The sequence below is a fragment of the Diadema antillarum genome, unplaced genomic scaffold, assembly GCF_040938485.1.
Source record: "Diadema antillarum isolate AM-2024a unplaced genomic scaffold, OU_Dant_1.0 seq00000173_RagTag, whole genome shotgun sequence".
NCBI classification, from domain to species: Eukaryota; Metazoa; Echinodermata; class Echinoidea; order Diadematoida; family Diadematidae; genus Diadema; species Diadema antillarum.
In genome coordinates, this window is record NW_027271242.1 from 298,637 (window position 1) to 370,725 (window position 72,089).

The 72,089-nt window shown below is 36.9% G+C and overlaps 1 protein-coding gene and 1 long non-coding RNA gene across 2 annotated transcripts; both read left to right on the forward strand.

Annotated features, from left to right (window-relative positions):
* The first annotated feature begins 12,332 nt into the window (after positions 1 to 12,332).
* On the forward strand, positions 12,333 to 51,822 carry LOC139728338 (receptor-type tyrosine-protein phosphatase beta-like). The gene is made up of 24 exons (XM_071639283.1): positions 12,333 to 12,357; positions 13,417 to 13,674; positions 16,966 to 17,229; positions 18,627 to 18,890; positions 19,920 to 20,183; positions 22,413 to 22,679; positions 23,521 to 23,796; positions 32,574 to 32,849; positions 32,957 to 33,232; positions 33,340 to 33,615; positions 33,723 to 33,998; positions 34,106 to 34,381; positions 34,487 to 34,762; positions 35,034 to 35,306; positions 38,252 to 38,545; positions 39,752 to 40,018; positions 42,630 to 42,760; positions 43,724 to 43,813; positions 44,764 to 44,836; positions 45,830 to 45,982; positions 46,665 to 46,793; positions 47,720 to 47,849; positions 48,643 to 48,710; positions 51,623 to 51,822. The coding sequence occupies exons 1-24, from the start codon at positions 12,333 to 12,335 to the stop codon at positions 51,820 to 51,822; spliced, it is 5,082 nt and encodes a 1,693-aa protein (XP_071495384.1).
* Positions 51,823 to 58,858: 7,036 nt separating this feature from the next.
* Positions 58,859 to 60,651, forward strand: LOC139728321 (uncharacterized). Its single transcript, XR_011710802.1, has 3 exons — positions 58,859 to 58,968; positions 59,387 to 59,530; positions 60,469 to 60,651. It is a non-coding gene; the product is annotated as an uncharacterized lncRNA (long non-coding RNA).
* Positions 60,652 to 72,089: the final 11,438 nt, after the last annotated feature.

Consider the following 72,089-nt stretch of genomic DNA (forward strand, 5'->3'; position numbering starts at 1 on the left):
AATGCTTGGCAGTGAAGTGGAACTTGAAAGATGTAACGACATGACTTTGCTCCCCGCAAAAAGTTATGATGGGAAGCTCAGCTGTGGTCTCAAAATATGTAAATATCGGAAGAGTGAATCCGACGAGGCTCCCCATCACCAAGACCAGGGGTTGTGTAATTGGAAAGGGGGGAACAATAAATAAAAAAAATAATAACTAAGCCCATGAGTTCCCGAGAGTTCCGTGCAGGGATTCTTCCCATTCCGCGGCCCGTGTGTAGCCAAACTAGATTGAACTGTATTATGACTTATAGTAAACAGAAGAAACTACACTACAATCGCCTTTTCCATTTATGCTGTAAATATTAATGAGTTGAAAATACTGTTAAGTGGAGTTTGTGCTGACATTAATTGCTGACAATTTTAGATTTGTTACGACCTGTTGATAAAGTCACTTATTATGGCCAATGACTATAGAGGTCCATTTTTGAACACGTAATAAGCTGAAGACTTTTATGCTCTTGAGGGGGAAATTTAACGTTAATGTGTATTCTGCACTGTAGAAATACTCATGGTGGTTGTCAAGGGCTTTACCTCATTATAAAATAATGCACAGGTGAGAGTGCGTTTTAATAGGGAAGCTTCCCCAAATATCCATGTTGCTAACTGCAGCAACACTAGTAGAACACATCAGAAAATCGGATAATCCGTTGAAAAGTAATGACTTTTTAAAGTTTTAGTCCTGCGACGGTTGAATGATAAGGCTGATATCACTGCAGAACAGAGATATAACGAAGATATAATGAAAGTTTTACAAATTTAGATTTTTTAACGAAATGTGCACTTACTTTGACTTGTTGTTGACATATCATTTAAGGTATTATTATTCTCCTGCTTTCTAAAAGGTGTAAGTCAGTTAGTCTTTCAATATGGTAGAAAATGAAATTTGGTGAATTCTCATGTTTATATTGTTGTTTTGCAGTAACATCACCAAATGCTGTCATGGCTGTAGTCTTCTCATCCAGTAATGGCGGCAACTTTGGAAGGGATTGTCGGTTTTCCCTCAAACTTTCACTGATGTGTTCTACATATATTACTGCATTCACTTAATTCACATGTGTATTTGTGGAAATTCCCGCTTTAACAGTGGATATGCAGCGCATTCTAGTCGAGAGAGTATTTACAATGCTGATACATGCACGACATTGTGAAAACCCGAGATAGAGCTTCATCATGGAGCTCCATGTCCATTTTTATAGCCGCATCTCCTTAACGTCATCACAAACTTAAACCTGTGCAATACTTGTTTTATAAAATGACTCGAAAATGGACGACATTTTGTATGTACCTTTCTGGGTGATTACCAGTCAGCTACATGTAGAACTTGCTCAAAAGCCAAGATGTCCGACGATGTTCGTTGCAAACGCTCCTACACGAGCTAGAAAATAGTATACAAATAGTGAATGGTCACGAGTGCAATGGAACGAGTAAAGGCCATACACTATTTGTTTTATACAACGTCCAAGTAGATCTTTGTTTGGTTGGAGGATTGTTGGGTAGGTCTAAGTAGGCCTAGAAGTCTATATGAAAAATATGGCCATACTTACATGTGGATCCACTGCGATTCTCTTTCTGGCTTGTGCAATCAGTGTAGATACAGGTAACAGTTAGCGCTCATACACGTACACTAGCACTACGTACGTAGGCCTACATACGCGCATGGGATGTACCGCACACGTTCACCGCGCTAGCTGCAATATGCAACATACAGTACATGCAGTATACCGTACAATTTCTCGAACCGTGGAATAGAACGAAAAAATCGAACCAAGTTCCACGCAAATATAGAACCAAAATTGCACGGCGCGTTGAATGGAGTACTTAATGAATATCACGTCACCAACAATCCTCCAATCAAATTACAAGGATCTACTTGGGCGTTGTATAATAGAAAATAACGCGTCAGCCTTTCAACGTAACTGATTGAGTGCTCACTGCTAAAATATGCATTGTGACGTCAGTGAATGTGCAGTTATGCTTTTTCCAGGAAATGTGCCACACATGGGATAACATGCTGTGTTGTTATGTTTTTTTGTTGCATGCTTTTTTTTTAACACCCGGGCATGTTTAACAAGAAAATAAAGAGCGCACGTAGGCCTACACGTGACACATTTCATCGCTTCTTCTTGGCTACATTCTATTAATCCATTTTATAGTAATTACCATATCAGATTAGGATAAGGCATTAACTTAGAGCCTTCTCATGTCGAGAAAAAGAAGTATTATGTAAATGTAAATACAATGTAATATAGATAGTGTGTATCAAATATGATAACTAGTACCGTTTCATTAAGCGCAGAACAAAACATCTGACTTTGTTATTTTACATTTATACGTATATGTATTATACTATTTATGTTATATTATGTATATGTATTATACTTTTGCAATGTTATTATTGCCATTTGTATTTGTTCATGACATCTCACCTTGTACAAATCGATTATGCTACGTGTAGTTATTTTGTATTATATGTTTGGATATGGAAACGAATAAATAAAATGAAATGAAAATGAAATAAAAAAGAATATCCTCTAGCTCTTGGTTGAAAGAGCTTCACGAGATTAAAGATATTTTCAGCTATGTCAGAATATTGGCATGTTTGATACTCGTGGCTATTTGCAAAATGACGTAACTTTTAACAGTTTCCAAATAGTTCATCCTACTTGTGAAATGATGTCACAAAGATATAACAAAGCAATTCCCACATCACGCACTGCTTCGTCGACCACTTTGTGAAATGGCACAAATAAAAACTAATTGTGACATCGCACCCTGCTTCACAATCACTGTATGATTCCTCCACAATATAGCATCCACGACATGACTTCGCCTCACATTTTCCCATTCTTTTGTGCAAAATTTTGATCCCAAATATAAAACAAATAATCATTCCCAATACTGTGCCTAAGTTCGAGTTTCTTGTTAAAAATATGGACCTCGGTGTTTTCGAAAGTCCTATTAAGGACTATAGGACTAGGACTATATTGGAGAAACCTCTGCCATAATTCTTAACAGAAAATCTCAAGGCAAAGTGTATTATGCATTCCATCCATATGCGGCTGCATTCCATATGAGTGCTGAATTTAGGACTGCTATCATAAACAGAGACTATTGCACGTTTCACACTGCAGAGTATATCTGAGGTTGCTTTAGATCGAAGCTTACTATATACAAGAACTATTTTTCCCCCTTGTGAATGTCGGCAGAACGTCCTAGAAATAGTAGAAATTGGCAAAATAAACTATAAAACGATACGAATGCCATAGTTTTTTTTGATGTACATTAATATAATCAGTATCATTTTTTTCTAATTATGTGGTTATGAATTAGTCACACATCGATCAAATAGTTATATGAAGGTTACATTTTACTGAGAATTTTTTTCCAAGTATTTGATCGAAATTATTTATTCATGAAAGGTGTTTGCAAACACTAACTCAACAAAGGAAATTAGTTATTTACCAATACAATGTAGAACGTAGGCCTTCTTATATTCTACGGTCTTATCAAGAAGTTTACTGTACTTCATTCGCACAGGAAAAGTTGAGACGAAGTACAATTTGCCAAGGAGAAGATACCATATACTAGATGAGTTACTGTTCAAAGATTGTATCATAATCATATGTTTAATGTTTGTGCTTATCACGAAGTGTGTATAATTTTGCAAACAGATGTGATTGTATTTGGGTTTTCCTATTTCCTTTTTGCCACAACTGTAGTTTCTAGTATGCTGCATCAAGGCTATATACTGCAATGAGAAAAGTAATGAAATACATTTTCTGCTTCTTTTTGAAAACCAATGTGCATGTCTCATTTTTTGTCCGCCTTTCTGTTTTGCTGTGAAAGCTCTCTTGCCGTAAACGTGGAAATATTTTCAATTATTACCCACGCCGATGAAAATCGGCAGGGGGTTATGTAAAGGGTTCCGTATGTTTGTTTGTTTGTTTGTTTGTTTGTTTGTTTGTATGTTTGTTTGTTTGTTTGTTTGTTTGTTTGTTTGTGTACAAGATAACAAGAGAACGGGTAAACGGATTTGCACGAAATGTTCAGGGAATGTTTGGATAATGACAGGAAAGAATCGATTAGATTTTGGTGATAATCGGTTGACCCTTGCAAATTCTGTGTGACCTTGAAGTTTTGACCCCATGGTATAGTGACCATTCCAAAAATTTCCCGTTTCTCACTTTGCGATTTTCCGCTACCATACGAAAACATAAACTCCCCAACGATCCGACTTCGCTGCTCAAATGTTCGTAAGAATTCCGAAATTTACGTTTAGGCCTATTTGAGGGACTATGTCCTTCTAGATTTATGAAAGTTCGTTCTCCGTCATCACAAACTGGCCCGTATTTTGATGATTTTTCAAATTAACATTGATTGTTTTTTTCGTTGGAGGAGCATTTTGCTCGGTCGCAGTCACACTGCACGATATGCGTGCTCAATGTCAATGCGTGTGCAAGGCCGCTGAAAATGCATCGCGCTCTACACTGTTGGTGCAAAATTGCACCGGGGACGTTGCGGCGCTCGTTGGTGGCCGAATACTGGTGCAGTAGACATTTGCATTCAACCCTTGCATTGAATAATTCCCGTAGACACTAATCATAGGGGTAATTGCCTAGGGGGTACGTAAATTTTGTTTTTCTTTTTTGCTTTTGTGGATACCATCAAAGATCGTACACTCATACGACCTTTGATATCATCACACTCTCGGCTTGCTATAATCAAAATATCCCGCAAGAAAACGGCGTATTTCTCGATTTTTAGCGCTTTTTCCGCGACCCGTCGCGTAGACAATACTCTTAAAACTGGACTTAATTCGCGCGCGCTTGGAAAAGTTCCGATTCTGCACTTTTGACGGTGGAATTTGGGATTTTCGATGGATTTTTGGAGGAGACTTAAGGACTTTCCTGTACGTGAATGAGTGTTAATACCGTATGTGTAATGATGTGATTTGCGTGTGATGTGACTGTAGAACCAAAGATCGTACACTTCAGTGTACGATCTTTGGTAGAACTCACTGGCTGGTGATAAAGCACACTGGCAATTAAGTGGCCGAATTCTGGTAGATGACCGAATGCACATTATGTTTACCCCGACTTTGTACTTAGGCGTGGGTCTGCCGCCTTTGACGGCCCCTCTCTAGTTATTGATTGTTATCACACAGTTTACTAGTTTGCTCGTAAGACATACAGTATTTGTGACTGTGCACCTCAAAACGAACATAAAGTCGCACACACTGATTTTGCGTGAGTACTGAAAATAAGTGAAATGGGTCAACCTAGCCGAACTTGACTTTTTCATATTTTCTGAAAGAGCAGGTCTTCTTTTACATTATGCTAAAATTTGATATCATAAAACGGGCAGGAAAGTGAGTTTTTTAGCAGTTTATCTCGAACATTTTTGGTAGAATAGTGTGATTAGGTGTGTCTTTAGAATCCCTTTTTCATTTGTGAAAAACCTTGTCCACACCCTTCACTTTCAACTCTAATAACTTTTGAAAGGATAGTGCTACTGCTTTAAAAGTTGGCAATAATTATGTTCAGAATGTGTTAATGAGGCATGCCTAATTTCAGTTTAATCTGATAATCCTTTCATTGTTGTTACTCTGGTGGTTTACTTCCTGTTTTTTGTCCCATTCATCGCACAGCCAGCACGGTTTGGTAAAGATTAAGCGCTTGAATAGACACTGTACTTCAGAGCCTCTTTTCTCAGTTCACACATTTCCTGAGTTTGTGCTTTCTTTCCAATATTGAGATTGGTTAGGAGAGTCCATTTGATTTGAGTAATACATCATTATAAAGCTTAAAGTCTGCTCTTTCAGAATATGGTCTTAACTTGAAATTCATGTCTGGCGACTTTTTGTTTGTTTTGAGGTGCAGGTCACATTTTGTTGCCGTGAGTTTAATGATTTTATTCTCTGCTGTTAATTTCTGCTGCTGACGGACAAATCGACATCAAAAGTGGCATACTCTGTGTTGCCTGAACAATGGAGAAAAAATTGATAAAATTCCTGGGAGATTATCATCTGATCATTGTTTTTATGATTGAGTAAGGAGCTCATAACATGAATGTTTAAAATGTACACACTTTTGTTGTAACTTTATTATTTCATTTTCATGAACCAAACTCGAGATATGAATTTTTTTCTTTCACCACAAAATGCATTCAGAAGCTGACTTGGCTGCAGTCTAAAAACAAAATAAATACCAACGAACCACACAAGCAAACAAAGTACTAAATAATAACAACAACAACAGACAAAGCAAAAACATAACAGAATAATTTCCAGAACGCCGCATGTAATGATATGCAAGGAGCACAGGGCGTTTACAAATTGTCCTTTCTATTTTTCTCATGTTTGTTATGCCTTCTCTTCAACTAAACGACGGACCTTGCGATATTCTGTTGTTGTTTTTGCTTTTGTTTTTGATATCCACTTCAGAGCAAATTTGGTACCTGTCAAAACATGTGAAAGGGATATCAGTACTCTTATTTGCATTTGGTTTATGTAGTGCTGGATTTGTTTATGTGTGTGTGTGTGTGTGTGTGTGTGTGTTTGCGTGCGCGTGTGTGTGTGTGTGGTAAGGCATATATGAATACAATATAACGCAACTCGACCAGCTCTTTTAAAATTTTGGATAATAATGAGCTCAGACAATAGCAGACAGTCTACTTTCCACAAGAGAATGTCAGGATTTATCCCTGTCAACACAAAGAAATATAGAAAATGAATAGATGAAATAGATGCGTAGGCCTAATGGGTCTCGATGAAGGTTGATAAGTTCATTAACACCCCGGTTCCTGGGAAATTCTGGATCGTCGTCCTGGACTGGATTGCCGTACAATGTCCGATGGTTAAGGTTCATTAGTTCATAGACAATGCAATAGGGTTTGTTGATCCGATAATGAAATACGGACCACTATTTCGAAGGTGGTTTAATAATAATAATAATAATAATAATAATAATAATGATAATAATAAAAATGATAATAATGATGATGATGATGATGATAAAGTTCGTTATTCCACGGTACGCTCATAAACAATCATGATAATGTCAATAATAGCAATATTGATAATAATTATAGTACTAAAGCTTGTTATTCCTAAGGTCATTCATCCAAAAATGAAATGAGGTTCATTTTGTCCGAAAATGAAATAAGGTTTGCTAACCCAGAAATCACTCATGCGTATGCTGCTCATCCCTTCTAAAAGAATACTGCATACGCTCTCGGTCACTGCATTGTATAGATCAAATAACGAACCCTTGTGTCAATTTCGGAATTTCGAACCTTCGGAATAACGAACCTTTGGAACACTGCGAACTGTAACCGCCGCGACAAGCAGGACGTACCGTGCTCATCTCTCTCACCGCACAGTAGCTATACGAGTACACCCGCGCCTGTTGCTGCGGTGTAGTGTAGCTGGTAGACCGAAAGGTCAGTCTGTATTTTTCGTCAAGGATGTGTTCCGTGGAGACTGGCATCATGGAATCCCTCGGAGGAGAACCATCGAAGTGAAAAAAAAAATTTAAAAAAAATAAGTGTGTTAAAAAACTCCGAACAGTCGGATTTTGTCTGTCTATCTAAACAGGTGGTTTTTCATCACCACTAAGTGGACTTCTGTGGGTATCGTCTGAAAACCCTTCTTGGAAAAAAGCGCATATGATTATGCTATATAATCCCCCCCCCCTCCCCCCGTGATGTACTACACTATACAAGGAATTGCTGCCTGATATCTAGCTGAAGCTACAGTTCTTTGTGATAGACTACATACAAGAATGGATGCTGCTGGATACAGACGGTTTGCTTTATGTGTATTGCTGATTTTCATTTTGGTGAGTAATCAACAAACTTCAGATTTTATACTCGGAATTTTTCAGAAGGTAGCCCATGCCAGTTTATTAAGGCTTCAATTTTCAAGTTTAATGTTACTGCATGAACTGTTATTAAAATTGCTCCTTCCTTTTCCGATTATAGTTCTCGCAAAAACAAACAAGCCCACAAATGAAGTTTAAAAGTGTATGCGGTAATAATGGAATATAAAGGAACATAAATTTGCCAATTGCAATGTCCCGTGCTCATAGAATTAATGTGTATATTGCTGTTGTTCACAAGCCGAACGCATGTTCAAATTTACTTTTAACAAGAAGACTAAAAAATTCAAAGAAAGTCATGGCATTAAGTTCAAAACAATTCCCCCTTCCCCCGCAATGCAATATGATTTCAATCACAGATTTATATATATATATATATATATATATATATATATATATATATATATAGCTTATAACTGTTGTAGCGGTGACTTCTTTCACAAAACATTATCCCAATTCACTGCTACGTGAATCTCATTAGAAGAACCAGCTGAGGCCCGCGGCTGGTTGTTATTCATAACTCTCTGCCCCCAAAAGGAACATGCGCATAAAGAGTTGAAAGGTTTGTCCGTCGGGTATTCGAGCTTGGTTCTGCCTGAACCGCTATGACGTCTCCGTGGCCGAGCGGTTAAGGCGTTGGCGTTGCATGCCAAAGACCCGGGTTCAAGACTGATTGGGGTATAAAATGCTGGAGGGGTTTATGCTCCGTTCACCGAAAGTAGCTTTCTCTTTATACTTGTTGTGAAATGAGTCGCCAGCCCGTGACGCCCCGTGATGAAAATGTCGAACTCGTCGGCTGTATGACTCGTGGGTGTCGGTCTCAAGGGATGACCCCGTTTTGTCTGCTTGTACACGTAATAACCATGCAAATGATAGCAGATAATCACTTCTGGTAAAAGATTAATTCCTGTCCCCCTCCATATTGCATTGCTTTGCTCCTAGTTTTGTGTCTTTTGACCTATTCTATCGCACCTCTTTTCTTGTTTGACATTTTCAGACTTTCAATCCCTGTCTCTTAGCTTCACTGGATGATCCAGGTAAGAATTTGTGTTAATTTCGATGCTTTACGAAAGGTGAACTTTTTAAATTGTGACATCTCATAATTATGATGGCAACTTCCGGATGTGAAAAAGAGACTCCCCCCCCCCCCCCCATTCACTGCTAACCCATGTGTTTAGCACAGTACATAACTTGTTAACAATAATATTGATACATGATATGAGTTTCTTTGCACTTTGATGTGTTAAGGTCAACTTGTTCTAGTGATAGATCTGTAACTGTTCGTTGGGCCTTTATGAGAATAACCTCAACTGCCAATAACAAGAAGGCAGGCGATTTGAAGTAGATGTCCTATGTGATGTTTTGATGATAAGTTGTCCTACTTGAACGATGGATGGTGTAATTGGTATAAAATTGCTTTGGTAAACCAAAAGAACAAAAACAAACAACAGCAAACTAACCATCGAAAACATCAAATTTAGCAATGCTTGCCCAGAATATGCAACATCCTCCAGCTGGTGCACAGAGGAGAAAAGAAACAAACGGAACTGTTTCTGTTTCCTGGATAATAATAATAATAATATCATCATCATCATCATGATAATAATAATAGTAATGATAATTCACAATGCTTAGAGCATAACACATAACGCATATGATTATGTCCTTATGCGCTCAAAAAAAATGGACAGATCATACAAAAACTTACAATTCCCATTACAATGATGGCACCGAGCTTCATGTTTGCCTACAATCTTCAAAGCAGACTTGAATTTACTAATATCAGTGGGTATAATACTCCATAGGGTAGAGGCGTTACTTGCAAAAATAATGTTCGTTCTCCTTGAAATTTGGTTCTTCTGTTCGGAATAACAAATAAGTCTTTGCTCTTTGAACGAAGGCTCCTCTCTGGTGTGTAGATTTGAAGTAGCTCTCTCATGTGAAGCAAACATATAAAAAACCTCCAAATGCTGGAAGCAATATGTTAATACAAATACCAAGTTATACATTATTATTATGTACAGTTCAGTCATATCATGATTCATCGGGCCTTATCTTGGGCAGTCTTCGCTATAATTGAATATTATGCAAGATCTGTTTGGTATTACCCATCAATATACACCTCCTGAATTTTAAGTAAATGTCGATTTGCATTTTCATTTCAGGCATAAAACAGGTTTTGTGGCTCATTTGATTGGGTAGATTTGAAGTAAGTGTTATTCCTAGTGGTGATGATTATGCTTCCAAGACACCAGAAGTACTGTAATAAGGGGAATATTAGCAGGTTACTATAGTTGTTCCCCATCCTATATATTCTATAAAATTGCCAATACAGTGAAGTATATTCCATCTGGTTGGTATGTGCCACCGGTGCCACCTGCCATGAAGTGGAATCTGGTCAAATTGGTCTAGTCTGTAAAAGTATAGAGATTAAATTATGTAATGCTTAAATTGGTATGATGTTGCAAATTGCTCTTTTTTTTAGATTAGCCCAAATTTCAATGTATAGGGTAGAAGAACAAATCAAATTGTATTAAGATAACTAATTGTGCACCCCAAAAGATATTTCATCAAAATAATAGAACCTGATTTTAAAGGGATCGTCCAGTTTTGGTTGAGACCTAATTTCAGGTTTCTAACATTTTTTGGTGAGATAATGAGAAACCTCTGAAAGAGCATGTAATTCTATGAGGAATTCAATGTTTATTTGATGAAAATTGGTTTTGAAATGGCTGAGATATCCAAAAAGAGCAATTCTAATAAAGTGTGGGACCCACACTTTATTACGATCGCTTTTTTTTACTTTGTTTTTGGATGTTTCAGTCATTCCAAACCCGATTTTCATCAAATAAACTTTGTATTCCTCTTAAAATGGTATGCTCTGTACTATACTATATCGTAAGTGTCTTCTTGGTATCTCACAAAAAGTTAAAGCCCAATTCTCATCTCTACCAATACTGTACAATCCCTTTAAGCTTATACTTGTTCTGTGTAAGTTACATGCAATCTATGGCAAAACAATTATGAGCTGTGAATATCAGGATGATGGTTAATCAATAACAGGGTGTACAATACATATTTTGTACAAGCTCTTCCAAGACATCAGCGAGGATTACGTCTTATAGATGTATAGTGTTACAAAAACTTCCAAACTACTCGACTGTTTGCCAAACCACTTTTGTTCTCTCTTTGCGTGTCTCGTTTTATGTAATCAAATTGTGTATTATATTTTTAGTGAAATTCAGTGGCTTCCAACCCACAAGTAGAAATAAGAAAATTATTATATGAATTATATACGCCAAGACAAAAATTAATTTTCACAACAAAAATTTTATCAATGGAAAGAAGTTGCTTTACAGAGTGTATAGCTGTAGATGTTTCTCTTTGCTGTTACTCTCCTTAAGAAGATTGATTGTTTGATTGCATAAACCAGTGTGGGGAATGACAGCAGAAATGACATCTGTAAATCCTGAAATTTGATTCGTGGAGAGAGTGTAGTTTTAGACGTACCTCTTTGATATCTGCGTACCAAGAACACATAGCAAAGGGAACATCTTTGATCACATTCTCTATGCAAAACAAGTTCTCTTCATTCACGTAAAATGCATTTCTGAAGGTAACGAAGGTATTGCGAATAAGATCACGAGAGAAAGATCATGTCAATGCCATGAAATTTGGCAGTACATCTGCCTGATGAAAAATAGGTAACAGGCTTATCCACCTTGGTGCTGTAACAACAGATTGCGCATGGGAACTTGCTTCAGGGACTTACTTCAGGAGAGTAAAATCTGCAATGAGCAACCTCTTCCATCGCAGCACATCAATGTGCTGGCTGTCTTCATACACACATGCAGTGTTTGTTGTTAAGAATCTAAAACAAACTGTCTTCTGTTCGAAGGCATTGAGTTTGATTTCTGATAATGGTATTAAGTACATCATTTTTATTTATTTATTTATTTTTTTTTGGGGGGGGGGAGGTGTTGGGGTTGTGGGATGGGATATCCTAAACAAGGAAGGGAATATCCCCTTCTAGGCTTGATATCTGATATCCATGTTGCGAACCTAAACAGTGAATTGTTTAAACTTCTCTTGAGGTCCTCAGCACTAATCAAAGGTCACACTTCGGATTATTCAGTTACGACAATCTGGTCAAAGTACCAGAGCAGCCAACTGTCATTCTACAAAGGCTTTGACTACATGAGATCATTCATGTAACAGGCTAATGTCAATATCAGTTGCTGTTTGTGTTTCCATTTCATGGTGAGGATTTTTCATCACCACTTCCGTATTATGTGTATGCATAATGCAATTTACACACTATGAAAAACCAATGTGTGTTTCTACTGAAACAGTCAAAATTACGAAAACATTTCAGAGAAAAAAAAAGTTTGCTCTTATGATATGAAGGAAAACATGACTTCAGAGTCGTACTCTGCAGGTAAGTTGTTGACTGTTCAAAAAGTGTTTAAAAACCGTACAAATATTGTTTTCAGGGAATTAGCCGAACAGTTATTGTCAGTGTTAGCATCTGCTGTGTTTGAAGCATTAAACATGATTTATGACAAGTGGAGCTTTACCCTCGTGAAGCTCTTCACATCCCCGCACCATTGATCTCAAATATACAGAAATGTTACATAGCTTTGTATCAACAAAATTGTCTCTCTCTCTCAGTCATAAATACTTGCTCTTGTAGCATTTATGTTAGGTTATATTTATGTTGTAAACGAAGAGTGCACGCAGAGCTAACAAACTTCATAAATCAGTTGTTATGTTATAAAATAATCAAGAATACTGCGTGATGCTAGATTTCAATGTTCATTTGCCGTAAAGTGCTTTGTGCAAATGTTTATTTGGGAACTAACTTTGCGTGTATGTAAACAAGGTCTTAACAAGAATTTTAGTTTTATTGGTACATAGTCCCGATAACTACATGAACCACTGAAATTAAAATTTCTGGAGTAACCGCTGCGTTAAAGCCATTTTACACTCTCTTTCAGACTATCTTTGAAGTATATATAACAACATTTTTTTTTAAATCTTAAAAACTGTACACAGAGCCTTTCCAGCGAAACGTGATGAACACTAGACAAAATATAATGTGACCACAGCAAAATCTGGTTTATCGATCTCAATTTCAAAAAGATATGGTAATATCTTAAAATATTAATGTTATCGTGGTCATGGGTCAAGGTTGGTGGATACCTCCCTCGTACACATCCTCCTGGTTTTGCCCCCCCCCCCCATCTTGAAAACGGATCGACATCTTTGTAATAAAAGATAAAAAAATATAAGTGGGCCTCACTTAAAAACAAAATAAAACAAAACAACAAAGAAAAAAGTTCTGTAGGCCCTGACTTAGAGGGTGAATTCCTCACCTGTAGTTAAAACATAGTTGGCATGTAAATAAGCAGGCTGGTTTGCTAATTGCTTTGTCTAACAAAAATTCAGATATAAATCAGATAATAGGTGTATTTCCCTTTCTTATTCGTACTTTCAGCCAACTTGATCATAAACAATGAAGGCAGTACGGACTCTCTAAATGTGACGTGGACACCCCCGAGTGGAGCAGAGTCACAAAATGTCAGCTGGTATCTTGCCGATGGTGATGTAAATGACATCACGTATTATGCTGTGTTCAATGGCTCAGAATCACAATACCTGATCGAAGATCTGACAGCAGGAGCTCTCTATATCGTGACAGTCACCGCATACAATGGCACCAACTCGTCTTCGGCAGAGGAGGAGGGCCGCACACGTAAGTACAAGCACGCTGTGTGACAGAGAATTCCAAAAGTTGTTTTTTTTTTTTCGTTTTTTTTTCTGATATGGTTGGTCTGATGTACCTGCATCTATACCTGCTTGTATGTAAGATGGTCCAGGTATTTTTTTTATTTTTTTTTTTTTTACCTAGAGGGTTTGGTGGATTTTGGTCATGTCCTCAAGTTAAACTTGTGTTCTTTTCTCGAAAGTGGTGTTGTAACAAGATCAAACTGCGTTCCGGATAGAAACTAACTTTTGTCATCGTATCATAAAGATCACGAGGCCCTGAAGAAACAGGTTGGCCAAGTTTACCCTACAAACTATATATGGGATAATAAATGTAGCAGTTTGAGCCGCGGGTAAGCAATGATTATGCAGAATGCATTGCATGAAGGCTATCAAGATGAAATCACTATCAAAATGGACTAAAACATAAACACTCTCACAAACACAGATAATGAGAAACAGAAGAGAGATCTAATGATGGAAACAAATATAGAGTATAGTAGATTAAGGCAGTGTTAAGTGCCAGATAAACATACAACGCTGTATATCTCTTTCATTTTGCCCGTTCCATACTAAATTCTGAAATCCCCATAGACTTATTGCACAGGCCACCGCAGGTTCCCGTATGGAACGGGTAAAGAAAAAAAAATGTATCGGCAGATATGTAAAACATTCATGAAACAGCCGGGTTGTGTGGATGAGTGTGTTTGTATTATGTTTGCTTGATGTAAAAATCATTATTCATCAAGTAGCATATTAATTTTGTAAACTTTAGATTCCTTACAAAAAGAAAAGGTTTTTTTACCTATTCAAAGTAAAATGCGAAGCATTTTTCCTTCATAGTGTATCTATGTTACTTGTGCATCTAAGTCCACTATATAAGCTTGCACTTAGATATATATGGCAAGACTTTTTCATTCTATGAATACATGCATGCATGTCATGAAGCTGCACTTATCAAATTTTGAGCAAACATACTCAAATTCAAGGATCATAGGTCAACGTCAATTTCCAAAAATCCAGTATGCCTCCATAATTATCTCTACAATACCTGAAGGTATTTTCATGAAACGTTGTGCATGTGTGTAATACCAAGTAAAATTTTTCTAGAGAAAGTTTTAGGTCATGGGGTGAAAGGTCAGGTGCAAATACTAGAATTTCATGTTCTTCCTCCATATCTCGGAAATGGTATATAGTACCTTTATGTACATGTATTGCCAAGCAATGATTCTGTTGGGAAGTTTAGGGTTATAAGGTCAAAGGTCAAGCGTCAAATATCAGGTTAAAATGCGAAAGTTAAATACTGGTGAAATTACAATAGTTTTGCACCTTAGAGATGAGTGAAAATGCTAAACTTAAACTTGATACACATTATTAATTGCGTAATGATTCTGTAAGGAAAGATTTTGGTCATGGGGTTAAAAGTCAAGAGAAAATGTTAAAGTTTAACTATTTTTATCCATAATTTGAAAATTGCTCAAAGTGATGTCATAAAATATGGAGTACAGTGATTATCTGCACATCATGTAAAAACATTGTCACAGAGTGGCAAGATGTCATGTCAACCTATAATGCGCTGTAGCCGAGGCAAACCAGTCGCCATAGTTCTATCCCCCCCCCCAATATGGTACAGATGTGATATGCGTTTTCCATGGTTGTGTACAGCCACTGCACGCTTAGCGTATTCGTAGTATACATTGGTTGCACACGTGATCATAGGAATTATATTTTCATGTTTATCATTACAGCCTGTGTTTACGTAAAGCACACTTGCTTCAAGTGAATTTGTGGAGACCTGCGTCAAGATGAAGGAGGAATTTTAATCGTCTTCATCCCAACTGCAATATTTATGTATAAACTGGAATATTTATGTATGAGTATACTAACAATCAGCTCCCTGAATTGTTTAAAGATATGTATATTACAAATTATAGCATTCATTCATATCCTAACCGTCATGCAACAGATTATCATTTGGAAAACCCTAAACTCATTATAGCTCAAAATTCCATAAGACATCATGGTCCAGATGTTTGGAACTCATTGAATGATGACCTCCTCTACAATGTTTTAAATCATCTTATAAAAACGCTCTCCTCGCAATGTACCACTCGAATTAGAAATTACGCTTTTGTTATAGTTCCCAACTCCTGAACACTGTATCTCATCGCTTTTCTTCTCTTCTCTCTTCCCTCTATACTCTTCCTATTCGAGTACCTTATTCTCGGGTTTTGTTTTGTTTTGTTCTTCTTTCGTCTTTATACATTCCACCTCATGTTGTCCTTTTTGGTCAAATGACATGTAAGATACTTTAAAGATTTACATTATTTGTTCTACGTGTGTATAATTGTTCCGTTCCTTCGTTTAGTTAAATAAAAATTGTTACAAGGCATTAATATGTTCCGAGGCCGTTGTCCAAGTTCAGCGTTTTGCTTATCGATAACGCTCTCCTCCACCTGTACACTTAAAGATCTGTAATGATATTTATGTATTATTTCACATGATTATACATTTGTAATCCGAAATTTTGTCTATATTTTCATGACTTGTGAATAATATGTTCGATATTGTTATACTTATATTCTGTTATGTACAAGTGGAGAAATAAAACCTACTGAAACTGAAACTGTGTAGTCGAAACACCATCCTCATCATCAGCATTGTTGAAATACCCGAGACGATTAAACAATGCATTTTGAATTGTACCCACGATATGCAACCCTAATTTCCCATGCATAGTATTTCCCAGCATGTTATGTCCAAGCATATCCTTCCTTTTAACTTTATTGATTATACTCCTTGGCCTGCTTTTGCTGGTAATTTACATAAACTGGTGTCCGATTGATGATGATTGATGTTCAATAAATTAATGATGATTGATGATTATTGATGTGTAATAAATTAATTACATAAAACTCACATCATATTCTGCTGATTGTCATGAAAATGGTATAATCCTCTAGATGTTCATTGGTCAATTAATAACACACACACACACACATACACACAATCACATCATAAGCTGGTCATAGAAAATGCAAGTGTACACTTCTGGTTTATTGGTCAGTATAAATGACATGAAAGTAACGTCACTTTCTGGTCATGCAAAATTTCAAAATATATTTGTGATTGAAAGTCTTTATAACGACATTATAATTACGACATTCTGATGCAGTCTACCAGATTGTGACAATCCTATGATATCTTTATGACGTAAGTCTATTATCAGGGTGTTCTCTTGTGTCATGATTTTCGTAAAATCTTTCTCCTTTTTAAACAGTACCAAACCAAGTGGTTCTAAGTCCAGGTGGTTCTACCACGGACGCTATAAGTGCAAGCTGGGATAAACCTGCTGGAGTGGTAGATCAGTACAATATCAGCTGTAGTAATGGCACTGCATCCCCAGCTACTATAGATGCAGACAGTGACCATCCTGTGAACGCATCCTGTACTGGACTCTACCAAGCTGGAGATGAATACATCATGACTGTCACCAGCATTAGTGGTCATCAGACCAACGAAGCTAGCATCATGCTCAGAGCTTGTGAGTGTATCTCTCAATCACCGTATTCAACTGAAGCCAGATTTTATCAAAATGAAGAAGTTTGCTTCAGCATGATATGCTAGAGGGTTTGTGAATGTGTGTTTGTGTGTATATACATCTTACTTAGATAAGAAATTTCAAATTCTCAGCAGCGCACTCCCATTTCAACGAACACGGTTGGAACGGAATTTCGTTACAACGAAGTAAAAATTCAGGTCCCAAATTCATCATCATTAAAGTCGGTGGGCCAAAATTCGATTAAAACAAACATGGTTATGGCGGAATTTTCCGTTATAACGAAGTCATTTCGGAGCGTCATTGACAAAGACGAACAAAAGAAATGTGTTCCGATGAAATCCTGATCGCTTACGAAATTACGCAGAAGAACAAACATTTACAGAATGTCTCTGCATGAGTGAAGTAACGCTTCACATTTCATTGTGTTGAAGTAGAAATCACTTTCATTTTCTGTGTCAAACTCCGTTTCCGACGAGAACTTACATTATTATGTTAATCGTAAATGAAATAGGTTCATTATTCAGAAACAAAGAAATTGCGTATGTATACCTCTTACAATTGTTGTTATAGCAAACATTTGGCATTTGGCGTTATTCCCAAGGTTCATTGATCGGAAAATGAAATAACGCATACAAATCCAAAAGTATGGGGGGGGGGGGGGAGGTGAGTATGGTAACAAATCTTAAGGATTACACACCTTATCACGTTTTTTTGATTAACTAACCTTCGGAATGACGAACCTTTTTCATTTTCGAATTAACGAACCTCCGAAATAACGAACAATAGGGCTATTTCAGTTCGGAATTACGAACTTACTTTCGGAACAGCGCACCTCCGGAATAATGAAAATTATTTCATCTTCGGATTAAACAAGCCTTCGGAATAACCAATCTATGGCATAGCGAGCCGTCGGAATATCGAGTCTTCGGAATCACGAGTTTTCGGAAAAACGAAACTATGCAATAACGGACCTTTGGAGTAACGAACTGTAAATGAATTCCAAACCATCATTTTCGTACATGTGTTTTCAAACTATTATAAAGCATGAAAGTACAAACGACCTTATTCTTTGTTTTTTTATGAAGAATTAAAACAAAATTAATGAGATAGCACCGCATTGAGCAGTTCTTTTCCACGTATGATTACCATTCAATGAACAATTAACGTAGGGTACTACAATATACATATGGTTTTCGTGTTTTCAGCATATTCTGTATTTGTTCGGTTAAAAGGAAATTTCGATATTACGAAAATGGTTCGGGGTTTAGGATCAAAAATTTTGGTTAAAGAAGAACACATTTATAGATGCACATAATATGTATATTCATTCCTATGTTCTGTCATAATTTATCTTATTTTCTTTTCTTTTGTTTCAATAGTACCAAACCAAGTGGTTCTCAGACCAGGAATACCTACCAATGAAAAAGTAAGTTCAAGCTGGGACAAACCTGCTGGAGTGGTAGATCAGTACAACATCAGCTGTAGTGATGGCACTGCATCCCCAGCTACTATAGATGCAGACAGTAACCATCCTGTGAATACATTCTGCACTGGACTCTACCAAGCTGGAGATGAATACAGCATGACTGTCACCAGCGTTAGTGGTGATCAGACCAATGAAGCTGCCGTCACACTTTTTACCTGTAAGTATTCTGTTTGGTTGGTTCTGGTTCTTTTTCCTCTACAGGTTTTTTTTCTGTGTTTTAATTTTTTTTTTCATCTGGTATTGGGCACATCGTTTTTCACATGTGTTTCCAGCCATGATTACAATGCTTTCTCCGCCTATTCTTAACATGCATTTAGGCATAACAGTTCTCCTACGCCTGCAGAAACTGTTGAATTTTAGATGAAAATGGAGACATAATTATGCACAAAGAATGTGTAAAATAACGCTATGATAACACAAATCCAGTTGGGTAATGACAAAAATGCAGAATATTCCCCCAAAAAAGTACACCGGGAGTATTGCAATTTCAAAGCATACCCGATCCAGATTGCTACCTGCTGCTTTTGGGCCATAACAGTACTCCATTATGCGCTCAAGAGTGTGTCGCTGTTAGCTGCATGCGATATCATACCACTGCGAGTGCACGATTCGATCATCACACACTATATTGTAGTTATGTTCTACCCACCCACTACTAAACTGTGAGGGCGCGTCAGGATTAAAAGTGTGGTACATATTGTACTACGATCGAAATTTTTTTATACTTTTGATCTCGAAACTCGTGACCTTAATGGCAGATATAATTTGCATTATCCTTTAATCAATTCATTGTATATTTTGAGTGATGCAAGCAATGCGCATCCAATGCAGTGTGACATACAAAATGACATGCCATTCTCTCCCGTTCTTAACAGATCTTATTTATAGGAGCTTTGAAGATTTAATTGTTTTTTTAACATGTTCATAGATGTATACACATTCAGTGAGATTAATCGTTTTGAAGTTACAAAATATTGATTCACTAACTTTGATTTTGATCATGGTCCAAGTCTCAACAGGACTTAAAACACAATCAAAGCTATATCTAGAATCGTAATGTTTAAAAAGCATGACAAAGTAAGTACCTTACAGGGTTGTCACCTTTGTATTATGCTGCCCTGTGTGATTCCCTCTTGGGAAGTAGTAGATGTGATCAGGATAAATTTGGTTTAATCCTTTCCCACAGTACCCAATGTTGTGGTCCTGGTGGAGGGAATCTCTACCACTGATTCGGTGAGTGCGACCTGGGTCAACCCCCCTGGACTGGTCTCATCCTACGCCATTGAGTGCAGTAACGGTACAGCCAACCCTCCATCCATCAATGTCACAGCTGAAGCTCAATACACAGCATCTTGTGAGGGATTACCTGTACCGGGTGCCAATTACACCATGACTGTCACCTCCTTCAGCAATGGACAGAATAATATGGCTGACATAATTCTCACTTCTGGTAAGCAACACCAACACAAGTGAAGTTTTTCATTAAACATAGAATATCACATTTTTAATGTTTTTTTTTTTCATTCAATCAAAACACATACACACATTTGTGTTGATGAGTTATGGGTATTCTGCTTTATGTACATACCCCGGCAAATTGAAACATAATAGCTTGTAATATTTTAATGTCTGAGACTTGAAATCCTGATGTTCTTGTAGCATGTTCTGCTAACAGACATTTTTATGCCTCCGCCACGAAGTGATGCCGGAGGCATTATGTTTTCGGGTTGTCCGTCCGTCCGTACGTCCGTACGTACGTCGACGTACGTCCGTCCGCATTCGTTTACGCGATAACTTGAGTAATATTGACTGGAATTTTACCAAACTTGGTCCAAGTATAAAGTATGATGGGGCAATTACTTGATTAGATTTTGGGTGAAATCGGCTGAAGGCTAAAGGTCAAAGGTCAAGGTCAAATCATGAAATTGTATTTGCTTACGTGATAACTCAAAACTGGATGAAGCATCTTTCACCAAACTTGATCCAAGGATGATATATGATGGGGCAATTAATTGAGTAGATTTTAGTGACATTGGCAAGAGGTCAAAGGTCAAAAGGTCAAGGTCAAATGCTAAAAATGTTGCTATTTCCCCCATATCTATGCAATGCCCGAAGGTATTTCTTGAAACTTAGTGTAGACATGTACTACTGCGTAAAGATTCTCCAGAGAGAGTTTCATGTCTTGAGGTCAAAGGTCAAAAGGTCAAAGGCTAGGTGAAAATGTTGCAATTTCACTTTTCTTGCAAATGGTTCAATGTATTTTCATGGAACTTGGTACATACGCATGTACTGACTGGCAGGGATTATCTAGGGAATTTAGGCGTCATGGGCCAATAGTCAGGGGTTAAAGGTCAAGGTCAACTCCTCCAAATTTTACTATTTCCCTCATATACTAGTATATGCAATGCTTGCATTATTAGTTTTAAAACTTAATATATACATGTATTACCTAATGGAGATTCTCTGGGAAATTTCCAGCCAGAAGGTCAAAGGTCAAAGGTTAAGGGTCAAAGGCCAGATTTAAATGCAAAAAAAAAATATTTTGTACTGTAATTACACTCTTTCTTCATACCTTGAGAATTACTCAATGCATAAACTTATAAAAGGGTCGGTCAGAAGTCAAGTAAAAGTCCTTAATTCCCCAAATATGTGTAGCTGCACTCTTAGACAATTATAGTAAACCCAGTTCAAGGAAAATGCACATTCAAGATATTTCTGACAAACCTGTCATTTCAATATTTTACCAGTTATGTGAAACTGTCATCACACATTGTGAAGACACTGTACTATACACCTATTGGGAGAATCATGCATTATGGCGGAGGCATCATTCGCCATAGCGACATTTCTAGTTTTTTATATCATTTAAAGTTACCCACATGCATACTATGTTCGATGAATCTATATTCCAGCTTGTTTTTTTACCCCACATGATGAACTCAAACTTTGATTTACATAGCTGTTCCTGCCCAAGCGCTCCTGCCCAAACGTCATCACATGCTGGGTTTTTTTTTTCTGATTTTGATGTCTGATTTTTTGTTGTTGTTGATAAAGACTTAGCGCTTGTCCCGCATGTTGCTTGCTTTAAGTAAGTGTTGACGCGTGTACAAGAGAATAAGAGATCAGGCAGACATCTCTCAGTAACATGCTTCAGATAAAGAAGAACTACTTTGAATGGGTTTGAATGGGTTTGAATTTGATCAGAAGAAATTCTAATTAAAAACTTTCTGTTTTTAACAAATAGCATATTTCTTCCTTTAAATCCGATATTTTATAATAACATTGTCTTGTAGAAATTCCTGGCTGTGGTATTTGCAACTTTATCTTGACAATCTACTGGCATGTAACATTATATGAAAATTTGTATGGCTTTACAATATCATTCATCATCATCAACAAAAGTTAACATTTTCTAACATTAAGACAAATGAGCTGAATGTGCAGATTATGGCGTCGGAATGGAGTCCCCCCCCCCCCCTTTTTTTTTTTTCATTAGTTACAATTCTACCGCTTTGTGAGGAGTTTATGGTAATTCTCAGTTGGAAATGACTGAGAAGGAAGAAATGCATCATGTCCTGTTTCGGCAGCTTAGGTCAGTGTCCATGATCTTCCTTTGAGAATCTAGTTTATCTGGTAGATGCGAAATTTGTATTTGTATTTGTTTTTCGGGTTTTTTTAGTACCCTTACCTCCGAACCTCCAGCCCAATGTGTCTACCGAGACGTCAGTGAGTGCCGTATGGCGGCATCCTGGTGGTGTGATGGAGACATTTGAGGTAAAATGTAGTGATGGAGTGCCAGGTGACATCTCTGAGGATTATTTGGGAGATCAGGACCTGTATCAGGCTTCATGTGAGAATGTGAGTACCCCCGGGGATACCTACCTGATGACAGTGACCAGCATCAGCGGGCGACAGGAGAATTCAGCGACAGTGAACCTGACTGCACGTACGTGAGCTGATAAGAATGGTTTGAAAGCGTTGAGAATGTATCTGGCGAACATTATTCAGGCCATTACATGTCAATCACTTCTTATAGCTTGTGGTGTGTAGGGATTTCAGTATTTAGCTTATAATTTCTCTAACAGCATATAAGATGATGTGTGATTGATATCCAAATTGTATGACACCTCGTATCATATAGACTCTTGTTTTATGACTAATGTCGAAAAAGAAACCAGACAATAGGCTGCATCAACTATCCCCGGGTATCCGCTTTGCCAAAAATTAAAAAGAAATGTCCTGAGACCTTCGTTCTTTGATACCGGTATATGTCTCAAAATTTTCAGGTGTAATATACAAGATTTACTCTAGTGACTCTTACAAATTAATATTCAAAGAGCTGATCCCTATGATGTCATCACCTCAGAAGTGTCTCATTGATCTGCAGGTAAATGTTCTCTAAATTAATCTCTTTTTTATCAAACTTGTAGAATAGTTGTTTTCTGCCCCCTAATTATTAAAGTCTATACCTTCAAATCTACAACTATTTGTAATTGCTCCCGTGGGGGGGGGGGGGGGGGGGGAGGGGTCATAGTTGCCATTTTTGTAATGAATACATATATATTAAATACCCTTATCTCGAACCAATTTGGAAGGTGTGAGAAAGTGACCTCCATCGCACTTTCAATTTGCGTATAATATGTTAATGTGGTTGCTCCTACAATAACCACTCTGAAATCATGTGAAGCTATAAACTCCATAACTTACTTAACTCCATTTGAGTCTGAAGACATTGTTAAATAGGTATGTCTAACCTCATATCATAATTATCTTCTTTTTTTAAGCAGTGCCAGAGGCAGTGACTTTGAGGGAAGAAGCATCAAACACCACGGCGATATCAGCCTCTTGGGAGGTGCCAGATAGTGTCTTGGATACCTTCATCATCACATGCTCTGATGGTAGTGCATCACCAAGTGAAATCCCTGACACTAGTGATGAAAGGGGTAACACCTTGACAGCTTCCTGCACTGATTTGCCCACTCCTGGAGAGGAATATAACATAACTGTTGTATCTCGCAGCAATGGCGAAGAAAGTGCCCCAAGCTCACTCCGGATAATTGCACGTAAGTCTGATGGTCTTCTTGTTATAATGCCATTACCTTCTCTGACATTTCGATTTGGATAATAATGTTGTATTATTCAACTTTTATCATCATAAGCATTGTTATCATTATTATCAGTGTTGTTTTACCACAATGATTTCATCATTATAAGCATTGTCATCTTTCATATTATTTTTTTTTTTCATTACAATGATTTAATCATTTTTTTTTTGTTATCATCATAGTGATTTTGGAAAGTACAAGGGGCACATGGTACACCTTGAGCAGGAACACAAAAATTTATTATAACTGGGTTGGAGAGAGAAGTGCCAATGGGTATTAAGGTAGACCCATGTGAGGTGCAAGGGAAGAGGGCTTTGGCAAATTTAGTGTAGTATAAAATGTGGGAATTGAGGAATAAGTTGAACAGCTGGCAAAGGTGAGATGGAGTATATGGTGGTAAGTGAATGTGTTGAGGAAGGATGACAATCATGTTCTGAGGAAAAGGTTAGATTTTAAAGTGAATGAGTGAGAGTGAGGTAGATACAGCCACCTACGCTCTCATGATCAAGTCTAGATCTAAATTGGATGATGATTACGATGAGCAACCATGATCACATATTACATTTACAGGTTTGCAATACTTTCGACGTCCTTTTTATTTCTCTCATGAAATAATGTTATCACAGTGCTATTTCGTGCATTTTTTATGCATAATATGTATCCATTTTAGAGCAATAATCGTCAGTTTCTGCAGACTTAAAGAAACCACCTTTAATCAATAAACAACATGCATCTAGTGTGTACGATGTATGAAATACAATAAATTGGTTCTTATGTTATTACTTATTTTTTCATATTTTTACAAATCTTCAAGTGCCAAGTACAATAAGAGCCACACTTATGATTCTAAGAAACATTACAACAACAAAAAAGCTGAGGTCTGATGATGTTGGTCATCACCTCAATTCATTTAAGGTTTTCTTCATTTTTATTACATGACATCAAGAAGAATGTGTTGTATCCTTCCTCCTAATTTATAAAGTGTTGTAACAACCGGGCTGATTATGATGGCGTCTAGGGGCATTTGGGGTAGATTTGCTGAACTATGGATAAGTACATTATCTGTCTGTCATAGCTTTATCTAAAACCAATTGGAGAGATGCGAGGTGATGGCCTTAATAACACTTTCAATTCCTAAAGCAATTTTCCTAATTTTCAAGGACGTTATAGCGAGAACTTCCTTTGGTGTATGTATGCGTCGTTCCTACTGTAACTACTATGTCTACTCTGTGAAATAATGTCAAGGATTAAAATCTCTAATTGTCAGACTTTATGTCCATTCAGGTCTGAAATATTCTTGAAGACCCTGTAGAATGGGGGTTCATGGTGGGGGATTTCAGGCTAGACCCCGTGCGGATGCTCGTCATTCATCCGCCATAAGCCCCGAGAACCGCGGGGAACCCCCCAAAAAGAAAAAAATATCAACGTGTCTAATTTTTCGTGGCGGTTTTGGCGGTTTAAATGGACCGTGTTCATAACGCCGTCCACCGTGTAAAGAAAGGTATCCTCCGTGTTTGCACCGCAGAATCCGTGTTAATAGCGTATTAACACCGCCATAACTTCTCATGCATTTAAATGTTGAACTTAAAAGAGAAAAAAAATTGAAAAAGCAAAGATGAACTCTAATGACAAGATTCGGTAAATATAGTGAATTTTTAAAGTTTCATTACTTTTTTTTTTTTACAGTAACAAAGAAATGTTCAAAAACTTGGTATGTTGAATAGAAGAGTTACGTTAAATGGTGTGTTCATAATTTTGTTAAAGCTCCACAGCTTAAAAGACGATAAATCCTTAGCACCAGCTACATGAACCTGTAAATTATAGAGAGAACACCTATTTAAGTATGTTGGGTTCTGCTTTCATATGTATGCCTTTTTGTAAGACTGTCAATACAGATATGTTGAAACTTAAGAGAGAGGGAAAAAAGATGTTGAAACTTGAAAGAAATTACGCCATTGATGTTACGTGAACTTGTAGATAAACAAGAAACTGCGTATATGTTGGATTCTTCTTTGATAATGTGTGTCTTTTTATTGAATGCTGTTACAGATATTTTAATAGTTAAAAGAGAGAGAGAAAAAAAAAAGATGTTGCAACTTGAAGGCAATTACATCAGTTCAAATTCAGTTCAAATTTATTTCATATTTCCATTTTCTCAATGATGACATTACAAAATTATTGACAACAAAACAAGAGTACAAAATATATACAATCATGTCTTTTGATTGTAGAAGAAAAAGAAAAAGAAAATATACTTGACACAAATGTACATGGTCACATCGTATGAAAATGTCACTAGTAAGTATAAGAAATATGATGGGGCCTACATAAAAGCTTTAAAGCTTGTAAAACTGTAGGTTCCCGAGTTCATAGGCATATAATTTTACACGGAGAACGGATATGTTTGTCTTGACCAACTAAAATTACACCAGTACAAAAAAAATAGATGAGTAATAAACTAATGAACCACATAGATATCGCACAAACCAGACTGCATACAAATCTCGCAGTGTTTGAATAACAAAAATGTTGTATTATTAAAAGATGTATCGGTACCATGAAATCACTTAAAGTAACTTGGTGCTGCGGACAAGGACAAAAGACTGGGAGCATAAAAAGGTTGCTAAAGGCTTGGTAGTGTGTATCCACTAAGTAATAACTGTTTTAATTTGCGTTTGAAGGTGAATAAAGATAAGGAAGAAGTGCTATCTAGAGGGAGATCATTCCAATATCTGGGTCCAGTAAATATAATTGTCTTCTTTGCAAAAATAGTGCGAGTACGGGGAAGGTGATAGGCGTCACTCTGGCGAGTGGGATAACAGTGGATAGAACGATTCCTTTTGAACATGTGGATAAAAACAAATGGTAATTCATTAGTTGTTAGTTTATACATGAAAATTCCGAGATTATAATAAAATAAGTCTGAAATTTTCAGAATTCTGTTTTGATGGAAAAAATAATTGGTATGGGCAAAATATCCGGCGTGGTTTATGATTCTTATTGCACGCTTTTGAATACGGAGAAGGGAATCTAGTAATGAGTGAATTGCATTTCCCCACGCCAAAATTCCATAATTGAAGTGTGGAGATATTAAACAAGAATATATACTCTGCAAAATATGAACAGGAAAGAAATGTTTTAGCTTATTCAAAATCCCAATATTTCTAGACAAAATTTTACTTACAAAATTAACATGAGTTTTCCAGGATAATTCTTGGTCAATCCAAAGCCCTAAAAACTTTGTGTTATTAACCTGCTTTAAACATAAATCATTTATTTTGATATCATATGGAACAACATTCAAAGAATTACTAAATACCATATAATGAGTTTTTTCTATGTTCAAGGACAATTTGTTCGCATAAATCCAGGATTGCACGGACCTGAGCTCAGTATTTATCATATTTATTAATGCATTAGGGTCTCGATGTGAAAAAAAAAAACAAGCTTGTGTCATCGGCGAAACAAATGAATGACAAAATTTGCGATGATTTTGGAAGATCGTTTATGTATACTATAAATAAAAGTGGGCCCAAGAGGGAGCCCTGCGGGACTCCACAGGAAATAGGCTTTAATTGCGAATCATGGCTATTGATATCAACAAATTGCTTTCTTTCTGTTAAATAACTCTTAAACCATTCTAAGGGGGTACCGCGGATTCCATAGTGACACAATTTATAAAACAAGATTTCATGATCTATCGTGTCGAAAGCTTTAGAAAAATCAAGAAAAACTCCAATTGTATGTTCAAAACTATCTATAGCATGAGCTACCTTGTCTATAAAAGTAAGTAAAGCATGGGTTGTGTTGTAATGTTTTCTAAAACCAAACTGAGAATCCGACAGAATGTTATGATTTGTGAGAAATTTTAATAATCGTGTGTAAACCACCCTTTCGAGAATTTTAAAGATTGAAGTCAACAAAGAAATTGGTCGGTAATTATTCACCAAATCTTTCTGTCCCTTCTTAAAGATAGGGACAACTTTTGCGACCTTCATCTTATTGGGGACTTTGCCATTAAATAAGGATTGATTGCAAATGTAAGTAAGAGGAGTAATGATTTCGTTTAAAACATTTTTTAAAAGAAAATTTGTAATTCCATCATATCCTGAACTTTTTTTATCGTTCAAATTCTTAATAATATCTATAATTTCTTCTTCAGCAATAGGTTCAAAAAATATTGATTGAGAATTCCTATGACCTAAGTATCTATAAAATTCAGTTGATGATTTCGGAATTTTACTGGCAAGATGTGGACCAAGAGTTGCAAAATAATCATTGAAAGATTCCGCCATATTGACCGGGTCGTTAATCTGGCGGCCGTCCACTGAAATATATTTAGGTGGATCAGTATTGTTTTTATGTTTGAGCGCCTCATTGATCACCTTCCACGTACTCTTCACATCAGATTTATATTTAACAAACTGTCGGGAAAAATAATTTCGCTTGGCTATAAGTATTATGGATGTCAATATATTCCGATAACGAACATATCTTAATTTCTTTAAAGGGGATGGATCTTTACGATACTTATGAAAAAATTTATTCTTGCGGTTAATGGACCTGAGAAGAGATTTTGTACCATGGTTGTCGTGGTACTTTTTTATAATTAGAATGGTGAGGTCTTCGGAGAGGAACACAAGAATCATAATTAGCAATCAAAATATTCGTAAAATTTTCAAAGGCTAAATCAATGTCGCTTTGACTGTATACGGTGGACCAATCCTCTGAACTTAATTTCTCCCTAAGTTTATTAAGGTTGGATTCCGACATCACACGAATACCTGGGTTGTGGGTGTGAGAAGCATTAGCAGTCATAAAACTGGACACAAGGGCGTAAATTGGGAAATGATCAGTGACGTCAGAAACTATTATGCCAGATGTAATGTCAGAAACTGAATCATTTACAAAAATGTTGTCAACAAGAGTAGATACATCATCAGTTATTCGAGTCGGTTTCCTTATAAGGGGAATAAATGATTTCGACAACATAAGATTAAGAAAATCTGCGCATAAGGGATTATCACTGTAATTAAGGAGATTGAGATTAAAATCACCCATGACAAAACATGTCTTACTGTCAAAGTAAGTGTTCGAGATAAGGCCGCAGAATAACTCTAAAAATTCAGTAGGGTTTGAGCTTATGTCAACCTGTAAATCACTTATGTCAACCTGTAAATACACAGGAAAATTTGTAAATATGTCGAATTCTACTTGTTCAGCTCTTCTGTAATCACTTTGAGTTATTGTTGTCATAATAAAAAATATGTGAACTTACTTTATTGTGCTCTATTCCTTAAACACTGTTTTGTTGCCCCGGCACACCGCCAGCTTTGAGTTCACCTACTCCATTAGGCACTTGAGCTGCTCTTTGGCTGTTCTGTTGATATTGCCTCTGTAGACATGCTCCTTGTCAGGTAGGCTGGCATTATTCCTCCATACCCCAGGAATTATATCATGTGTGTGAGGGTGTTCTTAGTCAAAAGCATTAGCTTCCAGACTTGACTTTCTCATCGTGAAGAAATTATGCAACATACAGCAGGCAAGTGTTATAGTGCTGACCCTCTCTGGACTTTGGGGCATGGTTGTCAGCAAGCATCTGAACCTGGCTGCCAGCAGACCAAACACGTTTTCCACTACGCGTCTATCATAACTCTGGAAAGCCTATAGTTGAAGATGCGTTCTTTCATTGTCATATTCCTGCGAGGCAGTGGCTTTTTCATCCAGGTTTTGAGAGAAAAAGAACCATCCCTAACTATGAAGTATAGGCCACAACGTACGCTGGTTATCATTAGGCAGATGACCAGGCTCGGGTAGACCTGTGGTGCCATTCTCCAGAGTTTCGTTAAACTCAGTATCAGCAAAGACTCTAGCATCAGATCCCGCTCCTGAAGCACCGATATCCACGTACAGGAATTTTATAGTCTGAATCTACCATAGCCACAAGGACAATAGAATGGAAGCCCTTGTAGTTGAAATAGAGAGAGCCGGATTTCTCAGGACATCTTAAAGGGATGGTACAGTATTGGTGGAGATGAGAATTGGGCTTTTTACTTTTTGCGAGATACCAAGAAAACACTTATTATAAAGTACAGAGCATACCATTTTAAGAGGAATTCAAAGTTTATTTGATGAAAATCGGGTTTGGAATGACTGAAACATCCAGAAACAAAGTAAAACAAAGCGATCGTAATAAAGTATGGGTCCCACACTTTATTAGAATCGCTCTTTTTTGGATATCTCAGCCATTTCAAAACCAATTTTCATCAAATAAACGTTCAATTCCTCATAGAATTACATGCTCTTTCATATTTCATAAGAGGTTTCTCATTATCTCACCAAAAATGTTAGAAACCTGAAATTAGGTCTCAACCAAAACTATACGATCCCTTTAATGCAGTGTGCTTACCGTCAACTGCGCCAATACAGTGGGGGAAGTTCCAACGGTTAGAAAACCCTCTGGCAACTTCTTTCCAGGCTTCTGGTGTGGTTGGACAGGTCATAACTTCTGCTGTAGATAGTTCATCTATAACAGCTTGGCAGACTTCAATGATGAGGATTGAGATGGTGTTACAGGCAACTCTAAACAAACTGCAATGACTTATTTAGCTGTTCTCCGATGCTAGGTAGCGAAGAGTAATGGCCAGTTTCAGTCCCGGTTTAAAAGATTTCCTCCAGAAGGTGTCCTGTTTTTCTATTCTGGGTCCCACTCCAGCAAGCAGTTCCTGAAAAGTGGCATGATCCACCCTTGTGAAAATTCAGAAGTTATCCACATTTTTATTAGATCTACCGGCACTGGGTTCTGCCAATAAGCATTCATATTGACCATGTAGGGGTCTCCTTAACAGCCATGGCTTCACCCAGCAGCTCCTTCTTTCATTTCTTCTTCGTCGTAACCTTTCTCTTCGTTACTTCGTCTCGAGCTGCCATACCTGCAAACAGCAACGACACATACCGTGCTTGCATCTTGCCCAGCAACAGCAGAGCACGGCGAATATCATCTGGTGCAAGATTATCCATGTTTCTTTAATCGTTCTAGATTCACGGAGACAGCAACAAAACGAATCGACTTTATTACAGAGTTTAGCCATTTCGCTTTCGGTGGGTTACAACGTTTCGCAATTTCTTTTGAATTGTGTTTGCTTAACAAACAAATTGTTGTAACCCATTCAAGACGAATTGGCCAAACTCTGTTAAAGAACTGTGATTGCATCCAACTTCGGGGGCTTGGAATGGACTCCGCCGCCTTCCGGGGAGATCCGTGTTACTACCGCGCCAATCCAAGTTAGCGCCTTAACAAACAAATTGTTGTAACCCATTCAAGACGAATTGGCCAAACTCTGTTAAAGGACTGTGATTGCATCCAACTTCGGGGGCTTGGAATGGACTCCGCCGCCTTCCGGGGAGATCCGTGTTACTACCGCGCCAATCCAAGTTAGCGCCGTGTTCAGATCCGCCATGAACCGCCATCTAAACCGGCGATGTGTGATCGCCCCTGACCAGTGTATTGATGGTTTTCGTATGTACCCCAGTGGAATGAATTTTGTTTGATAGATACTTTATTTTCTGCAAATCAATATATACATAGATTGAATAATCATGAACATGGGAAACATACAAAGTATATTAACTGAAACAGAGTCGTTTGACTTGCATAAACAACGATATAAAAGGAAATTAATGATATTACAGTATGCATGTCTATGCAGCTGGGATTACAATAACAATATTATATTTAAGAAGTGATAATGCAGAGGGCCGCCATTGTAAGCATTGCTTGAAAAGATGGCCGGCCCGAGGAAAAGGTAGGTAGGTAAATTAGTAAACAATACAAATTCTGCTGCGAAGATAGCAGGGGAAAATAAACTTTGATGTGTGATGGTGGTGAATGTGCGTGCGAGTGCTTGAGAGTGCACAGGGGCAGATAGGCTGGGATTTGGAATGATAAAATTGGTTTGCTGAAAGAGGGAATGACTTACGATGTTGCTACTATCGGGAGACCAACATAAATCATATGAATTATTCGTGCTTAATTCGTATTTGAAGTATACTGTGATAAAATATGCTTCTTTAAGTTTGCTTTGAATGAAAACAAGGAGGCACACTGTTTCAACTGTTCAGGAAGAGTGTTCAATGTATCCGGACCGTGATGTCTAATCGACTTTTGAGCAAGTAAAAGCTTTGGAATACTTAAATGAAAATCATGGGAACGACGGGTAGGGTATGAGTGAATGTGATCATTAGTTACTAGGGCATTATGGAAAAATGATAATAAATTTCGAATGTGTTTATACGTAAATATAGCAGTTAGGTATGAAGGTATATCATGGGCCTTTAGAGTTTTTAGGCGATAAAATATGGGATCAGTGTGAGTCAGAAAATTTGAATGTGTGCATATTCGAAGAGCCTTTTTCTGAAGAAGAAAAATTGTGTTCAATTTGGTTTTGCTACAGTTTCCCCATACAATATTACAGTACATTACATATGGTAGAAATAAGGTGTTGTATAACATCATTAAAGTTTGATCATTGATTAAGTATTTTATTCTCCTTAAAACACCAGTTGGTTTAGATATTGCTGTTATAATATTCTGGACATGAGTATTCCAAGTTAGATTGTTATCTAGGGTCACTCCTAGGGTCACCACCCATGAATCCTCACGCTATTAGGTCATTAAACAACCCTCGTTGCCTACCTTGTATTTTCATTGGTTTCTTTTTTTTTTTTCAACTCAGTGCCAGAGGCTGTAACTCTGAGGGAAGACTCATCTAACACTACGGCTATAACAGCCTCCTGGGTGGTGCCAGACAGTGTCTTGGATACCTTCATCATCACGTGCTCTGATGGTAGTGCATCACCAAGTGAAATCTCTGTCACCAATGATCAGAGAGGGGAAACCTTGACAGCTTCCTGCATTTATTTGACCACTCGTGGAGAAGAATATAACATCACTGTTGTATCTCTTAGCAATGGCAAAGAAAGTGCCCCAAGCTCACTTGGGATCATTGCATGTAAGTCTGATAGTTTTCTTGTTATTGTTATCACTGTTGCGACAACACACGTCAGACCAAAAAGGAAATGCACAAAATCAAATTATCATTTCTTTTTTTCAACTCAGTGCCAGAGGCTGTAACTCTGAGGGAAGAAGCATCGAACACCACGGCGATAACTGCCTCCTGGGAGGTGCCTGGCAGTGTCTTGGATACCTTCATCATCACGTGCTCTGATGGTAGTGCATCACCAAGTGAAATCTCTGTCACCAATGATCAGAGAGGGGAAACCTTGACAGCTTCCTGCATTTATTTGACCACTCCTGGAGAAGAATATAACATCACTGTTGTATCTCTTAGCAATGGCAAAGAAAGTGCCCCAAGCTCACTTGGGATCATTGCATGTAAGTCTGATAGTTTTCTTGTTATTGTTATCACTGTTGCGACAACACACGTCAGACCAAAAAGGAAATGCACAAAATCAAATTATCATTTCTTTTTTTCAACTCAGTGCCAGAGGCTGTAACTCTGAGGGAAGAAGCATCGAACACCACGGCGATAACTGCCTCCTGGGAGGTGCCTGGCAGTGTCTTGGATACCTTCATCATCACGTGCTCTGATGGTAGTGCATCACCAAGTGAAATCTCTGTCACCAATGATCAGAGAGGGGAAACCTTGACAGCTTCCTGCATTTATTTGACCACTCCTGGAGAAGAATATAACATCACTGTTGTATCTCTTAGCAATGGCAAAGAAAGTGCCCCAAGCTCACTTGGGATCATTGCATGTAAGTCTGATAGTTTTCTTGTTATTGTTATCACTGTTGCGACAACACACGTCAGACCAAAAAGGAAATGCACAAAATCAAATTATCATTTCCTTTTTTCAACTCAGTGCCAGAGGCTGTAACTCTGAGGGAAGAAGCATCGAACACCACGGCGATAACTGCCTCCTGGGAGGTGCCTGGCAGTGTCTTGGATACCTTCATCATCACGTGCTCTGATGGTAGTGCATCACCAAGTGAAATCTCTGTCACCAATGATCAGAGAGGGGAAACCTTGACAGCTTCCTGCATTTATTTGACCACTCCTGGAGAAGAATATAACATCACTGTTGTATCTCTTAGCAATGGCAAAGAAAGTGCCCCAAGCTCACTTGGGATCATTGCATGTAAGTCTGATAGTTTTCTTGTTATTGTTATCACTGTTGCGACAACACACGTCAGACCAAAAAGGAAATGCACAAAATCAAATTATCATTTCTTTTTTTCAACTCAGTGCCAGAGGCTGTAACTCTGAGGGAAGAAGCATCGAACACCACGGCGATAACTGCCTCCTGGGAGGTGCCTGGCAGTGTCTTGGATACCTTCATCATCACATGCTCTGATGGTAGTGCATCACCAAGTGAAATCAGCATCACCAGTGATCAGAGAGGGGAAACCTTGACAGCTTCCTGCATTGATTTGCCAACTCCTGGAGATGAATATACCATCACTGTTGTGTCTGTCAGCAGAGGCAAAGAAAGTGACTCAAGCTCCCTTGGGATCATTGCAGGTAAGTCTGATAGTTTTCTTGTTATTGCTATCACTGTTGTGACAACACACATCGGACCAAAAAAGAATTGCACACAACAAATTTACATTTTTTTTTTCAACTCAGTGCCAGAGGCTGTAACTCTGAGGGAAGAATCATCAAGTACCACGGCAATAACTGCCTCCTGGGAGGTACCAGACAGTGTCTTGGATACCTTCATCATCACATGTTCTAATGGTAGTGCATCACCAAGTGAAATCTCTGTCACCAATGATCAGAGGGGTGACACCTTCACAGCTTCCTGCATTGATTTGCCCACTCCTGGAGAGGAATATACCATCACTGTTGTGTCTGTCAGCAGAGGCAAAGAAAGTTTGCCAAGTTCTCTTGGGATAATTGCATGTAAGTCGGGTGATCTCGTTATCATTGCCATATAACTCTCCAACAGGTTGATGCTATTACAATTGTAATATTAGTATCATTTATTTATTTGTATCGTCTTATGATTATTATCATTATCATCATCATCATCATGATAGGAATTTAACACACCTGTACATGAATATTGTTTGAGCAATGTTGCACTGTACAAAACTTGAAAGTGCGCGAGAGTGCATGTATACGCATGATTTTACGTGTCGCACTCTCATTAATACACATATGCATATTCCAGTGCCAAATGGAGTGGAGCTACGGGAGGGCGACTCAACCACTACGTCTGTCAGCGCCAGGTGGCAAAAGCAGAATGAAACTGCTGATAACTACAAAATATCATGCAGTGAAGGAAGAGCATCCCCACCTAATATCCGAGTAGAAGACCACGATTTGGGGCCTTTCAATGCATCCTGTGTGAACCTCCCAAGGCCAGGGGCGGTCTATACCATGATTGTCTTCAGCCTCGTTGAGGGAACCAGCAACAGCTCCTCCACGATCCATCTCAGAGCAGGTGTGTTCATGTGCTGTTATTTGCAGACAGAATACCGTCAAAGACTTCTCCTATATATACTCTTCTTTAGTTTGGCTGTATTCAGCTTGAGCAACAGTCAGAGCAGCTCAATAATTTTTCATTTTGATAGTTACATGTGAAATTACACCATAATGTTACTACAATAAACTCAGATCCTTTAGCAATAAGATAGTAAGTTGATACTGGTTGAAAGGTGAAAAGGAGAATAACATGTTCAGATATCAATCGTTTTCTGATTACCGTATGAATTCCTGTATAAACATGATAAAATAAATGTCTTTTTATAGTAATCTGATTTTTTTTAAAGCATATATGAACCAACGTGTTTCACTTTAGTCCTTGAATTTGCGTGAGTCAGGTAGTCTCAGGTTCCTCAGGGGTCCTAACAAGAAGTGATTTGACACCTAAAACTGTACACATTTTCTCCTTTTAAAATGTCATCTCTTCTGCATTCTTACCGGTATAAGGTACCCAATTCTTGGCAATATCAATTTAGGGTGCGTCTTATCATTACTCTTACATCATAGAATCCAGTCGGCTTGTGTCAACGATGATGCATTCATTTCATTTAATTTATTTCCAAATTCTCATTAAAATACATGTGACAAGAACAAGGTGAAGATAATAACATTACATTCGGTAACAGTGTACATGTACAAGAAAAACAAGCACAATGAAGAGAAAAAAAACTTTAGAAAAAGAAAAAGGAAATTCTAAGAGAGAAAATGGAGGAGCCAGCAGAGGCCATTGGCCTTTCTACGGCTGGACTCCCACTTAAGATTTTGTGTACATTATAAGATACGCTTAAAAGGGGGGAAAGAAAGACGATTAAAAAACAAGAAAAACAAAAACAGGCAAACTGCTAGTGAAAAATAATATTTGTAAAAAAAATACACATTGCAGACATCATATGAACGTTTTAAGATTAAATTTCTGCAGAAACTTCAATTGTAATTATTCAACAAATATATTTTATATCTACGTTTAAAAGAGGCAAGGGAAGGACATAACTTCATTTCATCAGGCACAGAATTCCAAACATTTATACTCCTTGATATTTAATAGATCTTTGCGATGTAACATATCTGAGAAGAGGTAAATATAGGTTACCAGTTTGTCTAGTGTTGTATAAATGAATATTCTCTCGTATATTTGAACATATCATCAAAGACAGAGGGTAATAATTTATGAGTATACATATACATAAATGAGGCTGTTTGTAATTTACATATATCAAATACAGTGATAAGCTGGAGCTTTTTAAACAGAGGTTGGGAAGGTGTTGAAGGGTACGAATTTGATATTGCACGTAATAACCTTTCCTGAAGTGTGAACACACGATTTAAAAGAGATTTTGCACATTGGCCCCAGATCATTGAACAATATGGTAAATGTGGCAATATAGTGGCGTTGTAAATATAAAATAAAATCCTCAACGATAACAGATGTCTTATTCTATAAATCATACCTGTTGCACAGGATACTTTATGCAAAACATCATCTATTTGAGGCGCCCAATTAAGATGTTCATCTAACATAACACCAAGAAATGATGTACAAGACACTCGCAATACCTTTTGATTGTTTATAACAACATCAGCTATATCATCTGCTATTCTCTTATTTTATTGTTTAGTACAATTTGTTTTATTCATATCAACCAACAACTTATTTGATAAAAACCATTGTTCAAGTTTGGTCATTTAAGTTGTTATGATAGATGTTATTTGGGTGGCGTTTCTACCAGATATAAATACATCTGTATCATCTGCAAAAATAACTGAACTCAAATTACTACTAACATTTTGTATATCATTTATGTACAATAGAAATAACAAAGGGCGTAGAAAAGATCCCTGAGGTATATTACTCAAATAACTCTTAATCCATTCCAAAGAAATTCCACGTATGCCATACAAATATAATTTTTGTAACAAAATAGAATGATCCAGGGTATCAAAGGCTTTTGACAGATCTAAAAAGATGCTAACACCTACATGACCAGCTTCAAAAGCTGTGTTAAGATTGTTAATGAATTCAAGTAAAGCCATATATGTTGAGTGTCCAGATCGAAACCCGAATTGTTTATTACAAAGTATATCGTATTTATCAATAAAAGACATGAACTTAGCATACACAAGCTTCTCAAATATCTTTCCAAAAATTGACAACAAAGAAATTGGCCTGTAGTTTTCACACTGAGAGTTATCGCCTATCTTGTACAGAGGCAAAACTTTAGCTATCTTTATTTTTTCGGGAAAAAAAAACAGTTTGCAAAGATATATTAAAAACATGGGCCAATACAATACAATACAATACAATACGCGTGTTGTACATTTCTTTCTTTCTTTCTTTTTTTCCCTTTTTTCTTTTCCTTCCTAATTTGATTTCATGTCAATTGACATTGGTTTTTTGATTTTGTTTCATATATCTCTTTGTAGTTTCATTAAGTCATTATTTGTTCTCTTTTGTATTTTCTGAGGGTCCCATATCGTACAAGCTTTGCTTTTTAGTGGGACCCTCCATTTCCATTCCCATCCTTGTACTATGCATATCATGTATATACCTTAAAAATGCAATTATGTTATTACTCATGATCACATGTATTTTGTTAATTTACTTTTTCAAATTATTACAAATATGTTTTGTCAATGCATTGCATATAATTTCCCTGTTTATTTAATGGAAATGAAAACCAAGTTGAATTGAATGGAATGGAATGGAATGTACCCATATGCACGTATATACATGTATTTTATATATATACATATATTTATGTGTGTGTGTGTGTGTGTGTGCGTGTGTTGCTAGTATGATATACAAAAGACAATAATTAGCTGGTCAATTTCATTTTCCTTGATGATAGTGTCTTGAAGAGTCACTCTACAGTTTGATACATAGATGTTCACAATGATTTTTTGCAGTCCCGGAGAGTGTTGAAAGTGAGACCATCGGAGACTACAATGCCACTGCTGTCAATGTGGAATGGACCTTAAAGAATTGTGATTGCGTCTATGATGAATTCAGCCTGACCTACGAACCGGACGGCACTGAGCCAATCATTGTAGCACACAGCAATCAAATGACGTATTTTGCTGAAGTAACAGGTCTGACGCAGGGTCGTCAGTATATTTTCACAGTGGTCACAATAAGTGGAGACGGTGCAAGTGGCCCAAGCATTCAAACAAGCGAAGAAAAAACTGTGCAACAAAGGACAAGTGAGTGAGAGAAATAAATAGGATTGTGCATTAATGATTGTCTTTGATCATCTTCTACATGCGTGATTGTTTGCTGTTTTCGTTGATAAGCTATGGACCTGTAACTATGTTGACTATTATTTTCAAAATTGAATTAAGCTAGTGAACACCAGGATTACACATTTCCTACAGTATGGTTGAATGTGAATCTTTCATTAGAAAATAATTATTTACAATAATGTCGGTCACACCAGTTAAAGCAGCATTTAATTTACCATTTAAATAGTTTAGAAATCAAAATTTTGATACTACTAGTATGTATATGTGTGCATTTTTGTGTGTAAATTCTTCGTTTTTCACACATACGTGAAACTTCACTCAACATTCTAGTTGACACTTGTCAAAAGATCAAAGTGAAACAATGAAAGTTTCATCACAATCAGACCCCCTAAAGATTGGGGGAAGAATTGGGGGAAAATATAACCACAGAGTGTTATGTTTGTAAGAAATAACATATTTTCTTTACCTCACAGACTTCTTAGTGGTTTTTAGTATAAAGAATGATATAAAAGTGTTGTTTTTATGGCATTGACATTGAGGGCCCTATGTATGTATAGAGATTATTATGTTTGGGGTCATCCATTCAATTGTGTTCCCATACGTTCCTCATTTCATCACTGATATTATGTGGAGGACATTTCATATGCATGGCCCATCAGTCTGTAATTATATACTGACTTGATTTGGGGCTAAATATGCCAAGATCAAAACTTAAAGGTCATTGTACTTTGGCTTAAAAATAGCATTTACCTTGAATTGTCCACTGATCACATAATTGGGTAGGAAGGTAAAAAAAAAGTATAGAAAATTATCTCCACGAACTGACCGCAAAGAGGGTCAAAGGTCACTGTACTTTTGTTTTTAAAAAAATGTCATTTCTAGTCTTTACTTCAGCTACGAATTTCTTACTGTGATGTAAGATGGTGGACAGGAAGGAAATGAACTGAAAATCATTTAGTGGACATGGTAGGGGTGATAGATCAGAGGTCTTGGTCACGAAACTCTGCGCTTTTTCCAATCTCCTTTCTTAGGGATCACTCGGAATTTATGGCTCAAAATCACTCCTTGAATTCTCCCCGACATCGACTAGCGATGTATGCCAAACTTTTCCATTAGCATGGACATGCAGGTAAACCAAAAATGATGTCATTTCTTTATTCTCCACAGTTCCTGCCATGGCCACAAACCTGGTTATAACACCAGACCAGAGACAGTTGGACCTGAAGTGGACCAGGGCAGACGGGGAGACCAGTGGCTATGACATCACGGTGGATCCCAACGAGGGACAGGCCACGTTCAACGGGAATCTGACACACCCTGGTGGGACCGTGTCAGGGTTGACTCCAGGGACGGACTATACTGTTACCGTGGTGACAGTCAGTCAAGATGAGAGGAGTGAAGGCCGAGTGGAGTCGTCCAGAACACTCACAGACAGTAAGTTCAGGGTTTCAGAGTCATTACCCTCATTTGTGCTTCAAGTTATTAGATTGAACAATATGCAAATAATAGACATCAAGGAGAACATTAATTTGTGAGAATGCCCACATAGTTTACCTTTGGAACAGTCTTACAGCTTGAGGTTCAAATCGAGATTGTTTAGGACAGTTTCCAAGATGCCAATGTGAGTACTTAGTGCCTGAAAAAAATGCATTAGTTGTTTTCATAAAATGATGAAGAACATCATTGTCCATATGTGACCCTGCATCACAAAACCAACAAAAAAGTCGCCAGACATGGATTTTTAGTTAAGGACAGAGATTGAAAGAGCGGATTCTAAGCTGTAAAATGATGTATAACTCAATTCAAATGGTCTCTCCTAACCCATCTAAATGTTGGAAAGAAAGCGCACACTCTGGAAAAGGTGTGAACTGAGAAAAGAGGCTCTGAAGTAAAAGGGTCTATTCAAGCGCTTAATCTTTAGAAACCGTGCTGGCTATGCAATGAATGGGACAAAAAACAACAATGAAGCGATTATTAGTTTAAGCTGAAATTGAACATGCTCAAGTAACACATTCTGTCCGTAATAAATGCCAACTTTCAAGGTTGTAGCACTATCTATTCAAAAGTTATTAGAGTTGAAACTGAAGGCTGTGTAAAGGATTTTAGAGAATTGGAAAGGGACCTCTGAAGACGTACCTAATCGCACTACTCTACAAAAAAGAGGTTGAGAAAAAATGTTGAAAACACACTTTCCTGTTCGTTTTATGACACCAAATTTTATTTATGAATAATGTAGACAACGAATAGCTCTTTCAGAAAGTATGAAAAACTCAAGAGTGACTTGGTTGACCCGTTTCACTCTTTCGAGGTCCTCACGCAAAAACAGGGGCTGCTACTTTGTGTTCGTTTTGTGATGCACGGTCCCGTTATACATCACATACCAAAGCCAATATTTTACTACGTCTACATCTAACTTAGATCTGACATTAGATCTTACGCTACGCAAGATAGGAAAATGAGTCGAACTCAAGATATATTTTGTAAGTTCTTTAATGTAAGTCAAGACCCTGATATACTTCTAGATCTATTATATATCACTTACGACCCGTCACAAGCAAAATTACATATTAGGAAATATAAATTTCTGGTCATGTGTACACTCTCGACCAATCCATTTGATTAGGACATAGGACCTGCGTCATCATTTTGTAATATGTGATTATTTGCATCTCTTGGTCAATGATTCAATTGAATTTGCAGTAGTAGTCATGACATTTTGGAAGCGAAAAGTCAGGATTATGATATGGCAATAGCGTCCAGATACTTCTCTCTTTTTTTATCTCCAGACAGTTTGAAGTGAGATCATAGATATGATCCATTTAATTATATTTCAGTACTTTTTGTCATGTGCTGACCAAAGTGAAAGGAACAGGATTGCTGGTTTTGCAGTTTGAGATCTTCTGAGGAAAAAAAAAAAACATGTTTGCATCGAACAATGAAATTTTGTGAGGCAGCTCACCACAAGCTCTGCTTTTTGAGGTTCTGCCTTCCTTGTTCAACTTTATGTATGTGATTTGCAACATGAAAAAGATGGGAAATAAATGTTTTACAAACTTGAACTTGAATGAAAAACGAAAGAAATTGTCATGACTGAGGCCTAAAAGATTGTGAAACACAATTGAACGAATAAGCAAAAACATGCATTAAGCTGTCATTATTATGCTGTGACCCCAAGTAGCAGGTAAACTGCCTAATTGTGATGTAACTTGATGAGAGATGACTTGTATTTTGTAGCAATCATCACTTTTTAGAGAACCTGTGTCATTTTGATGTCTGTCAGGTAGCAAAATATGCGTTCTTCAAATGATAACTAATGTGTAAATTATAACTTTGACTTTTTCAAAATGGAGTGATGAACAGTAATCTAACTTTGTACATGCGATGTGACTTCATTCATTCATTCATTCATCCATTCATGCTAGCGTATGGCACAATGTGCCTGGTTGATACCGTTTACTGACTCTTCTCAGCTTGTAGTCACCTGGGCCAAACCACAAGGGCTCGACATCACTCTCCCATTTTCTTGATCGTAGGTAGGGGACCACTTCATCGAGTTAGCGCCCTGCTCTGCATAAAGTGGGATCTTTTACATCAAGGAGTAGTGGCTAATTCACACACTTAACCTTCATTTGATATCCTATCCGAGGGACAGGGTGTTTTGGCTCTTACTAGAGGGGACAGAATGCTTACTAAAACACACAATTTCTCAGTAAGACTCAGGAACCGGTACCCTTGGATCTGGAGTTAGACGCGCTGTCGACTTAGCCAATGATCAGTGGCATGTTTGGAATGGAAGTCAAGGGCTAATTATGTAACTTTAAAGAAAGACATACAGACAGTCAAAAAGAAAGTGAGTAAAAACAGGCACCATCAATCCCATGAAAGCGATCAATTCTTTTACGGTCTGGATAACAGGAAGTTTTGATTGTTGCTGCAGAGTGACGGAGAAGCTTCCTATCTTTATTTCTTGTGCTGTCAACATAGTGCTGACTTTTGTCTGAACCATTCTTTGTTCTTCTCTTCCACTTGCTTTGATGACACATAGAACCGAGTCAGGTGCAGAATCCAGTGGCAGAGGCCGTCAACAAGAACACAATCCGTGTGACATGGGAGCAGCCAGCACAACCAAACGGGGAAATCACGGAGTACAGGATAGAATGTGTTGGTACAAGGGAGGTACGTCAATCATTCTTGTTGATTCATGAGAATCCTGGAAGATGTTCTTTTAATGGTTTACAGCATAAAAATGGTTCGTTTGGGGTTTTTTTCAGCAAGTTTCTAAATGTAACATGGATTTCAATTCCCTTTTCTTCGGGGGGGGGGGGAGGTGGGGGCGGAGATAATGCAACATTATTGCTTGATAATCCATAAATCCATCAATGTATGACTTTTGATATCGGACAACATACAAGCATAGTCTTTTGAGCGCGTACCTCCACTTTTTTTTCGCAGAGTGTATAGAGTGTTTGTATCTTTTTTGTGCTGATCATGTAGACATGAACATGTTGTTAAACCTGTTTGTTATGTTTATTTTATTACTCGCATGTCAAATCTATAATATTGTTTCTTGTACATTCTGTTGGAAAAAAAGTGAAAATAAAGTTTGAATTTGAATTTGTATTTGAACAAAGGCATCATGGTGATTAAAGCTTGGGAAAGCATAGTCAGGTTTTCTCTCTTCTTTTTGTATTTGCATGGATGATATTACTTCCTGAAATACGTGCTTATAGATACATGTTTTTTTTTTTTTCTAATGAAGAGATATGAGTGAACACCATGTTCTGAGAAATTCCTCCCGTTCGAGAGATATGTGGGAAACAAGAGGAAGGAGTACAAATGCAATATTTCATTTACTTAGCTCTCTGTCATTCATTATTTGATTTTGATTTGATTTTGATTTTGATTTTATTTCTGAATTTCTTTTTTCATACATAAGTGAAATATAAAATCAATTGAACGAACTAATTGAGCACAGTATAATTTGAATCTGACAGTTAAAACTAATAAATGATTAATTCAAATACCTAATTCTTTTTCTGACATGATGGAAAATGAAAATAAACAAACTATTATGTAGACCTACTTCTAATATTCCTGAATATCATTGTGTCTTCCTTTTTTTTTCCTTCAAACTTGCAGCCCCACGATAATGATATTGGAAGTGACACAACAACTGACACATCAATAGATATTACAAATCTCACTCCAGGTTTCAGCTATACCTTTACGGTGAGCCCACAACACAAATACAAACGGTTTTGTGCATCCATGGCTCTACTGCATCTTTTTCTTTGTTCATGTCAAACATGCGCTATGTTAACAACACAGATTTCCTCGTATAGGCAACTGTAGTGATTTAGCATCCAGTGTTACAGCCTACTTGTTTGGACAATCAAACGATAGACCAACCAAGGCGAAGCCGCCATACTCAATACACCCTATTCTTTGATATTGAGAATCACTAATAAGTTTGATTCAGATAAGTTAAATTAAGCGCGTTATGATGCCTTGCATTATAATATAACTTTGGAAAACATGCAAAATAGCAATGCTCTGTACCCCAATGAAAGTGAATTACACCAGATTTTTATTCAGTTTCATTGAGTGTGTGTTCTGCTGCTCAAAAGTGGTTCAGGACTGGACAAATTTTGATTCAATTTCATTTAGTGTGTGTTCTGCTGCTCAAAAGTGGTTCAAGACTGGACACAAAAACTACAGATAATGTCCCAAGTGTATGTCGTGTCAGTCAATTTAGCCCTCTGCTAGCAGAATCTATATCTGATCATTTTGAAACTTACAAGGGTGAAACAGTAGTGAAATGAATAGACCAGTTCGCAGTCAGTGATGCATTAATGCATATAAGACCACCGATACAAAACAGTTGTAACCCTAGATGTGCGCCCACTTACGTAATCCAATCTGTTTTTCTTGAGGTTTAAATAAGCTCCCATAAATGTTTAGAAATGATCTTTTACTGCAACGTAAACAAGCTGTTCGGATGTTGTCCATGACTTCGCTCATTACAACTTTATGTCTCATGTTGACAAGAAAACCTGTAGACCTACCTGCTCACGCACAGAACGTAACTCCAAACAGGCTACTTAATGTCAAGCAGGATGGAATTTTTATTTTCTTGTTCTTTTTCTATCTATTATGCTTTCCTTTTCTTTTGTTTACAGATGATTGCTGTGAATGATGGGGGCTATAGCAGTGATCCAGCATCTACAGATTCCGTTGAAACTCCTGAAGAAGGTAAATTATTTTACACTTACATCACAGACCCTTTAATGATAACACAAACATGTTTTTGGTCAATAACTATAGACGAGACGTCATACCCATTTAGTTGCAGATGGTCGCGACACACATTACTATTCTTTTTTTTAACATGTGAAGTCTCAGAACCCAATAATTTCCATATCATTCATATCATTGGGCGAACTTCAGTAAAACTTCTTTATCTCTATTGTAGATGTTCCTTAATTCATTGAAATCAACTTGGACAATGAGTGAATGTCAACTGTAAACATAAAGTGTGCTAGTGATTCAAGTGAAAGTATGCACATCGGTGATAAAAAATAACAGATTGAGAGCAGTTCTTTAATAACGATATAATATAGATATATGACTTTAAATATTTAAAAAAAATGTAACTCTGCGATTAAGCGACGGACAAGACTAGCAGTAAAATCAGTGAAGAAACATTTAATCGTTTGAGATATGATCCAGATTTTTTTTCAAAAGTTATTTTAATCATGATAAGGCGAATTTCTGTGTGAATTCGTGTGTAACAGGGATTTAATTATCTTTTCAATTTACCATAGATTGTATAATTTCTGTGTATATGAGCTGTACTGCCCATGTGCACATTCAAACTGGTTGCAGTAGCATACACAGTCATGTTGTAACCAGTAGTCATTAGAAGTGAGGGCATAACTGTTCTGTTTACCTCTTTCTTTATGCTTCCTTGTAAAAGATGACACTGAATGATCAGACAGTAGAAGATTTTGTGAAAACTTGTAAAAAAAAGAACAACAGAAATGACAATTATCATTGATTGTGAAGTGCAATGGAGTTTTTTATCGGCAGAAGACACAAAATTCGAAATAGGTTCTGAAAAAGCAAATAAGATCAATAAGTACAATCTTTAGCTATACGTCAAAACGGGTATCCATACATCTGTCCTTTCATAGTTCCCGATTCCTTAATGTCCCTCGATCTATATGAGTTTCTTTCTTTCACTAGATCCCCCTCCAGTTGATCCAGATTATGACTATGGTAGTATCACAGAGCCGACAGGTGTCTCCATAACATCTTTCACCGTTACCCTTCCCGAGGATCTCTTCAGTCACGAGAACGGAGAACTTACTGCATTCACTGTCATTATTTCAGAAATTGGTATGCGGAATCATTGCTTTTTCCATAATACGCTCCTCATGCATAAGCTGTCGTACTTGAAGGTGAATATTTGTTTCACAGTGCTCGCCTAATAATAATGATTAAAAAAACCTGTTTCACTGAAATACCAAATCAGTGACTCAAGTGCAGCAAAATTTTGTACAGTAGATCTGTTGCATGATTTTCACCTCATTATAGAGGCATTATCTCACAAGTGATGAGTAGATTTTTTTGAAATGTGAACACTACCACAATAGTCCCTCACTAGTTTCTCAAACCGATGACTCAAGGAAGAAAAAAAAATAACAGAGATTTCATTTATTTGTGACTATGGAAGCCATTCCTAGATATATCTCTTGATAAGAGGCTGCTGAATGTGCAGACTTGACTGTTGGTATTTCGCAGTGAAACGCCGTGTGTGGGACTACACACACACACACACACACACACACACACACACTCACACACGCACACACACACACACACACAGAAGTACACACTGTAATTGTAAAAAGATAATGTACATATCATGAGGAGGAAATGTGAATGCATGTCTCCGTGAATTTACTCACCTGATCATTTTTTTTTTACATTATTTGTTCATACTTTGAGTGACAGCATTGATTTATTTGTTGCATATCAACTGATAATGTCAAACATCTTTTTTAATTCTTAATTTTAGAACTAGATGCTTCAAGAGTTTCTGGAGTTGAATATACATACAACGATGCCCGGGCTGTTCCTGACAGCGGAAGCTATCCACCATACATCGCAACTGAAAATCAGCCTTACCCATATCCCCCCAATTACGGTGAGTACCTTTTTGCTTTAGAACAGTAAACCAGCTAATCTCTGACAATGATATAGTACACTTACATTGTGTCAGTTGTCTCTAGTGAGTAGTAACTGTTGCAAAGTTGTGATCATGAGAAAAAGGGGCAAGGAATTAGAATAGGCTGTATAGTAAAGTACATAATTGTATAACCTGCGTCATGATTGTAGTGCACTTAAAGTGTCCCGTATACGTCGAGTAATTAAGTTCTGTTCTGATTTTACTGCAGAAATTATCGTCTTGTCCTTAGTGAAATGATGACTATGACTCTTACTGCATATATTCTGTAGGCCTATTGGGGAAAGATGAGATTTAATTGGTTACAAGTATTAAATCTGTTCAAAGTAAGAAACTATTTCAACAATTTGCCCTGTAATTTGAGACAGAATCTTATATGTTAACATCAGATGTAAAGCAAAAAATCAAAAGATAAGTAGTGGAATAAACTTTGCAATTTAGGTGACTTTGATAGTTTTCCAACTGCAAAAAACAAAAAACAAAACAAAACAAACAAACATTGCATTAAAAGTTGCTATTCTCCTCATAAAGGACAGTGACATTTAGAATAAAAAAAGACAGGATCTCTCGTTTATGAGTATCTCAGTCATTTCCAAACTGATTTTCATCAAATAAACTTTCAATTCCCCTTAGAATTGTATGATCTTCAATATTTCAGAGTGGTTTCTAGATATCTTGCAAACGTTAAAAACTGAATCCTCACCTCGAACAATACTATACCATCCCTTTATGTATTGGCTCATGCCATATTGGCCATGAATATGGTACGTCAACTGAGAAACCTTGGTCTTGGTCTTAAAAGAATGACCTTATTCTCTGAGGCACAAGAAATTTCTTACCCATAAGGTTAAAAAGCTCAACTATGCCTTAATGTTGCACATGTTCAGGGGGTCGCAAGAGGCGAGCGACAGTACAACTGGACATGACTGTCGGTGAGGTGGACATTGGTGTGGAATCGTGCCCAACTGGTACCACTGGCTACTGTAATGGGCCACTGAAAGATAACACAGAATATTAGTAAGTCACTTATTGCTAAGCTTCTTTTTTGCATCAGTATTCAATGATTCTGCCAAAACCTTGACATTAGTTGTAAAGTAAGCGATTTCTTTTTTATTGACAGTTAGATTCCAGACATCCATGCCAATCTGCGAACAATCGTTAAGCACAGGAAGGATTAAACAGATGCTCCAGTACTGATCAGCTGTTTCTCACTGGCAAGGCGATTAACTAATCAAAATCTTTATGTCTTAGCCCTGGGGTATATATATGAGTGTTTGTTCTTGTTTGTTTTTCTGTTTATTTTTTTTATTATACTTAATGATCACCATAATTCAAACTTGAAGATTCAAAATATTCTTAGATTTTCGAGCAATGGTTAAAATTGTGGTTCAGTAGGCAGGTGTATGTTAAGTTTGTTTTTTGGTGTTTTTGTCAAATAAATAGAAAGCAACAAATTGTTCTAACTCTCTCTATATATACAATGTTTAAATGAGAAGTATGAAAATAAATGAATTGAATTGAATTGAATTGAATGTTATACCAATGAGAGTCATGTATAATAAATGATGAAAGTCATTCAGTGTTATAAGTTGATATTGCATAAAGTTGAATCTATAGCAGTTATGCAATCGATGAATGTTCTTATTTGCTCTCTTTTTAAAAGAAACACACTTTCTGGTGCCTGATAACAAAAAAAAATGGTGCTGAGCTACTATACACAGATATTGCTTGTATAACCTTAAAAAAATGTGCCTAATGAAATCAGAACAGCCAGCAAATTTTTATGTCATTCCATGTTTCTCCTTCACAGCTATGCCTTCAGGGCTTACAATGGTGCGGGAGCTGTCAATTCAGCGACATTCGGCCCCGTCGCGACAGGTAAGACTCATTAGTGAGACGTTAATTTTTAGAGATTGACTCCTCACTTATTGTCTAGGGGAAGGGGACACGCGGTGTTTTTTTTTTTTTGTATTGCTTTGCAGTTCTTTGTCAACACTGTATGCAAGACAGTACTAGTATGTAATTGAGACTACATTGGTACTAACATATACACACGTACAGACAAAAACACACGAAAGGAGGGTGAAGAACAATGTGGTGGAGGAGTTAGAGCTCGTGGGGGAGGGGGTAGTAGATGTTGGCAGTATTTGGTGCCAAATTTTATGTGTTCACCTGGTCACTGTTCAGTGGCGAAACAGACTGAACTCTGTCAATGGTGACCATGGCCCTGAGCAGACTGGAGATATTTACAGGAGATTCTTATTGATTTGTTACTATCTTTCTTTGTATTTGTTTTTTTTCACTTGTTTGTTTTGTTTGTGAAATATGTTTAAATATATGTAAATAAATCAGATATAGAGCAATGGACATGTTTAGATTGTAAAACATAATCTAAATGGAGTCTCCATTCATGTGGTGAGGTGATATTGTGTTTGATTGTCATGTTCAGAAAATTTGTGCATCTCAGTCCAAAACTTGAAAACAATATCTGCAGTATTTTAGAGAACTTAGTTTCTTTGTGTGGTAGCTATATATAAATATATATATATATATATATATATATATATATATATATATATACAGCGTGTCCCAGAAAAAACGAAACCGGCTTTCCATGCAACTTTTTATTATCAAAATCATACATTTTCTCTATGAGATATACATCTGTGTTTTATCAAGGTCCGCTTATATGGAACTCAATACCAGATGATATTCGTAAAGTTACCTCTTTTAATGTATTCAAACGTAAACTTAAGGAGAATTTTATACAAAATTATAATTCCTAAGTTTTTGACATGCTTGACTGGCAATACATGTATTCTATCTAATGATCGTAACTCACTTTATTCGTATTGTCTTTGTAATGTAAATGTAGTGTATTGTATATCATGCTGTATTGCTTTATGTTTTGTCTTGCAACGGTATATCTGTTCATCTCATTTTTTTTTTTTATAGATATGAAAAATTTACCACCAATGCATTTTTTTAAATGGATTTTCTGGGTCGGTCAGATTTTAAGGAAATTTAATTCCTCGTTGGCTGCTTCCCTTCAGCTTTATGTATTCCAAAGTTATGTTTTTTTTCTCTGTGTCTGTCATGACTGCTCATCATTGTCTTTCTCTGTTGTTTTTATGCTGAATAAATAAATTCAATTCAATTCAATTCAATTCAATCAATGGAAAGATAAACTCTTCTTCTTTTATTTGATGTACAACTTAATGTTCATTGTTCATGCATGACTGAGTTAGAACAATGAAAAGTGGTGCTATCAAATTTTCATTTGCACGCGCAAATGGTGACTTTAAGTGAATTTTTCAGACTTATAACGTTACGCTTTCGAAAAACAAAGTTCATAACCCAAATATTCATATTTTCTTCTTTCATATGAGACCTTACGCGTCAAATATGAATAACGCATGCTTGAGAAAAATCTGTATGATAGCATGCTTCATTTTTACCACTTCTACGAATAAGCGAAAAAACAAGCATTCAGCTCTCCCGTCTTAGCATTAGACAATGGGCTCATCTGCACTATTGAATTCACACAAAACAACCGCAGTGCTTCAGTGAATGTTGGGGGGGGGGGTATTTACAGAGAATGCTGTATGAGACGGACAGCCCTTTGTTGCCATTCATTTAGAATATTAAAGCTATGAGACATAATCATTTATAATAATTGAAGACTAATATCGCGAGTATTCTCAGGCTGCACGCAGTTCAATGACTACGGGAAATCAACATTACAACAATGATACACATTTTGATGATTTTATACCTCAAACTTATTAACTGTTTTCATTCCTCCCTACATTTCCCTCACCCGTGGTTAGTCCTTCATCACTCACAGGGTTTTGAAGTTTTTGAAGGGCGTGGCGAAGCAGAAAGAGAGGGTACATCACTTTATTTATCACTGAACTTGCGCTTCTAACATTTCAAAGGTGCAACTGCAGGGCAGAAAGTTGTCCTTTTTTTGGGGGGGGGGGGGGCGGAAGGTTTTTTTTTTTCGGTCCGTTACTCCCACCCTACCTTCCCAAACATTCCGCTGATGGACACCCTTTGCTCTGTAGTTAGCTGCATGGTCAGGCAAGCTCATGATCACGTGCTAATTTAGGTCCCTATTCACAACCGAATCGTCTGTAACATTCCCTTTTACCCCCTCCCTTCATGTTTGTGGAAATTCATTGAAGCATGATCGCCATTGTTATCTGCCAAGTCGGGCAGGAGTCGGGAAAGCTAACTGCTCCTTTTTTGCTATGTATCTATCTATCTAGGTAAAATGTAAGGATATTTTAAAATTAAGTTTTCTCGAGCAGGCGTTGATCATTTTTTACGCATGGGATATCATATGAAAGGAAAAAGAATGGATATTAAAACTATGATTCTATCTTTTGCAAAAGATTGCTGGAAAAGTCTGAAAAATTCATTCAAAGTTGCCATTTGCTCGTGCAAATGAAATTGTAGTAGCACCACTGTCTATTGTTCTAACTCAGTCATGCATGAATTATGAACAACGTGTTGTGCATCGAATGAAAGAAGAGAAGTGTATCTTTCAATCCATGTACAACTCATAAAGCAAATATGTGATTATGATTGCAAAGAATTGCAATGAAACTCGGTTTCGTTTTTTCTGGGACACGCTGTATATATATATATATATATATATATATATATATATAAATTATATGGAAAGATAGATAGATAGATAGATAGATAAAGATATAGATATATCAATGCAGTTGTCATGGAATGTGTATATGCATTTTTTTTTTTCTTGTGCCTGTTTTGAGCAGCTGCCCCCAACGGTCTACTCATCGGAGCAGCTGTGGGCATACCATTGGCTGTAATAGGGATCATAGCCATCACGGCGTGCTTAGTAAGGAGGACAAAGAAGACGCCAGGCAGTGATCTAACTGCGGCTAAAACAGATGATATAGCTCTACAGGAGGGCAGATACTCAGACCGTGGCGTAGCCGATAATGAAGAGGTATAAAGAGCCACATCTTTCCCATGATGACAAAAATATTGATAACATTTCTTTTAGTTGTAGTTTGGATAATAATAATAATAGTAAGATGATAATGATACCACCACTACTACTACTACTACTACTAATAATAATAATAATAAAATCAAAAATAATGATAATAGTAGTAATAAAAATAATAATGATAAAATAAAAAAATAATGATAATATTAGTAATAAAAATAAAAATAATAATATTGTTATGGGTCTAATAACAATAACAGTATAGTAGTAATAATAAACAAGAACAGTGATGATCTCGTCAACCTACTGGTGTAGCCTCTTTTCTGGTAAGTAGCAAATAGGTCACAAATCAAATGGATCTGTCATTATCATTATACCATGCACTGTCAGGTCTAAACAGCTAACAGGTTGCACTTCTCTGACTAAAGGAACATAAATTACTTTTGGTAAAACATCGTGTCTAGTCCGCTATAGACTTTTTTGAAGGCCTTTGCACTATTGCTATCTCTGACAAAGAGCGCAAGGTCCTAGATCTGCAAGCATGCAACTAAATGTGATTTTATCATTCACGGTCCTGCCAAGAAACCCGAACACCACTCTCCCTTAATATTCAGCACAAAGTAATTCAGTTGCTCACTTGGACCAAGGACGTTGCCTCTCTCATCTCCCTCATTGGAACCAATGGTAGTTTGCTCATTGGCTGTCATCTGTGCAAAATGATATAATGTTTCGGTTTCTGCGACCAGAGCTCTTTTTATTGGTTGTGATTAATTTGTGATTGTCACTACCAAATGCTGGTAGCAAAATCCTGTAATTCATGGGTGTGATTAACAATATTTTGACGTGGCTCCAAAAGCTTGTAAGTGCTATTTCATAAAGAAGACAAGATGATTCCCAACTTCTCGGGTCCGAGAAAGAAAGAGGTTCGGCGAGCAATGAGATGCCGTCTTCTGGACATCTCGGATCCAACATGAAGGCGAGATAAGAGTGTGAGATCTCGTCTTCTTGGACGCGAGAAGTTGAGAAAACAAGATCTGTCGGCGTGCCTTCTCAACTCCTCAGACTCGAGAAGTTGAGAGAACAAGATCTCAGAAGTTGCTAACGGGCAAGAAAACAATATTTTTTTCTTATTTTCCCTTCTTACCTTCTTGAACCTGTGAAGTCGAGAAGATAATATATCGCATATCACCTCCTCGCCTCCTCGCCTTCTTGATGGCTGACCTCACGATCCCTCATGATGACCCTCTGCTTGCTTCTCTTGCAATTATTATACAGCAAAAGGGCCTTTGTCAAAGGCTAGTCTAGTTCCTCAGCTACTACTATAATGATACGGTGATCTATTTTGTTTATGTTTCATGTTATGCCATTTTGATTTAATATGGAAACAAATGCCCGAATAGCTAACCAGCCTATTGTGCCAACTCCGTGTATTACAGTGAACCTGCATGACGATGATACCATATTCCATAGGTTTATTTTACTTTCACCGTTTTCACGAGGAATATACTTAAAAGCTTTACCAGAAAGAATACAAAGAAATTTCTGAAATGGTAGGCCTATGTGTTTTGCTATAATAGACAATTTCTCAAGAGGTTATAACAAAACATATAGCTACACATTTCATGCAGTTTATCACAGAATAAATCGATATACAGCGTGTATATTCGATAAAAAAAAAAACCGAATGGAACGATTAAAATCGTTGTCTAAACCTGAGTTTGTAGCTAGTCTTCATTAAAAACTTACCCCGATGCCAGTTAACCCGCAAATTATCTTCTTTTTGTGATTTAGAGAGGGATGTATGAGGACATCTCTAACAAGCCGTACATGCCACTTGTCCTACCGGATCAGCAGACAAGCCATGTGGGCGTAATAAATACTGCTGCTGGAACGGAGGCAAGTCGTTCATCTAAATCACAGACATGTTTGTTTGTATGTGTATGCAGGGAGGTGGACCTCCCTGGTGTATGTATGTATGTATGTATGAAAAAAATAGGCACCATGTATGCATGCATGCATGTGTGTTTGTGATATGATTTTTCTTCTTCTTACGTACTAATATCCGATATGCATCTCTACTGACTCATTTTTTCTGTCCACGTGATATTTCTGTGCAATATCAGAGCATATTCGACGCAACACCAAAGTCTCCATATAGACTACAATATACGATATTATATTTTGGATCAAAAATTTGTCTTCCATTGATTGGTTAAAAGAGCTTCACGTGATTATAGGTATTTTGAACTATTTTAGAGTGTTGGTGTGTTTGACACACCATGAAGTACTATTTGCAAAATGACGTCACTTTTATGACGACATTTTGCAAATAGTTATATAATATTGGATGGCCTTGAGATTAATACAAGGAAATATTGGACGAGCTATGCACAAATATTGTAGTAGACCAGCCAAACCTCAAAAAAGGCTCTAGATAAGGATTCGACGGCATTTTTTGTTAATGCTCCGTTCTCATGCTGAAAGTCTTGCAAAAATACTAAGGAATAGCGTACGGCCGGATGTCACGCGCGTTTTTGCCGAAAAATGTCATTTTTAGCACAAAATTCAGAAGCATGTCAAAAATCACGATTTTTATTTTTTGCTTGCATTCAATTGATATTTGAAAGATCATGAGTTTCAATTGTCCCTTTTAATGAAATTACGATTTAAATGTGTTTCCTTAGCAATTTAAAAAGTCATTTTGTACAGCCATATATGGGGCTCTCAAATGTTTGGGTGTTGTTTTTTCGAAATAATATTCACAGATTAATTAACGTTCTGCAAAGTTTGCTTTTCCAAGCTAATTAGATGATCTTCCAAAAGTAATTTAATGTTTTATAAAACTACAAGTGCTTCTTTAATTGAATGTGTCAATATTATTTCTAGTTTTCTTGAAGAAATCTTTACTTTTAATCAAAACTCTGAACTTGCAGGAACTCAGAAAATGCATTTTCGAGCATTTTCCAGTAGCCCCGCGCAGCTTGTGTGCGCGCAAATACTTAATACGTGTGCGTACGTCTACCCCTACGAGCTAGCTACAGGTAACATCTCTCGCGCGAGAGCTGCATGTTTCGGTCGTTGAGTTGGAAACGTGGTGACTGGAAAAGGGACTATTTCCTTCGAATGTAAGTAACTTAGTAAATAAATACATAGTTCTTTATTGCACTGCATAACGGAACTTAAAAATCTGTTTTGATCTAACAGTTAGATATACAACTTTGATCTGAGACTTGGTTAATATCAAGGTTCAAGCGCTAGTACCGTAAAACGGGGTGAATAGGGACAAATTTAAAGTTCTAATGATTGTATTTTTTTTCATGCAGCCCAGAGACTCAATCTTATGTGGGGATTTTATGTCCACCTAAAATACCTTTAATTTGGTATTGTGAAAGAAAATATATATTTTGGGGAAAAGTATGTTTTTTGATAAAATGATGCTGTCCCTGTTGACCCCAAATTTGGGGTCAACAGGGACAACACTAATTTTGATTAAAAAAAACTGTTTGGAGGCATTTTTTTTTCAATCTATCCAATGAATTGGATTAAGGGAACAACTACAGAGTTTAAAAATGATATACAAACATTTAAGAGCAATCTATTCCATTGTTAAATCAATCTTTAACAAAAATTTCAACAGCCCAACAAAATGAGCTGATATTAAAAAATGTGACCCATCAGATCAAAGGTTAAGATTGAAAAGTAAGTCAAAACTTTACTAATCCATTGAATTGCACTCAAATATTAACCCACTTCTTCTTCAAGTGGCAAATCATGATGTACAATCTTATTCATACACTCTAAATTCAGTGTAACTTGACTCTTATGATGTCGGGGATATTTTGGGAGTTCTTACAGCAATTATAAGCTGGCACCTATAGTATGGGTCTGACCAAAACAGATGTGTTATTGGCATTAAAACATGCAGAAGACAGAGAAAAGGGTTATGAAATACAAGTGGAAAAGTCCTAGCCTGTCTTAGGCAGTGAAAAAAATTTCCAAGAGGGTGGGTGGGGCCAGGGTTTCCAGACCCTTCCTCCCCAAGTTAGGGTTAAGACAACAAAGTTCACTCTCATCTATGTATACAAAAGTGAAGCCACATATCCAAAGATCTCATTGCTCTCTTGTCAAGAGATTTAGAATAAAAATTCACACTTTTGGAAATAGCTGGACATAACAAACATTTCAGAGCAATTTATGACAATATAATGCTTAATCATACAGAAAATCTAAAGGGCCAGTCAAACGACACCATGGTGTCCCTATTCACCCCAGTCTAACTAATTTTTTGCCCAAGCGAAGAAAAAATGTGCTGTCACAAATTCCTGTTGAAATAATTATTTCAAATTTAAAGGTGTGTTGTAGGACCTAATAGGCTAGATTCATGAACATTTTTAGCGAATTTCATTAATCAATGGCAACAGGAGCAGAAAAGTTTTGACCGCCCTGATTTTATTGTGATTTTTTGAAAACTTTTTATTTGGACCTCCTGTACCCTTCAAACATTTTTCCACATCAGGTGGACCACTTTCTGGACACTGTTGGATGGTCCTTCCATCCTGTGATAAAAATAAGAAAAAAAGTTCAAGCAAATTTGAAACATGCACATTCAAAAAACTTTTCTCGGTTTTGTCCCTATTCACCTCGCCGTCCCTTTTCACCCCGTTTTACGGTACTACGTTAGGCCGATGTCCTTAATTACTGTATTTCGCACCGATCCTGTGGGCGCGGGCATGCCTACCAACCCCCGGGCCGCCACCCGACCGTGCCGGCGGTGCTTGCTAGTGGAACACCGATTATTCCGTAAAGCACGTCTTGACACGGTGCGAAAAGAGGCCTAACAAACAGGTCTACGTCTAGATTTAGGTGTCTTGTTCGTTCGATCTAGGTTTGTAATCTATGGCCTCATCACGTGCAGTTGGACTGAATCCTTGTCTACTGTTAGGTCTAATCTATCTAACGGTTACACTCTCTCTAACTGTTAATACAACTGTACTAACGTAAGTGTTAGACATTCTAGCTAGTAGGGGGTAGTGTCACTCTAACGTTAGTGTTAGTGTTAGAATGTACGGCTACGCCTGTTATTATGCCAAAACAATTCAATCGGGCTAGGCCCTATGATAGTATAATCACAATGAACTTAACACCTAACGTTAGCACATTAGCAGTTGTATGAACGTGGACAGTACAGGCCCACTACTACTAACGTTTTACTGCGCTGGTTACAGGTTAGATGTATTTGTAGGGCTAGAGCCAGGTCCAGGGCAAGGGGCTGTAGTCTATACAGAAGGTGTAGATGTAGATCTACCAACGTTTAGAGTCTAATATACTAGACCTACAATATAAAATCTAGGGCCAGGGTCTGAAGCATAAATAGCTGGTGTCTGGAATTAGGATCTAGGTCCAACCTTAGTCAAGATCTGGGCCACTGATTCTACCTAACGTTAGAGGTTTCTAGTAACCTACTACTCATATCTAGGCAGTTTTGTTGTAAAGACCCAGCTTACTAGGCCTAGCTAGACCTAAGTTTAGACATCTAGAGGTTCTAAAATCTATGCATAATAATTATACTATATATGTAGGCTAACTTTGATCAAAAAGTTCATGTTAGATCCAACATTAGAAGATCCGAACATTACCCATTAGCTCTAATGTGAATTAGCTAGACTAATGTTAGTCTCTAGAGCAGAGGTCTATTAAGGTTGATTCCACTCTTTCTGGTATTTGTAGACCTGTGGGTTCAGAAAAAGAGTCTAGGATGTAGACCTAGGTGTTTTATATAAAAGCGAGTCTACAACCAAGTGATCTTGCCATTCGAATATGCCCGAAAGAGAGAGAGAGAGAGAGAGAGAGAGAAAGTGTTCAGTCCTGACTGCCAACCTCTTCTAATCTGTGAATCATTTACATGTACTCTTCTAGTTTACAAATAGATCTAGTCTTTACTCATAAGTACCAAGTTCTTATGTTAATGTCTCAAAGAATAAAGGTTCATTTGAAAAAAAATGTAAATATTACATTTTTAATGGATCATTTATACCGACTCACTGAAACCTAAATATCTTCCTTCTTCTTTTTTTAACTTTTTAAAAAGCTAAAAATATATATCATCTTAATAAAAGAGATATATTTTCAGTTATAATTGATTTGCATGGGGAACAAAGAAAATTATGTCAATATCAAGATGCCTTTTCAAGACAATCAAATTTCAAATTGATTTTATTTTTTGTTCACTGTTAGCTTATAATGTTCTGCTTTAAAGATGAAAAAATTATTTGAGTCATGTTGATTTCTGTTTTCAGCTAGATGTACCAACAAGTGGACAGACTGAGTCTTGTCTTCAAACTTCACCAAAGAGAGAGACATAGGCCATCCTGACTTGCCAAAATCTAATTGTAAACACTGAGCTCTTTCTACCTGCAACAAAGTGCAGAACAACCAGAAGGTAAGAAACGGTAAATGTCTTAAATAGCGGTTTAATTTGAAATATCTTTTAAATACCAACTTACTAAGTGTTTGATTATCAAATGTATCACTTCAGTGCCCAGTTGAAAATAATGCTAAATCTAAATACATTGAGTATCAAATATTCCTATTCTATTTGAATAAATTGTAACAAGCATATTTTCACTTTGACAGTTGCTTTACAATGCATTGTACAAGTACTTTGCAAACAAAAAGAGAAGAATAATCTTATACACGTGTATCTCCATTTATATAAGAAGGGGAGCAAATCTATGATCAAATGTGTATTCTTGTTTTCTTGTAAATTCATTGCATGTTCTATTGTAGAGGATCATATGAAAGAATGGTATTCTATCTACTGAAGATGAGATCATATAAAAATCAAACATAAATGTAATCAAGTAATATATCATATGTAATGAAATATTTCTCAACCATGTCAATTGGCACAAGTGTTTAATGTGTGCACAGATGAAAATACGTCTGTAGTCACAAATCAATTAACTTTCCATAGTTATTATGTTGCGTTAAGTATGACGTAAGGGTGATATGCTGTGATGTATTGTTCTTTATTTTTATCAAGGTGTCAGCAACAAATGGACATGCTGAGTTTGAGATCACATCCACTAGAGTGAGGGGGAGATAGAAAGATGTCTTGACTGCGATGTGAATGCCCTTTCCAGCTCACAAGTAAGTGTCAACGATTTGAAATTAGGAATATCATCTCATGAATACAAACCGATTTATGCAAGGAAATCATATCCTAATCCACATACAAATGAGAGCATGATACAATCAAATATTTGTGTACAGGAATTACAGGTGTCAAGATGACTTCCATCCTACATAATTCATTTTCAGTAAGATATGGCTTTAGAGCATCAAAGATGATAATAACAATGACATGATTAATGTATTACATGTAAGACAAATTAATGTTGACAGTGACCTGAAGATCCAAAATCTCATACTAAGGGATTCATGAGATCGTGATGATTAATTCTAATACATGATGAATTTGTTTGTTTTTTGTTGCAGTATGATTATCCTGTTTCACTCATAAAAATGATAACTTATTTAAGTTTTTGTTAATTGTATTTTCGACCAGAATTAGCACAAAGTGGACAAAATGGACCCTGCAAACCACAGCCAACTACGGACAAGAGAGAGAAAAAAAGAAAGAGACAGATGTCCTGACTACCAACTTCTAATCTGTGCATCCTGTACTCTATTTCGAAAGGAAATATGGGAGGTAAGCAATAATACATGTAAAATGTAAACCCCAAATATGTTGGAATATTTTGTCAAGCCTTTGACATCTTGACCAAATTTTTGACTGTCGATCGTTCATTGGGCAGAAAATTAACGCATGTTTTGCTAAATGAATGCAGTACTGCATATGCATGTAGTCAATCACTCCAACAACGAAGATTTACATGAATTAAAGCTGATTATTTTTTTTTTAGCCTCTGTCAAAGATGGTTGCAGGAGTCTTTATGTTGTTGCAGTCATCCATTCACACGCACATCTGTCCTATTCTCATCTTGCAATAACTTAACATTTACTCAGCAGATCATCTTCAACTTTGGTTTTATACAGAAGAGATGATTACGTAACCTGCTGAGCCTTGTACAAGTAGCATTTTAGTTATTGTTGTGATTTTGCTGCTGATTGTAAATTACAGGGAAACCCTGATTTTTATTGACTGTAGAGCATTGCTACCATGACATTATATTTTACCATAACCATGTTACCATAACCTCTAAGCAATTTTACTTTGATCAGTTATGAGGGTATTGATGTGAAAGGTCACGGGGACATTATATGCACGAAAGTGTTGAATGTATCCAGTTGCAGTATCAGGCAAGCACTACCTTGAAATTCTTCTGAATGGAATAAAAAGCTTAATGGAAAGAATTGGATATTTGGATCATGAAAGTTTCCTACATTTTATATTTCATCGTGTACTCATGGTTAAATTGCTACAATTAGGATCTACTGTATAAAATAATATACTTTACAGTTTCAAGGAAACACTACATATAGAGGAAATCAAGTAACCGTATGTCTTTATTAGCGTATATGTCACTGTGTCTTCACCAAAGATTAAAATGCCCATGTCACTTTCCTCATCAAGTAAAGACAGATACACCATTCTTTCTCTCTCTCTCTCTCTCTGTCTCTCTCCAGAAACAACCCTGCCAGGCTATCCGGTCCGCATCCAGATTCCGTATGAAGGATGTCATCAGAACCTGAACTTACATGTGGAATGCATCCATCTAAACTTCTCAAATATAATCACAATGTGCTTTCAGGACTATTATAGAAGTTGAATATATAAAAGACATGTGTATATATTAGAAATTTCTACTAATCCAGATTAAATGCTTCTTTTCTAATCTTTTTTTTTCTTTTTTTTTCCCTTAGTGATGATATCAAAATGTGCACAACACTACTTGGCAAAGAGCATTATGATTTGACATAGATCTACAGTGTACTTCCAATTTTGATGGCAGCATTAAAGGGATGAGGGATGGTCTACTTTTGGTTGAGATGGGGGCTGAGATGGAGATTTTGTAAAATAATGAGAACCCTGTTATGAAATATTAAAGAGTAAACAATACCAAGAGGAATTCCAAATTTATTTGTTAAAAATTGGTTTTCAAAGGCTGAGATGTACCAAAACAAAGAGGTTCTAATAAAGGTGGCACCCACTTCTAATTATTATCATTCTGTGTCACTTTTTAAAAAAAAATTCTCGGCCGTTTCAAAACCAAGAACTTTAATCAAACAAACTTCAAATTACTCTAAGAATTTGATGCTCTTTCATATTTCATAAGTTGTTTTTATTTGCTTGCAAAACGTGAAAGTCTGAATCTCCATCTCAACCAAAACTATACCATGCCTTCGAGACTCAGAGTTACAAGCCGCATACTAGTAGTTCATGGAAATTGATCCTGTTATTTCCTTTGAAGCCCAAACGCCAACTTTTTAATCCTGTCAGATTGGAATGTCTTTTGTTTTTGTTTTTATGCGGGGGGGGGGGGGGGGCAACAAAAGGGAAGTTAACTTTGCCTTTCTTCATCAGATGGAGGAAAATATGTGACATGTTAGAAAAAAAAACTGCACGTTGAAGTGCTTAAAAAGAAAATTTCACAAAGTATCAGTTGGTGAATCTGAAGGGAAATATCATAGAGCATGTTTTTTTCTTTTCTAGTTTAAGATATGAAAGAATAGTATGTAGCTTAAAGGAACGAACATAAGTAAAATGTTTTTAATCCAAACGCCAAGTACAAGAAGTAGTGAAAAGAAAATTTACTGGTCAAGATGTATGTTTTGCCAGGTTTCTTTCACATGTTCCATAATTGTCATGATGTTGGTAATACTGTAATATATGTTAGCTATTCAGGGCCCCAGCAATGTATTCTGGTACTTGGAATAAGGGAAAGTATTAGAGGGAAACAGTACCCATGCATTTTGGAGAGGTGATTTTTTTTTTCTTCACTGAGAGACGAGCATTCAGTACAGATATCTTATCACACTGGTCTGCAGAACACAAAAATAATATCAGACTAAAAGGAGATTTTTAAAAATTTGGCAGTCACCATTCTAATTTAGTTGTACATTGACGAAAGTTCAATGCAGCAGCGTACAGTCATAATTAGCTAGGATATGTAACCACAAATTGTTGAAAAGATAGAGATATTGAAATATTGCTTAAAGAGACGTTTGTGATGCTGGACACATTATAGTATATGTCACATTAAAAAAAATTGAGGCTATCAATGCAGTTAATGTAGTCAGCGCAATTTGTATTGTTTTTCAAACTCTTTGGATGTATGTCACTGAGATTTGTTCATGAAAGACATTTTCACTGAGGACTCATTCTTTTCTAATGCTTTTAATCATTTAAGAAGATTGCTTTCAGATGGATTTTTTGGTTTGTTTTTAGATGTCCACAAATGGAGACTGAGGTTCTTTACCTTTCAAAACGAAATACTGTTTAAGAGAAATAATTATATATATTTTGCAGGATTCAAGCATGTTCTTACTGTGTATGGTATTCTAATCAGCATTTTGGTAGCCAGCAACATAGATGTCAAGTGCTGCTATTCTAATAAATGTACGCTAATGGCAAATCATTGCTTTAAAAAAGAGAAATTGCCTCGTTTACTGTTTACTGTATTTCATTCGTGAACGCTGTTTGAGACGGTGGTTGCGGGCGTGTGCACATTGTGTAGTACGTTTTGTTGGTTGACTGGGAATTTAGAGTGTTGGTGATAACTGAAATTATTTTTTTTTCACAAATTTGTGATAATATAGAAAAAAAAATCGAATTGCAAACAAACAAGTTGTTACATGTCTGCTCCAAGGACATAGAACTTGGCCAAGGATTAATATAATCTGCAATATAGACTCGATGATATACTAGTAACCGACTTAATGATGGGAAGGGGAAATGAGGCTGTTATTGCATTGTACGCATTTCACTTCTACTTCCTTTTTACTTCTTGTTTTCTCTTTTGAGGATGATATTTGCCTTACTTTTTCACACAAATCCGGGATACATAATAACATTTTTATGTCGCCCACTAAGTGTGCGTTCCAAACAACGTTCATGTAAACAATCAACCATCATAAAAGAAACATTTAGTATAAGTCTCCTGCGGGAGAATAAATCAAAATAAAATGCAAACACCTCGCCTTAGAACATTACAAAAGTAAAAGTGATTTCGTGCCTATCCCTTGCAGGGCTCCGTTTCAGGGCCTGAGATTGCAAACTATATAGCATTATGAATTACAAAGCATTCTCGGGGGAAGGGGCGAGTATGCAGGATGGGAGATTTGGTATCGTAATTTTTCCCAGTAACACGTGATTTGTTATCACGGTTTCCATGACAACCATTTCCGAACATAGTAAACAATTTATATATAACTCTTAGGTTTCATTGTTAAACATAGATTAGTTAGATTGATACATTTTTCACACACACACACAAAATGTCTCAACACTTTCGTACGCTTTACAATTATGAATATTTGAAATTTTCAGGGAGTGACCTAATGATGATCAGTTGCCATGGTAACAACACTACTGATTTCATTTATTTATTTATTTATTTATTTTTTTTTTTTTTGGGGGGGGGGAGATGCACATTTCAATCATATCAAGGTGTCACAAAGGGTTTTGCAGTCAGCTATCCAACCTGTCCATTGACTTCGCCAATTATGTGAGATAAATACCTACACGCACTATACCATGTACAATATATATGGGCTTACGCTATACATTCGATTTTTCATTCAAAATGCGCGTCCGGTAAAAATACATCGTCCCATTTAGGATAACATAAAACGAGTTATCTTTCGCCTTATCTTGTAATTTCTTTGCTGCATAAGATATCAGAATATATATTATATTTCGGAAAAATAAAAACTTTTGAATAGATTGATTTAGGTAGTTTAAAAAAACTTTGAAATATTGGTAGATTTTACAAAGTACAATTTTGAGTAAATCAAGTTTTTATGTTTCATTGCGCCATATATGTGCGTGTAAAAATTCTACATTCAAATGCATATTAGTCAGGTTCCAAACTTGAAATGGAAGATAACACATTTCTAGTTTGAAAGATACTTATCAACCATTACTTGTTTCGGTAAAAAAATAAAAATCGTGATTTTTTACATTCTTTCAAATTTTGTGCTAAAAAAGGCATTTTTCGGCAAAAACGCGCTTGACATCCGGCCGTACGCTAAACTTGAGTATTTTTGGAAGACTTTCAGCTGGAAAACTTAGCATTAACAAATTTTGCCGTCCAAAGTAAAAAAAATCGTTTTGGCTGGCCTACTATTGGACGAGTCGAAGACGAGTCCAATATTTTGCTTAGCGAGTCCAATATTTCCTTGTATTAATCGAAAATAGGACATTCAATATCATCATTATTATCCTACAGAGGATTTTAGCAAAGAATGTTTTCACTTTGGCCTACCCTTTCTGTCTCCGACTCCGAGTGCTGTTCCTACTGTGTAATGATCCTGACATGGGGTATGGTACATGTACACTCTTCAGTGCAAGTTAATCCACTTCAGTCTCTGATAAAACAGTGATCTATGTATCCAAGGTAGCCGTCATGTTACTGTTAGACCGAGATCTAGCTAATTTAGACCAGAATTAGATGTATTTGTATCCGAGATCTGAGAAACAATTCACGTCACATCTACCGTAGATTGTGAAAGATGGAATTAGGCTACTACTACCACAACTAGTCCTACTGTGCTGTATATAACGTACTTGTACACACGTACGTACATGTACAGTAACTGTAATATGCATATCGCGCATGCAAATGCAGGCGCAGCAAATGCAAGCGCAGCGGCGGCGGCCGGCTACACTATATCGCACACGGGCTATCTAGCAGTAGCGCTGAGCATGCAGAGCTGCAGATCAATCGTCGCCTTGCGCCTGCATGCACACACAAAAAAATGCAACTTGTTTTCATCAAACCTAAATTTAATTTCCTGTTATGAAAGTGATATTTTGAAAAATTGTGTGAAAAACAATTTCAACTAATAGATAAATGAAATTTGTTTGTATAAACACAGAATTTTAGAAGAAACGATATTCTAGTTAATTCGTGATTGACCAATCACAGACGTTTTTACTTATTTCAGGTGATCTCGTATATATCTCAACCAATCACGGTGCAGTTTATAAGAACTTTGGGGAATCCCCCTCTTGCCGTCCAATATTTTAAATATTGGTCGCCTCGGCAAAAAATATTGGTCGAGTTCAACAAACTTCTTAAGTGGGTTGGAGGTTATGAGGTGCGTCGACAAAATAACACTTGTATTTGGGCTCTAAAAATCCTCTGTATGGATAATAATATATACTATTTGCAAAATGATGTCACAATCACCCTTCTTTACAATCAAGTGTACGTGGTTCGTCCACGTCCGGTCCCGAATTCTAGTGTTCAGGTTTGCAGCGGCCATACGAGCGCTTGGATACATGCGACGGGCAACTCTGGCGGTGCCACGGCTGCTACGTTTTTCAATTTCCGGTCACTCGCACTGTTGCGTATTGCAGGCGCTGCGCGCTGCCGCCGCAGTGCAGCTTAGCCTAACTGCGACCAGCCCCAACACGCAGTGTTGCAGTGTAACTGTGTACACGGAGCGTCCCGGGGTTAGGCTAAGCCTATAATGATTTTCACTTTTTATTCAAATTTTTGATCCAAAATATAAAACAAATATACTTCGCCTAGTTTCGAGTTTCTTGTTAAAACTATGGGCCTCGGTGACTCCAAACTAGTACTATTCACTTCGGGGCTGCGCCCCTCAGTGAATAGTACTAGTTTGGAGTCACCTCTGCCCATAGTTTTAACAAGAAACTCTCAAGGCCAGGTATATTTGTATACTAAACTGGCCGCAAGATAAAATAGTATTTTGCCTAGCCTTAAAATAATATTTTGCCTAGTCTGTTGCGCATGCGCAAAGCATCGAAGATCAAGTGTGTGGCATCAATTAAGCACTCTATGTCAGAAGTGTTAACCAACCTGTTATGTCAACTCCATATTTTGCAATGAATCTGCATGGAGATGACAGACAAACTGTCTCTCCATGAGTGTATTGTACGTTCACTGCTTTCTTGCAGTATTTGCTTTGCAACTCTGCTAAAAAAAGGAAGATATATAAAGGAATGTTCGAAATTGAGTTTCATTATGATAGGCAATATCTTTTCTTACACACAGTTGAAGTCAACAAAATGCTGTATTCTCAATTTCCGGTGTCACTACAGTGAAAGAAGAAAAAAAAACCCTCATTCCAATCATCGCCCAAACATAAGTATGCCTAGGTTATCATCAATAACAAGTTGCCGGATGCCAATAACATGCGAATTAATTTCTTTTGTGTTTTAGGGCGGGAAACATATATATGAGGACATCTCTGACAAGTCCTACATGCCACTTGCCTTCCCAAACAAGCAGGCAAGCCGTATGGGCGCAGTGAATGTTGCTGCAATTGAACCGGAGGCAAGTCATTCATCATACAGTCATGTATGTATGTATGTATGTATGTATGTATGTATGTATGTAACTATGTATGTATGTATGTATGTATAGATATGCATAATTGTTCGTGTGTTAATATTTGTAGGCATATACTGTTTATATGTGCGCATATGTCTGTACACTATGCATGATGTGTGTGTGTGTGTGTGTGTGTGTGTGCGTGTGTGCGTGTTTAATGACGTATGTATTTGGGCTTACATATTCAATTGACAGTAATATCATCATGAAAACACTGAATTTGTGGACTCTGAAAACTGAGTGTAATGATGTGGGACACGGATTAATCATATAAAGTTCACTTCTATTGGCAGCAACAGCAACCGAATTGAAATTAGTACACAAACATTTTTACACAAACAAAATGTGTAAATACATGTACAATGTAAATGTGTGTTGTCGTTACTTTTTTTCTGTGTGTGAAAATCATTATTAGAGAGTTAAGCTAGAGCGTCAGAAGTATATATGTTGGGATTGAGGGATATAAAATTCATCGATCTTTTGGATGACATGTATTCCTGAATTTGCAGCTCTGTGTTTGTAAGAATTGCAAGATTTACAAATATTTGTATTTAATTTATCAGACTTAATACATAATGTACATTGCTATTGTGACAATAATCTTTCCAGCATTTTGGAAAAGCAGTGTGAGTGTGAAATTTATTGACATTTTAAACATATGATTAAAGAAATTCGCATCTCTGTGTTTGTATAATAGGAATTTGAAAATGTATAATGTAAAAATGATACCATGTTGAATTGTTTTCCTTACCTGTATCCCCCCCCCCCCCGAAACAAAATGAAAGAATCTTTATAATGTATACGTGATATACATACATATAAACATATATATACTTTTATGACATTATCTTGCAGGGAAGTGAATACTTTGAACCTGATCCCGAGGATCATGCTTATGCAAAGGAAATTCTTCTGTATCATTCTCGTCGGACTGAACGATCCGTAAAGAATTCTGAGGTATATAGGTCATCTGATTTCTTGCAAATTTCATGTCACGTGTCTTTTCGTGACGACTTGTAGTAAAACTCAGGCAAAACATCACAATTTCATCGATAGTAGAGATACTCTTGAAAACTGAATATTTCAGTATTAGTTTGCTTACTTTGTAGCAGAATATTACAAACGGGCTTCACAAATAAAATGAAAGTCTGCATCCTTAATCCGTAAATTGGTTTACATGATTATTATCATAATTATTCAAGGATATAAGGATAGGCCTCTAAACAAGGTATTTTATTGTCTGTTAAAATGAATACAGATTTACGTCATGAAAGAAATTCAATATTTGTGATATTTTCTAGCTATATCATGTGGTTTGTGCACCGTAACTGTATACACGTACACTTTTAAAACATTTTCCGGGTCAGATATGACCCCATTCAGAGTCATAAATTGGGTCAGGGTGACCCCATTCCGGGTCTTAACGACCAAATTCCGAGTAATTTTTGACCCGGAACGGGATGTGACCCAAACGGACCCAGTTCCGGGTCAGTTCTGACCCTGATTTTTGTCGAGCCCACCGGAGGTGAGGGGAGACTAAGGGATCGCCTGCGGCGTCTGTCCGTCCGTCGTCCGTCCGTCCGTACATCGTCTGTCCGTAACGCTACAAAAACTTCAATAACTCTTTACTCTGGGCTTCAATTGCAATCAAACTTCGAGGGAAGAGGGGTCATACAAACTTTCAAATTTTACCATATATGAAGGTCACCTCAAGGTCAAAGCTCACAGGCAGGGGTCAATGAACTTTAGGGCCCAATGTTAAGTTTTTATGGCGCGTTTCTATTATATATAGGTCATAACTTTTGATCCATAACTCCATTTATGACTAAACTTGGATGGTAGATGTCCCTTGGGGAGTGGATGGTCACCACAAGTTCGAAGGTCACAAGCAGGGGTCAACGAACTTTTAGAGCCCAATGTTAAGTTTTTATGGCACGTTTCTATTATGGGTCATAACTTTTGATCCATAGGTCCGTTTGTGACCACACTTGGATGGTAGATGTCCTTTGGGGAGTGGATGGTCACTACAAGGTCAAAGGTCACAGGCAGAGGTCAAAGAAATTTAAGGGCCCAATGTTAATTTTTATGGCACGTTTCCTTTTTGCCATAAATTTTTACCCTTTTATATCTCTTTTTATCTGTTATATCTCTTTTTTTTAAAATCTGTTATATCCCATTCGCGTACAATTTCTTGTACGCGAATGGGCGAGACACATGCACTTTTGTAGAGTGTACATCCGGCATAGTGTCCAGCTTTATGCCTTTATCTCAATTATTGATTTGTTACAGGGGAGTAACTACATCGAACTTGACCCAGAGCCAAGCGCAGCAACAACGGCAAAATCTACGGGAAATAGATTCACATATCCTAACGTGACGGTCGGTACCAAATATTTGCATTTTCTGTCTGTATTTCTTTGACAATTAGTGTTATTTTCTCTCGTTCTCGCTACTTAATGATAATACATGACATTGTATAAGTAATAGCTTTCCGTTCAAGTTTTGTGAGGCAAGAACAGCAACTGGTTTCTACAGTTTTTATGCCTCCTCCACAAAGTGGTGCCGGAGGCATTATGTTTTCGGGTTGTCCGTCCGTCCGTCCGTCCTTCCGTCCGTCCGTAATAAATTTTGTGGACAGGGTAACCATCAAAACCTTTTAAGGTATCCTAATGAAACTTGGCATGTACGTGTATTAGGGGGTGAAGTTGTGCCTATCAACTTTTGGGTGGACATGGTCAAGGTCAAAGGTCAAAAGGTCAAGGTCAAATACGTAAAATTTCACTATTTCCTCCATATCTATGTAATGCCAGAAGATATTTCCTTGAAACTAATTGTATACATGTATTACCCAATTAAGATTCTCTGGTGAAAGTTTCGGGTCATGAGGTCAAAGGTCAAAGGTCAAAAGGTCAAGTTAAAATATTAAAAGTTCACTTTTTTCTTCGTACCTTGGAAATTGTTCAAGGTATCTTCATGGAACATAGTACAAGTTGTTGTATATATACATGTACTGACTGGCAGTGATTATGTAGAGAATCTAGGGTTCATAGGGTGAAAGGTCAGGGGTCAATGGTCAAGTGCAACACTTCAAAATTTTACTATTTCCCTCATATTTATGCAATGCCAGCAGGATTTTTTTTGACACTTGGTGTATGCATGTATAACCTAATATAGATTATCTGGAAATTTTCTTTTTCTCTTTTTTTTTGTTGGTTTGCCTCAAAGGTCAAAAGGTCAAAGATCAAGGGAAAGTGCTGAACTAACTTTTTCCTCCATATCTCAGAAGTGGCTCAAGTTATCTTGAAACTGACTACATATTTATGCATGTTCTGCCTGACAGTGATTATCCTATGAATTTTAGGGTCAAAGGCCAGATGAAAATGGTTATAACAGTGTACTTTTCAATACAGAATAATGCATTATGGCGGAGGCATAGCAGTCGCCTTAGCAACATTTCTAGTTACATTTTGATCTTCATTTTGAAAATGCATGATCACATTTTCTACTTAAATTTGGCAGGAATTTTGCAAATGTGATAGAATGTGACAGACACTGTGCCCTCGGGCCCCCGAAGCTGCCCCCCACCCCCCCCCCCCCCCCGACCCCGGACTGATTTTAAGTAATTGTCTGCAAAAGTATGAAATGGAAGGTGAACTTGCGATACTCTGATGAGCACGATCCCCCCACGGGTGATTTCTTGTTGAAGTTTTAGGTCTGCATGTTATCATGGTCATTTGCCCGTTTAAGTAGATATTCTTTAAAATTGTATGTGCTTGAATATGCCATCGCTTTTCTTGGAGTATCCTGCAGTTTGACACAAAGGATTCTTTTCCATCATCTTCTCTGTTAGGCTTATTAGTCTAGCTCTGTACAATCAATACAAGTATTACTTTTCAGTCAAAACTCATATTCAAATATTATCGTGTTTGCTGCAACTCGTATCTTCAAGATTAATCATAAAACTTCGGTTAGACACTGTGTAATTTGAATTATGTACTTTTGCCCTTGTCTGTTTTCCTATATACATGTAGGTGCATCACACGTACGAGGGAAACTTGAGTGCTTGGCAGTCTAATAAGAAGTGAACTGCAAAGACAACGTGTTCACTGTGCTCCCAGCGAAAGACTGATGGGATGTTCAGTCTCCAAAATGTAAATTAGGGAAGAGTGACTTCAGCGAGACTCACCTATATCACGGCCGTGGAACGGGAAGGAGGGTAGCTCTTTAAAAAGAAAAGTTGTGTGAAAAAAGATGAAAAAAAATACTATAAAACATTAGTAATAACAACAAATCTCGTAATTTCCTGAGAGTTCCGTTCGAAAATTCTCCCCGTCGTTCAGCGGCCCCAGTGTACATCTTGACAAGAAGCAGCCAAAAAACCAAGACTGAACTGTATAAATTGGAAATGACGTAATAAACAGAGAGCAAGTACACAAGAACTGCCTTTTCCATTCATGCTGTGAATGTATTTGAAAGTCGAAAATACCCACTGGAATTCGTGCTGACATCGTTGAAACATCTATATTCGTTTTGTACGATCTCTTGAAATTATGGTAGCCACTGAAAGCGATCATGTATTTGATCTACAGTGTACTATCGATTTTTAAAAACATAATTATATCTAGCTGAATAAGTCGGCAACTTTAATTCCGCACTTCCGAACTAATTCATGGTAGTTTGCAGGGGCTTTACCATTATCAATTACTATCAGACTGTTATAGATAAGGCAATTACTTGAATTCTTCTCATGTCTCATTTGATGTAAGATGAATTATGTAAATGTGAATGTATGTACGTGTATCACTATTCTAACGCGTATAGAATAAGGCCTTAATGAAAGGTATATAGTTTCAGCAAACGCGCACAACAAAATATCTGACACTATTCTATACGGTTATATTCCGTATGAGTGCTGATTTCAGGCTTAAAATCATGATAGATAAAGAGCAATGCACACTCCAGAGTGATTCAAAATGATAATTTAATGTTGATATAGATAAAAAATTATTTCGAGATCTAGTTTTATTTCTTTCCTGTGAGTATTACCGACCGTACATTCTGATGGAGATTATAATATACTATAGATCATCAAAACAAAACAGAAGGCAAACTTATGATATAAGAAATTCCGTGTCGGTCGTGACGCGGAAAAGGACCCTATAGAGCGCTGCCGGGCACAAACGCCAAAAGACGGCGCGAAAGTTTGACAAACCAATACGCGAAAAAACAAACAAGCAAACAAACAACCAAAAAACAATCAGCTGTGTTGCTGCGCGCGCATCCATAAACGCATTAAAAAAAATGACAGGATTGGTCAAAACATTTTTTTAATGTTTTTTTATGTCGTAATTGGGGCATTTAAAAGTGGAATTTCAGAAAACTGTATATCAAAATACGTCAGAGTTCATTCTACAATGCAGCAGTGAAAAATCATTTTCAGTATTTTTATGCCCTATAAGGACCCTTTTCTCGCGTCGCGGCCCATGATTAAATGTACACAATGAAGATTTTTACATAGTACAATCTGTATTTACATGTAATTATATCACACACACATGCTTGCCAAGTAGCATCTCACCCAACATAAGACTTAAGTGTATATTGAAAATAACAAGTACACAAGAATTGCTTTATCCATGATGTAAATTACCATGAATCAAAAATATATCATCAATTAACATACGTGTAGCACCGCTAGTTAAAAAACAAACACCTAGTTTATAT

Excerpts from the sequence above, each read along its gene's own strand:
- LOC139728338 (XM_071639283.1), top strand. The coding sequence starts at position 12,333 with ATGACTTCAGAGTCGTACTCTGCAG. Across the intron at positions 32,850-32,956 it reads CTCACTTGGGATCATTGCAT|TGCCAGAGGCTGTAACTCTG; the intron begins GTAAGTCTGATA and ends TTTTCAACTCAG. Across the intron at positions 47,850-48,642 it reads AAAGATAACACAGAATATTA|CTATGCCTTCAGGGCTTACA; the intron begins GTAAGTCACTTA and ends TCTCCTTCACAG.